The 70874-nt window shown below is 42.1% G+C and overlaps 4 protein-coding genes and 4 long non-coding RNA genes across 15 annotated transcripts; 6 read left to right on the forward strand and 2 right to left on the reverse strand.

The window, feature by feature from the left end:
* The first annotated feature begins 6720 nt into the window (after positions 1-6720).
* Positions 6721-9538, forward strand: LOC309704237 (deoxyribonuclease-1-like). Its single transcript, XM_082529285.1, has 7 exons — positions 6721-6958; positions 7355-7475; positions 8088-8138; positions 8323-8435; positions 8521-8675; positions 8751-8844; positions 9324-9538. Exons 1-7 carry the CDS (start codon positions 6821-6823, stop codon positions 9372-9374), a joined length of 723 nt encoding a protein of 240 aa, XP_082385411.1. The 5' UTR covers positions 6721-6820; the 3' UTR covers positions 9375-9538.
* Positions 9539-10658: 1120 nt separating this feature from the next.
* Positions 10659-27196, reverse strand: LOC309704733. The gene is made up of 2 exons (XR_014276348.1): positions 27113-27196; positions 10659-11218 (listed from the first exon to the last, which is right to left on the reverse strand). It is a non-coding gene; the product is annotated as an uncharacterized lncRNA (long non-coding RNA).
* Positions 13096-20239, forward strand: LOC309704725. Its single transcript, XR_014276336.1, has 2 exons — positions 13096-15745; positions 17742-20239. It is a non-coding gene; the product is annotated as an uncharacterized lncRNA (long non-coding RNA).
* LOC309704729 lies at positions 21070-22981 on the reverse strand. The gene is made up of 3 exons (XR_014276344.1): positions 22670-22981; positions 22383-22470; positions 21070-21676 (listed from the first exon to the last, which is right to left on the reverse strand). It is a non-coding gene; the product is annotated as an uncharacterized lncRNA (long non-coding RNA).
* An 841-nt stretch (positions 27197-28037) lies between the features above and the next one.
* Positions 28038-33862, forward strand: LOC309704238 (deoxyribonuclease-1-like; the record flags this gene model as incomplete). Its single annotated transcript, XM_082529286.1, has 10 exons — positions 28038-28112; positions 28919-29028; positions 29709-29847; positions 30244-30332; positions 30429-30509; positions 32347-32462; positions 32647-32759; positions 32845-32999; positions 33075-33168; positions 33648-33862. The coding sequence occupies 10 exons, from the start codon at positions 28038-28040 to the stop codon at positions 33696-33698; spliced, it is 1023 nt and encodes a 340-aa protein (XP_082385412.1). The 3' UTR covers positions 33699-33862.
* Positions 33863-50738: 16876 nt separating this feature from the next.
* LOC309704711 (deoxyribonuclease-1-like) lies at positions 50739-55399 on the forward strand. Of its 4 annotated transcripts, none has more exons than XM_082530115.1 (10): positions 50739-50823; positions 51468-51607; positions 52288-52426; positions 52823-52911; positions 52987-53088; positions 53897-54012; positions 54197-54309; positions 54395-54549; positions 54625-54718; positions 55200-55399. In XM_082530115.1, the coding sequence occupies exons 3-10, from the start codon at positions 52289-52291 to the stop codon at positions 55248-55250; spliced, it is 858 nt and encodes a 285-aa protein (XP_082386241.1). In that variant the 5' UTR covers positions 50739-50823; positions 51468-51607; position 52288; the 3' UTR covers positions 55251-55399. The 4 variants fall into 4 exon arrangements, with proteins under 4 accessions (XP_082386241.1, XP_082386242.1, XP_082386240.1 ...); XM_082530116.1 differs by lacking the exon at positions 50739-50823 and adding an exon at positions 51062-51197; XM_082530114.1 differs by lacking the exon at positions 50739-50823 and having other exon boundaries at positions 51251-51607.
* Positions 55400-61156: 5757 nt separating this feature from the next.
* Positions 61157-62250, forward strand: LOC309705918. Of its 2 annotated transcripts, none has more exons than XR_014276630.1 (2): positions 61157-61172; positions 62172-62250. It is a non-coding gene; the product is annotated as an uncharacterized lncRNA (long non-coding RNA). The 2 variants fall into 2 exon arrangements; XR_014276631.1 differs by lacking the exon at positions 61157-61172 and adding an exon at positions 61249-61264.
* A 1717-nt stretch (positions 62251-63967) lies between these two features.
* LOC309705916 (deoxyribonuclease-1-like) lies at positions 63968-70546 on the forward strand. Of its 4 annotated transcripts, none has more exons than XM_082531991.1 (10): positions 63968-64074; positions 66603-66742; positions 67423-67561; positions 67958-68046; positions 68122-68223; positions 69032-69147; positions 69332-69444; positions 69530-69684; positions 69760-69853; positions 70335-70546. In XM_082531991.1, the coding sequence occupies exons 3-10, from the start codon at positions 67424-67426 to the stop codon at positions 70383-70385; spliced, it is 858 nt and encodes a 285-aa protein (XP_082388117.1). In that variant the 5' UTR covers positions 63968-64074; positions 66603-66742; position 67423; the 3' UTR covers positions 70386-70546. The 4 variants fall into 4 exon arrangements, with proteins under 4 accessions (XP_082388117.1, XP_082388116.1, XP_082388119.1 ...); XM_082531990.1 differs by lacking the exon at positions 63968-64074 and adding an exon at positions 65852-65958; XM_082531993.1 differs by lacking the exon at positions 63968-64074 and adding an exon at positions 65854-65958 and having other exon boundaries at positions 68143-68223.
* The last annotated feature ends 328 nt before the right edge of the window (positions 70547-70874 follow it).

The raw sequence follows: 70874 nt of genomic DNA on the forward strand, positions 1-70874 counted from the left end.
TTAGCAGACCCTCAAACCAGTTTCAGTCCAGTAGTGTCCGTATCACTGCCGCCCAAAACCAGTATCACGAGCTCAGTGTGTCACATGGCCTTGCTTGACCAGATGGTGCTATTCAAAATGTTGCCAGAAGGGATAATGAGCATCACTCTCATGCCAACAGTTATGGCAAAGATTTTATTCTGCACGTTTGATCTGAGACACGACTGGTTATCCATCAAAGTTCAACACTTTAAAGTCCACAACTTTCCACACTCTGATAAGCACATCCCAGCGGTGACCGCCCCGCCGGTTCCCAGACTGCAGCCTTGGCGTTCGCTCTGGGGCTTATTTTTAGCTACACACATGGCACTTTTCCATTTTATCATTCTTTATTAAACATCTTACAAAGAAGTATTTAACTTTAATTAGTTTTACCAGAGTGTGCATGTTTATGGATGTTAGAGAAAAATACAAGGTGCAGATACTGCACATCTGCAGTCCCCATCAGGTCACATGTGCATATAACCAAAAGTCAAATACAGAAAATGATCCTGCTACTTTGGCCCTAGTGCAACTCTCTGTTGGTCTTTGGTTTAAACTGCAAGAGTGGCTACAAATCTGTGGTTAAGCTGCACTTCCTGCTGTTTCTCCCTCTGTACTCGTTGCTCTTTAGGTCAGTATGTGGTAGTTCTCCATGTCCCAGTGGAGATTTCCTCTCGTGCAAGCTTTCCTCACGCGCACACTGAGCCCTCATCCTTTCTACACAAAATTCGTTTGTCTACTTCATAAACAAGACTAATAGTCAGCAAACATCTTGGCTTCACTTGGATTCTCAAGTTTAAAATACATGGAAAGTTTGGGAAACTATGGTTTACCCTGACGGGAGCATGAATGTGGACAGCAGCGGTGGCACCGAAATTTATTCAGTATTTGCTGAGGCATCAGATTCTCGACAGCTGGCAGTAAAGAAAGAGTCAGGAGGCTGGGTGTAGTGGACACCGTATATGTCTAAGCACCGACCTGGCAGATCTGATTACAATGTTAAAAACATAGAGCTTAACCCTCATCAGTAACATGACAACTGTAACATGCTGTAAGTATGAGCACTTTTATGAAACTTCACTAAAGTGTATTATTGTGTTGTCAAGCTTGAATGCATTGTAAGTGAATGGGTTCTGTTTGTTCAGCTACAACTGGGAAGAAAAACTTTCTGACCAATAAGGTGGAGACGGTGGCATACTTGTGTTGTATCAGCCTATCGGAAGGTTTTTGAAGGTCTGATTTCAAGATATAACACTGGGACAGATGATAGTTTAACAAGGCTGTAGCAATATTACTGTTGTTATTGCTAATGACTGTTACGTGTCTCTGCTGGAGCAGACCTAGAGTAGATATTATGTTTTGTCTGTCCCTGCTCTCATGAACAAGGCATCTTTCAAACTGCTTGAAGGAATTTCTTCAGTTTCCGTAAGGATTTTGCCAAAGTTTAAGGTCATCCCAACACTGCGACACTCATTCTGAGTTCATTTGTGAAGTGTGACAGAACTTCACACAAATGCCAAACAGGACAACAGCAAGTTAAAACAATGCTGAAGTGTTTTTATTGTATGACGAGCAGAAAAGAATTTGAGGTTGCAACGTTATCCTTGTTGCACTGCAATCTTGGGATGTGAGAACCTGAAAGCCTGAAATCTGTACCCCATCCACAACACACCTTTTCTCTGTACTCCTCCCCAGCACCCTGCAGTCACATGCGCCTGCAGGTAGATAAAAACCTCAAAAGAGACACTGGTCGCCATTCTGCTCAGAAGCTTTTCAGGAGCTTTCAGAAAATTCACGAGTTCAGGCGTCTCCACCGTGCAGACATACAGGAGCAGGTATGGACCTCTCACTCGCTACAAAAACATCTGAGCTGTATTCGGTGCAATACTGTGAGCCAGTTTCTTGTTTAGAGTGGATGTTTCAGGCTACAGCAGCATTACAGTAACTTTTGTGCATTTTTCCTGCAGTAATTGTGCGTTTACAAACACATTTCAGCAGCACATGCAAACCATCACAGTATAAATGCAGCTCTCTGTTTCCATATTTGGCAACCTTTGGTCTTCCACAACAGCTCCAGGACGGTGTAACCAGGGCAACAGAGTAATATATTGTCCTAAAAGGATAATATTTTACCAAGCCTTGCAACATGCTGCAAATAGCGACGCGCTAAATAGCATGTTAGATAAACTGCCAAAAATACATCCAGAGGAGCAGGTGTTTGGTCTCTCACTCTCATGTCATGAGCTCTCAGCAGATGGTGGAACATGAGCCGCTTTGTTTTGGACTAAACTCCATGTTAAACTGGACTTTATGACAGAGAAATATGGAGTGAAAGGAAAGGCCTTACTTCAGCCTGCAAATCGGTTTTTAATGCACAGGACAGATAAAAATAAGAAAACTTTAACTTCAAAGTTGAAATATGTAAGATGTGTGAATTCTTTGAAAAACTAGGGGGTATCTAGGAATGCCTCGAGTATAAACGTAATGAACAAAAAAACACAAAGAAGAAGAAGCAAAGAGCAATGGAAACATGGACGTGTATAACATAGAACAATTACTTCTAGGCTCTGAACACAAACCCTCTGTTGTCAGATCTAGCAGATCCAGTTGTAGTAAAAACTACCACAACTTACAGGCCAATTAAACCACAATATCCCTTAAGCACAGAAGCAAAAACAGGGATCAGGCCAGTAATTGCAGATATGGAAAAAGCAGGCATTTTAGTAAAAACAACTGAAACAACCTGTAACACTCCGATTTTCCCAGTGAAAAACGCAAACACGGGGAAATATCGACTAGTACATGACCTTAGATCAATGAATGACATAACAGAACAAATCCCACCTGTGGTGGCAAATCCACACACCATTTTAAATCAAGTAATACCAAAAGAACAGTGCTTTCCTGTAATAGACCTATCAAATGCTTTCTTTTCCATACCACTACACTTTGACTCACAAAAGTTATTTGGATTCACTTTTGGCAACCAGAAGTATACCTATACAAGGTTGCCTCAGGGATTCCAGAATAGCCCCACTCTTTATGCAGAAGCTCTAAGAAAATCCATGTCATTTTGCACGCTTCCTGCCCCAGGTAAACTCCTGCTATACGTTGATGACATTTTGATTACAGGCTACACACAGACTAATTGCGTAGCAAACACACTGACAGTTTTGCAACATCTAGCGAAGCAAGGCCATAAAGTCTCACAGCATAAATTGCACTTGTGGAGCCAAGAAGTAACGTACCTTGGCCACAAACTGACAGGACAAGGCAGACAGCTGTTAGACAGCAGAAAAGTAGCTGTACAAAACGCTCCTAAGCCTCTCACCAAACAACAAATGATGAGTTATTTAGGTCTCTGCAACTTTTGCAGATGTTGGATACCTGAATATGCACTGCTGGACCAACCTTTGCAAAACCTGATCTATGGCAAACACTTAGCTCTGAAAGATGAAATAGAATGGACACCAGAGGCAGATAAAGCATTTATTGACTTAAAACTTGCCCTGCAAACAAGCACAGTTTTAGCTTTGCCTGACTGTGACAAGCACTCTCCTTCCTGCGGAAGTAGATGGTGCCGAACACAGCTGTATGCTGAAGCTAACTGAAAAAATGAAACCCCGACCAGACATTTTTAGTACACTGCAGCCTACTGTTTTAGAAGTGAAAGCTCTTACTTCCTCTTTTTCAGCACAGAGTGCAGAACTAGCGGCTATCATACGTGCATGCTGCGCAAAGGTCGAGAAATAGAAATATATAAATATTCACACTGACAGTCAATATGCGTTGCACACCAAAAAAGATAATTCAGAAATTACTGAAGGCAATAACTTTGCAGACCGAGCAGCAAAGAGGGCAGCACAGCAACCTGTACAGACTTTGATGTCTGAAACCTCACATCTAATACCACTTGATGTACTTAAAGATGGACAGAAAGCCGCACCCATCGCAGAGCAAAAGAAGTGGTTAAAGTGTGGAGCACGGCTACAAAATGACCTGTAATGGCGAACCAATACTGCCAAAATTGCTACACAAGACAGCAGCATTAGTGACACATAGCTTAACGCATTTGTCAAGGGGTGGAATGATGAATATCCTCCCCAAACACTTCTATACTCCAAATTTTGAAGCTTCAGCACAAGAGTTTATCAGAACATGCATGATTTGCCAGAAACATATTGCACAGGGGAACCTCAGGCCTAAAAGAGGCTTTTCCCCAACACCACCGCACCCATTTCACACAATCCACATGGATTTTATTAAACTGAACGAATGTCAAGCATCAAAATACGCTCTAGTAATTGTGGATGTGTTCTCAAAATGGCCAGAAATCTATCCAGTAAAAAGAGCAGATGCAATCTCAGTAGCAAAATGTTTATGCAACCATTTTATTCCTACTTACGGCATTCCTACTCTGATAAGATCAGACAATGGCCTGAGTGTTTGGGCCTGGTGAAGATGTGGATGCGACTAACCCAGGGTTCGCAAAAGCTCACACCCTTTGAAATCGTTCACGGGAGGCAATTTCCGCTTCCTCTCACTAGTGAGCCTATTAATAAGTCTATAAGAGAAACCACTCTAGCAGAGTGGATGACTAAATTATTTGAGAATAAAGAGATTGTGCTAACAATAAACTGCCGAGCGATATCTCTCCAGTTTCTTGCAGGTTGCACCCAGGTGATTGGATCCTGATCAAAGTGCTCCAGAGGAAAAATTGGAGTTCACCAAGGTGGGAAGGCCAATATCAGGCCCACCACACTGACTGCCTGCAAAATAGCAGAAAGACCATCTTGGATCCACCAAAGCCACTGCAAAAAAGTGAGTGACAACACAAGCATAGACGCCGGTTCCCCCGACTCCTAGGTGTTCCCTGGTGGAGGAAAGGGCTGTTTGGGTATATCCCGCCCTTTTGTCTTCTCGCCAGTGGTCTACTCACCTGGAGCCCGGGTGTGCCTGGTCATCATGAAGAACCTTGTCCTCATAATGACTGGCATTGCGCTCCTAGAGAGCCTACTGATACTCACCTGGAAAGACGAGGACCCACAGCACCACCTGCAGAAGAAATGGTCATATAACAACTTACACCTAAAGGATATGGATAAAGAGCACAACCACCCCTGGCTGAACAATGCCTGGTACCGGTACGTCTACAACCGAGTACATACAGAAGACAACCACACTGGCTGCTACGTCTGTTCACACCTCCCAACAACAGCAATGCAAGCCACCCTATATGGAAAATCACCCAGCCTTTCCGAAGCCCTATGTATATTCTACAAAGCCACCAGCGGAACATGTTCCCCCGAAGACATCTTCGCCTTCAAGTTTGAGTTAAAAAGACAAGGGAAAATCTTTCAATGTCAGGAGGGAACCAGGAATACAACATCCAATGTGTTTCACCTTCGCATACAGCAACAGAAAGCTGGGGATGAACCAAAACTGCTCCCAGACTTTCCGGATGCCGCAGGAAAGACAAGGACCAACCAAGACGCAAGAGGAGCACTGATGACGTGCAACCTCATGATCCAATCTGGGGCAGTGATGTGCCAGCGGAGTTCAAGTTGTGGACCACCGGACAGAAAGTCCTGCACTCACTTTTCCCATGGATCGGGAATGGAAAAAACATGCTAAGGATCGAGACTCTTGACTACCGATTTGGACTTTTCCTGAACAGCTCAACATGGATAAAACAAGGCTCAGAATGAGGAAATCGACGCGATCAGAACAGTGGTCATGCAACACAGAGTCGCCCTGGACATGATTCTCACTGAGAGAGGGGGCCTCTGTGTCTTATTCAACACCACTTGCTGCACCCATATTCCAGATAGCGTGAATTCCTTGACCATGACCACCGCCCTGGAGAAGTTACGACAACTGAGCAATGCACAGCAACAAGACTATGTCATGAACACAGAGGACTGGCTGACCTGGCTGCTGAGCGGCAGCTGGAGGACCCTCATGATCAAAGGACTTGTCTTGATAGGAGTTCTTCTTTTATTGCTTTGCATGTTCTCTACATGCATTCTACCCTGTATCAGATCAATGATTGGCAAGATGGTACAGGCCACAGTGATCACATATGTTGGACTGCCACAAGAAGATGAACCGGACGAAGAAGATTTAGTATAGGAACACACACACTCACACATACTGAATGATGCTACAATTGAAAAGGTTATAAGCAAGTGATTGTTGGCTGATAATAAAGTATGATTGAAGTGGTGAAATACGGTAACAACAGGAGGGAATGTCAGGGAGTTTTTATTGTTTTATTTGCTTATGCTTCAAAAGTTATGTTATACATATTTCACCAGACACAGTTTTCTGTTAAAACAGGAAGCTGACCCTGTGACACTGACAAGAGATCAGTACAGAAATACACATCTGCAGAAGTTGACTCGCAGTATATTATTCTTAGAAATTGACTTGCAACACACATACTTTGTGACAAACACACACACACACAGACAGCATCAGGACCTGCGTAACAGGAAATGTGATTATATTTGCATATTGACGATGTAACCTATAAAAATAAACGAATACTGCAGTTCGGGGTGATTTGCTCTGAGCTTTTCACCCGTGCAGCACGTTAACCTACACAAGTGTCTCAGTGTTGTTTATTCACCTGACTGTTTGTTAACTGTAAATCTCTGACAACCTGAAAATTATTAACCTGATAACCTGGGAAGTCATTAGCTTACATACGTGTAAAATAAATATGAAATCATTTGTAAGCGTCAGTGTTTCATGTGATTTCTAAGTCATTTTTAACATGTGACCTGTTTGGTGTAGGATGCATTTGGTGGGCACTTTGGGGCTTTTTCTGACCTTGCTGCATCTCTCTAACTCGCTGCTGCTGGGAGCCTTTAACATCAAATCCTTCGGAGACACCAAAGCCTCCAACACCACTCTGATGAACATCATTACCAAGGTCTGGGACTTTTCCCTCTTTGGTAGATATGACAGTTTGTACAAAATGTTTACATCCACCCATTTGTAATGCAATTTGGGTCAGAGTGCTTTCAAAACCAATCCAGAAGTGTTATCTTGTGTGTGCATTTTGAAATAGTTTGAACTGAATTTTGAGAAATGCTTTGGATGATTTGGCCTGTTGCAGAAGTAAACCTGAATATTCCCAGAATATTCCCACCTCTATGCTTAAGGAATGATCAATGAAATAACTGGATGTGCAACAGCTGTAGCGTTGCCTTTACAATCTAAAGCTTAACACATGAATTTTTTCGTGCAAGGTAAAATATAAACAAACGTGATGTTGCAAGATGGACAATCAGCTGATTCATTTTCATTTTTTATGTGTGTTTTGCAGATTGTCCAACGCTATGACGTCATTCTGATCCAAGAAGTCAGAGACGGTGATCTCTCAGCAGTGTTGGACGGTGTTGGATCATCATCACTTAGACCTCAGAGGGTTAAAGAACCTCCCATAAGTTTCTCAAATAACCATTCAAAACAACTTGATTAAAAATTTATATTTCCAGCATGTTTGTAGTGTTTGAGGCATGTTTGAAGTAATTTAACGGCAAATCCTCCGTCTTTGTTCTGGCATAAACATACATCTTATACACACTCAGAATTCAGAAGAAGTGATTTTAAAAAAGGGGAAAAGCAGAACTACAATAAATTTGTCCCGAGAAGCAACTGGACATGTTTAGAAATGAAGTACACACTGGCAGCAAATGAAAAGGTGGTGATTTTCTCCACAGGGAGGCGCTGGTATCGGTGGCAAAAAGCTACACCTATGACGACGGCCCGGAGGAAACTGGACAAGACGCTGTGGCGTGGGTGTGGTCCTTGGCCAGCTGCAGAGGAGGCGTGACGCAGTGAGCTCCCGGGGCGGCGCAGGGGCGGGGTGAACAGGTGTGCTGGGATCTGACAGTGATTGTGTCTCTTTATGTGTTGGCAGTGACAGACGGAGACGGACGTGACAGCAGAGAAAGAGAGCGCGGAATATATGTGTCCTCTACAACCCCGAGCTTAATAAAAAGTTCTGCACTGTCAAAAGTCGCTCCGGCTGGTATTTCTTGGGTCCACCGTTACAGACGCCTTTAGCAGGGAGCCGTTTGTCGTAATGTTCTCCTCCAAACACACTGGTAGGTGCTGTGGCTCGAGTTATACAGCTGTTTCTGCATCACACTGATAATGATGTGGATCCTCATTCAAACATTTGTGCGTGGTAGTTCCTGGGACATGTTAGTCACTAGTCCTTTATCATTCTCATGCGGTGTAAGCGCCTCCGTCACTGTCAACACTCCTTCGTTCCCTTCTCTTCTGTAGCTGTGAGAGACTTTACTCTGATCCCTCAGCACACCTCCCCAGAATCAGCTGTTCGGGAGCTAAATGCTCTCTATGACGTGGTGGCAGATGTCCGCGCTCGCTGGAACAATGATGTATTTACAGCCTACAAGTAAAAATCATTTATTTGGTGGAAAAACACACATTCGGTAAATGCGACTCACACTACTCTCCCTGCAGGACATCGTGCTGCTGGGTGACTTCAACGCAGGCTGTAGTTATGTGTCCGGGTCTGACTGGCAGCAGATCCGCATCTTCACTGACAAGACTTTCCATTGGCTGATCACTGATGCGGCCGACACTACCGTGTCGCAAACTGTCTGCCCTTACGACAGGTAGACAGATTGTGGCAGGTCGTTCTGATGTGTGCACGCAAACTCTAAACTCTAATCATCTTTCTGTGTTTGCAGGATTGTGGTCACTGCGGACATGATGAGAGGAGTGGTGAAAGATAGTGCGAAGGTGTATAACTACATGACGGACCTGAATCTCAAACAAGATCTGGTAACAGATGAATTTCAATCCTTATCTCTGTAAGAATTCATTTGAACTAAAAAGCACAACCTGCCTCATTCCCCGCTGACACTAATGGAAACGTCAATATAAAAAGTTAACATAATGCTGTATTCACTGCAACTGAGACCATAAACTCGTCAGCAAAATGTTTACTGAGCTCCAATCAGAAGAGAGGCATTCTACACAAAGGGCAAAGCAGTCGCCCCATCAGAAATCATGCAGTTTTAAAGCACTTTTGCTTTTTTAATATCAGCTTTGAGCTACAGAAAATCGAGCAACTTTGTAAAGCAGTGGCTGTAGTAACGACCACAGAGATGCAAACAAAATCATAATGCAGTGTATACTGTAGTGATGGCATTACCATGCAGGCACGTTGTTTTTCAGCACTGGAAAGAAACCTGTGGAAACTGAAGCCGTCTGCAGCACAAACTGTGAGCCACTAAAAGAACGGTTTCTCTGTCTCTCAGGCGTTGGCTGTCAGCGACCACTTCCCCGTGGAGGTGAAGCTGAGCGGTTAGGCTCACGTTGCTTGAACCGTGACTTCCACAAGCTTTCCACACATCGTGCTCAATCTGCAGCCAGCACAATGATCATTCAGTTGGGGACTACTGTCAGCCACAGCTTCATGAAATGCAAATGCACAATAAAGCCACTAAAAGAATTTCACTGAAAACTTGTGTGTTGTAAAGAATTCGGCTTCTTGTTGCAGTGGAGCACATTTGTCTGGAACATTTACTGAGACCCTTTGTTGATTTGGAAACCTTTAATAACGCGTGTGTATTTTGTTTCACTTCCTTTGTCTGCTTAAATGTCTTCAGAGTTTTGAGTTACTGAAGTTTTTTAATTAATTTCCCAAAACAGCTCAGACACACAGCAAAACACTAACCTGCAAAACTGAGCCAAAAATGTTGAAAAAAAGCGGTAGAGTAATACAATCAGTCATCTTCAGTTACTCCTGTAAAGCTGAAATGTGTTCACCACATATGTTAACCTGTGATTTTTAAACACTGAAATGGAAAATCAGGTTGTCTGCATACAAAAAGCTAAAGACGCCTGGGAAATAGAGACACTAGAGTTTCTAATAGCGTCCAAGAGAAGTGTGCTTGGAGAGACGATAGCTGACTGCAGCCTCAAGATGGCAGTGATGTAGAAGCACATCACTTATGCTTTGGTATAACTGACTAGACAAGCACTGCTTGTCCTGGCTGAACAGTTGAGTTGGGGTTGCTGTAGTTCAGTTCTACTAATTGGAAGGTTTGCAGTTCAATACCAAGCTGCTGCAAAATACTTAGCCTCCCCCCCGAGGATGTAATATTAAAGTGAATACACGTGCTGATTTCATCTCTTTACATGAAAGAACATTTACTTTTCCAGGAGTCACATTAGTGACTTGTAGCTTTAGGCTTAGTAGACGACTCACACATTGACAAATCCAAACACATTTGAGGGTAATACTCTTAAATGTGTAAATGTAGTGCTCAAAGAAAACAGGGAGCACCACAGCAGAGGTCATTCATGTCTGTCACACACAGGACGTGACAGTGAAAAGTGTGGAGACACTGCACACCTGAAGTTTAGCCGATTGTGTTGCGCTGACACTCAGGTCCTTTTGAAGTGTCGTATATTGATTCAATTGTCCAAAACACAAACATACAAAGAATGAAAAATGCTCCTTGTTATAAGAATGCAAGATTCATTTTGATTTGGTTGTCCGCTGAATTTTTAACATTCTCAACTGTCATTTGAATGTAGAGACGTCTGAGTTACAGAGATAATGAATGAGAACCACACGCTTTAATCCATTTAATGTATGAATCCAGACATTTATTTGGATATTTCACAGTAAAAACCAAACATTTGTTAGAGATGACAAAGGCTTTGCCACATTTAGATGCACTAAAGGTCAGATTTGCTATTAGTCCTTCATATGTGAGACTCTTTTGCAACAATTAGCAGTTTGCTCGCGTAAGCATACTGCAGGTAATGCTGAGTGATGGAGAAGGCTCGGCAGGTTGCCCGAGTGTACGGCTCTTCAAACCAAAACAAAAAGTCACACCCTAACCTCGAGTGTTTTTATTAACACCTTGAGGGGTAAATGCTGGGTTTTATCCCCCAAACATGTAGACTGCTCACTGCCTGATGTCAGATCACATCTGTAGCTGGTGCTACAAAGTGTGCAAACATGTTTCCCCTCTCTAAGCCTTTCTTCTCTTAAGCATCTCCAGATACATCCCCAGGGACTTCTGAATAGAGTCCTTGGTGATGAACTTGACAAAGTTATTGACATCAGCCTCTCTGTTAGCCGCCAGCTTGTCTATGGTTGGCTTCCTCATCATGGACTTTGTGAGCTGTCTGGCGTGATCTGCAAATGAAACAAATGCACATGTAAGGAAGCTGTGCATTCATATACAATTTCTTCTATGAATACTGACATGGGCTTCAATTCATTGCAAAATATATTCAATTGCAGCACTATTGTGGAGCACCTTTTATTTCTTATGTGGGAAAGTGACATTTCTAACAGGTGCTGAAAGCTTATGCTCTTTCTCTGCCTCCTGCACATCCTGCCAAGTACCAGGATGTACTAAATACTGCTGTACAGATGGAAATACACCCATATCGACACTTCTGAGGTACGAGGTTACATCTCCCTACATGCGGGTTCGTGGCACCTCACCTTAAAACAAACATACACTGATAGCAGCTCATTTTTTTCCTACCTGCCTTGGAAATGTTACCTGCAATTTTATTACCCAAATGGTAAATGGACTGGTTCTTATGTAGCGCGTTTCTACTCATCTGAGCGCTCAAAGCACTGATGAGGCCAATCACCGTGATGTCATCTGCAAACTTAATGATGGTGTTGGAACCATCAGCAGGTCTGCAGTCGTGGGTGAAGAGGGAGTAGAGGAAAGGGCTCATCACACAGCCTTGTGGTACACCGGTGTTCATTGTGATGGTAGATGAGCAGCGGTTATCCAGCCGGACATGTTGGGGGCGGTTGGTCAGGAAGTCCAGTAACCATTTGCAGATGAGGGAACTGATGCCCAGGTCTGTCAGTTTCCTGATGAGTTGTGAGGGGTGGATTGTATTGAATGCTGAACTGAAGTCTATAAACAGCATTCTGGCGTAGGTGTTTGTTAGGTATTTTAGTACCATGGTAGCATTTACTGGATATTGTTTTATAGTGACATTATGCAGGAAAACTCTGTCATTCAATAAGGCCCCTTTGTTTCAGTGTTTTTCTCTTTGACCCAAGAATTGATGTGTGAGAATCACAGGCTGGTACAAGGTTGAAATACCACAGAGATCACTCCCTCAGCTACATTAGTTTCTTAATCTTTTAGACGCCTGTTGAAGGCCAAATGGTTTGTTTCAGATTTCACTAATGTAAGAACTCTTCGTTTTGTGCCTTGAAAATATGTCGCTGAGATAATCACAATTGTAGCTGAACTGATACACTACACAAAGGATGCTTCTTCACCCATGGGCAGGAAGACGCTGCCTTATCTTGGTCTGTACTGGTTTAAACTGATAAATCTGCTGTCTCATGAATTTTACCCTCTATATAAACTGTTGTACTTGTGAATAAAGTTGAGTCACTTTGGGAAGACAATCTAAAGCAGTCTCTGTTTTCTTGTTCTCCCAAGCTGCTCCCGAGCTCGTACTAACACGCTGAATGGCATGCTTGAATATTACTTGAGAATATATTTGACTGTGTTACAGACTAAGGGACATTCTCTGCTGATAGGTGAAGGTACATTCTCTGCTGATAGACGTCCACGCCTCGGAGGAAGCCGATCCACGGAGTAGGCCCTGGAAACCGTTTCCTTCAATTTTGGTGTCAGAAGTGGGATCCTGACGAAGGTAGGCACTCGTCTTTTATTTTATAAGACTGTGTTATGCCTTTCTCAGTGATCCACATAGAAACGGGATACGCTGACGAGGCCTTCTTCAGTGGCCCACATAGTAACAAGTGGGATACGCTGAGGAGCCTTCGTTAGTGGCCCACATAGAAACACAGGAAGTTGCCTGTTGTTTTGTAAATAAAAGCAGAAAGGACACAGGAAGTTGCCTGCTGTCATAAACTAAGAAGTTGCTCACCAGCAGAAAGGACACAGGAAGTTGCCTGTGGTCATAAAACGAGAAGTTGCTCGTTAAAAAGTGAGAAGTTGCTCACTAAAAAGATAAAATTGTTAGCAAAAAAATCAAGTAACCTCAGGTGTGCCACAGCAAAAATAAAAACTAACTTAAATCCTTCAAGCGTCTAAACCCCTCTGGAAATCACTGACCATGGGTCAGAATAATTCAAAGACCTTAGACGGGTCCGATAAAAACTCAAAATTAACTGTAAAACCGAAAAAAATTAAATATAAAATCACAAATAGCGGCTCAGTACGACTCCCACTTCCGGTTACGTTTAACCCACGCTCGCGAATCAATGAAGACTTCCATGATTACGTATCCAGAACATGCGGAAGTGCTTACGTGACTGATTTCGTCTCGAACTTAAGAACTATAACTTTAATGCATCCTAATGTATTTCCGGAGCCCTATCCCGAACGATTATCGCCAGAAAACAGGTCAGTAGAAATGTTAAATACTATTTGTGATAAGGAAAGTAGGCTGATTAAAAAGTCCTGTAAAAAATATATGATAGAATGTCGTGATGTGACCAATCGCATGCTACCGCTATGGAAAAAAGGACCCGAGCCAGACGTAAATGCTTTAAATCAAGCCAGTGTAGGCTCTAGTAAATCCACTGCAGAAAAAACTAGCCTTATATGCCCATCCGTTCAACCTACGGCTCCGCCGCCTTATGATGAAAAGACAGAATTAATAGCTGCTGCGGCGGCTGCACGTCATCAGCGCGTATATCCTGATATAACAGCAGAATCCCAAAAGAGTGAGGAAGGCACTGAAATGACACCTAAATCAGAAGAAGATGACTGGTTTAACCTAGATCAAAGACAGGAACGAGAATACACTGAACGAGAAAGAGAGTTACAGGAACATAAAAAGCAAACAAAACAGTTAATGGCAGAGTGTGAGGAAATCATGAAAGATCCTTTAACTGAACGTACGGAAGCTGAACTGCAGCAAGCCGTTTCCGTCATAGATAATCATGTTCAGCGCCACACTAGAGTAGCGAATGGTTTAACTGTGCCAAAAGCAATAACTAACACCAGAAATTTAATAAGGAACTACTTAAAGCAGAAAAAAGAGGAAAAAACTCAAGAGGGCCCCCACAAAAACACCCGTTATAAAGAAAAGCAGGGATCACAATTTAATGACGTCAGCACCTCCCTTCCGTTCATGATAATAGGGGACATGTGTTGCATTCAACCCCCTAAAATTTCAGAGTTAGCAGCAACCATTAAAGAACTTCCCGATCCTCTACAAAATCCTACAGCCTTTGTTTCTGCATTACAGAGAAGTACCAGATACCACCACTTGGGTGGGCCTGACTATAGATATATATTATGTCAACGAATTCCAGGTGTGACTGAATCTCAGCTTATTGAAGAAGTAGAGGAACTAGACCCTAAAAATGACCAAGCAGCCAACACCTCCTCGTTTTTGTGGATAAATGATGACAAAATCACAGCCTTTTTTCAAAATCTAAAGAAATTTCTGCTCACAATGTCTAGAGATAAAATTGATTTAAATGCAGTAACCATGTGTAAGCAAAAGCCAGATGAATCTATTCTAGTGTTTATGAAACGTTTCACGCACTGCTGGACTAATGAGGCATGCATGCCTGAAGGAGGAAATGATCAGATTTTCATAACAACATTCTTAAACAATATTCATCCAGAATGTTCACAACTATTGAAGCTGACTGCCACTGATAATCTCTATGACATGAAAATAAAGAACTTTATCACACTTGTCAAAACAAAAGCTGGTGCAGATCTTTTCCCCAACAGCACGAAGGCTAAAAGTGTTAAGATGATGTTGAATTTTGATGTTGAAGGCTCAGAGGAAAGTGAAAAAATGATGTATGCAGGGGCCCCGCCCCCTCAACAAGCGCAGCAGGGAGATTTCAGAAGGAGAGATAGGAGTGGAGACGTATGTTTTTATTGTGGAAAAATAGGACACTGGAGGAGGGAATGCAAATCAGCAGCACATAGGTCTCAACCACAAAACACAGGACCAGCTCCTGCCACTAGGCGTCAGCAGAGCTCTTACAGACAAGGTAACTGGCAACGCAGACAGGAATCACATCAAAATAATGGCCCCTTTGCACTTAGGGAGCAACCTTATAATCCACATTTTAATCCCCATCCATATGATAACGAAAGACTGGACCAACCATAGGGAGGCCCAGGTGATGATGAGGGACAGTGTGAAGCACTACACACGATGCTGCATTTGCAATTGTCCCGTAACACAGAAAGCTTGCCCATGTTAGATATAGAAATAGGTGAAAAGATTTATTCCTTTTTAGTTGACAGTGGAGCCACTAAAAGTTCACTGTCTGGAAAATTCTATAGTGGGCCTGTTTCCTCTGTGTGCATCAACACCATGGGAATAAACGGAACTCTAGTGCAATGCCCCAAAACTCATTCTCTAAAAACACGCTGGGGCCCAAAACCGGACGAAATTACATATCATCCATTCATAATTATTCCAAACTCGCCTGTGAATCTATTAGGCAGAGATTTAATGGCAAAAATGAACTTGTGTATTTCATTTAACACAAAGGGTGAAATGTTTGCAGATACTGATAACAGCTATGTTTTCTCTGCCCTATGCACCGACACCATGGAGAAGGAACATCCTCTGTGTCAGCTGGACGCCTCAGCGGAGAATGAACTCAATATCCATCTGACTGGTATCCCACGTCACACTCTGTGTCAAAAACATGTGCAAACACCGTTACCAGGTAGCCCCATGCCTGGAAGCCACATATTTGTTTCTCTCACACTGTTCAACAACATGATAACTGCTCACACCAGAGAAGGCCGAACAGTGGTTTTGTCACATAACTCAGACATAGGCTATGACATTACTGCACCATGTCGACACATAGATCTAACCTACCCCTTACACTGTACTATCTCTGCTGTCACATTGCCAGCTGAATATCAAAACATGACATTATGGTCAAGAGGTGAGAATGATGTAGGATTTATTGACTGTACACCTTATCATGCTCAGCTGAAAAACAACAAGCCGGTATATGTCAAGCAATGTCCCATTTCCGCTGAAAAAGCCGCAGCCTTAGACATCATCATAGGAGATTTATTGACAGCTGGAGTAATAAAGCCCACAGTATCTCCATATAACACTCCTGTCAATCCTGTGCCAAAGCCTAACAAACCTGGCGTATGGCGTTTCACACAAGACTTAAGGCAAGTTAATGCAGTCATTATGCCTCTGCCACCTATTGTCCCAGATGTTCCCAGCATACTGACATCTATTCCAGCAACAGCCACACATTTTACTGTGGTGGATTTGTGCTCCGCCTTTTTCTCAGTACCTGTGCATGAAGACACACAGCCGATATTTGCTTTTACACATAGAGATAAGCAGTACACATGGACTCGCTTACCCCAAGGCATGGTAGACAGCCCTGCGGCTTTCTCAATGGTGGTACGTGCTACCCTGGACGGCTTCACTCCTCCAGAGGGCTGTACTCTGATCCAGTATGTAGATGATCTCCTCCTCTGTGCTGAAAGTGAAAAACTATGTCAAACTGCCACACACATGCTACTCCAGCACCTCCAACAGACTGGCCACAAAGCATCAGCAAAGAAAATGCAGTACTGTCAGACTTCTGTTCAATATTTGGGATTTACACTGTCTCACGGACAACGTTCCATGACTACAGACAGGGTCAAAGCTGTGACCTCTGTCCCTAAGCCCACTACACAGAAGGAAATGCTGTCCTTCCTAGGCATGGTGAACTATTGCAGACAGTGGATACCAGACTGTTCTTTTCATGACCACATTCTGCGTGAATGCTGCAAAAAAGACAAGCCTCCTCGAATACTGTGGTCCACAGAAATGACTGCCTCTTTCAATGCATTACAGGGAGCGCTGACCTCCGCCCCTTGTTTGGGTCTGCCTGACTACCACTTACCGTTCCACCTGTACGTCACAGAGAACGGCACAACCTGTGCAGGTGTATTGGCCCAAGAGCATGGCTGTGGCTACCGTCCAGTAGCCTTCTACTCAAAGGTGCTGCCAGCAGTAGTTCAGGGGATGCCGGCCTGCCTGAGAGCAGTAGCAGCTTGCTCTATCATGATAAGGGACTGCGAGAAGCTCACACTCTCACATGACACTATTCTACACACCAATCACCAGGTCACGACCATTCTAGCAAACATAACTACACAACACATGACCGCACAACGTCGCTCAGGTTATGAAGCTACACTGACTTCAACAGCAAATCTCACTATAAAAGCAAGCAGCACACCCAATTCGCCAGCACACTTACTCATTCGTATGCTGTGTTCCTCTGACCAACAGGATGGTTCAGACGACCCTGACGATCATGACTGCATGACACGTATACAGGAATCCACAGCACCACGCCCAGAGTTAGAGCAGACACCAATCCCAGACTCAGTCATTGTTTATGTGGACGGGTCCTGTTCAAAACCAAATGACAACTTATTTCTTTGTGGCTATTCGGTGGTGACATTGCCTGACATCATACTAGAGGCTCACTCATTACCATTTCACTCAGCACAAAAAGCAGAGCTCATGGCTTTAATACGCGCCTGTGAGTTACATGTGGATAAGCGGGTAACAATTTACACTGATAGCCGTTATGCATTCGGTGTGGTGCATGACTTTGGCACATTGTGGAGACAAAGAGGATTTAGATCTGCTGATGGAAAATCGATTGCTAATTCTGACCTTGTTCAAAGACTTTTGCAGGCTATACAGCTGCCATCGGCAATTGCAGTTGTTAAAACGAAGGGGCACAGCACGGCTGACACAGACGAAGCAGTGGGAAATGCTCTTGCAGACGTAACCGCGAAAGCAGCTGCTGCCTCACAGCAACCACCCAGAAGGGAAGTATTATCTTTGCCTTTACAGCTGCCACTTGTCACGCTCCCAGACTATTTAGAAACAAATGTTGACCTAAAATTCATACAAGAGCAAGCCTCTGCCTTAGATTACACTTACTGGGAAAGTAATGATTGTACCTTAGATAACAGAGACGGCTTATACAAAAACCTTGAGGGTTTGATTGCCCTCCCATCTTCACTACTGCCAATCCTTGTCCGCCATTTTCACGGTGTGAGTCATGTCGGACAAAGAGGGGTAATAGGAGCAATAAAATCAAGATTTGTAATCGAGAAAACATCACACGCAGTAAAACGCATATTAGCAACCTGTCTAACATGTGCACGAACTAATGTAGGAAAACCAAAAGCAAAACATCAGCATTTACCACAACCAGATTTCCCATTTCATACATTACAAATTGATTTTACACACATGCCAGCACAAGGAAGCATCAAGTACTTACTGGTAATAGTGGACCAATTTAGTAAATGGGTAGAAGCTTACCCAACATCAAAAGAAACTGCAGAAGTAGTCTGTCAAAAGTTGTGCAATGAAATAATACCCAGATTTGGAATACCTCACCAAATTAACAGTGATAGAGGACCTTCATTTACATCAGAAGTAATTCAAAAGTGTGCTAAAACTCTAGCAATAGACTGGAAATATCATGTGCCATACCATCCTCAGAGTTCAGGAGTTGTAGAAAGAATGAATAGGACCATAAAAAATCGCCTGACTAAAGCAATGATAGAAACAGGAATGACCTGGATCAAACTACTTCCTCAAATCCTCTGCGAGATTAGAATGACTCCATCCGCAGCAACCAAATTATCTCCATTTGAAATAATCATGGGAAGACCGTTTCCAACACCATGGTCAGCCTCCAGAGGGGCACCGCTATTGGAAGGGGACATAGACACTGCATTGTCTGACTATGTTCATAACCTGGTAGAAACACTGAATAATAACTATCAGAAAGTTTGTCTCTCTCAGCCTCTCCCTTCCATAGATCCAACCCATCCGTGGAAACCAGGAGATGCGGTATTGGTAAAGTTGCTAAAACCAAGGGCACTCGGGGAGGCCGCGTGTTCCAGCCCCCAGACTGTACTTGCAGTGACGAGAACCAGCATCCTAACAGACGGACAACCTCAGTGGATTCATGCCAGCAGGGTTAAGACCAGCCCCACCAAACCACCTAAGGCGTCGGATCAAGTAGATGACGTCTCCGGCGAGCCAGCGCCCGGATTCAATACACCTATAGATGACGACTCAGGCGAGCCAGCGCCCGGATCCAATCCACCTACACACACACAATCACTGATTAACACACAACGCCTGAAAGAACAACAACAAGGTACTCGAACATCCAGCAGGAACAGAAAGCCGAAAGTACCACACAATGTCTAACCTGATAAAGATAGACTCGTTTCATCCTGATAATGGAGAAAATGAAATGCCCATTGTCATCACACGACGCTTATACGGTGTCTCTCGAACCTGGGACCAGGCCAGGAGACGACTAAAGAACTGTCTTTTTTATATATTTAGGTTATTAATCATATCTACTGCATTAACCTTAGGATTTTTATTTACTATTTCGTATTGTAAAGTGCAACCCTGTTCACATTTCTGCAAGCCACATTCTCAATGATAACCCATATAGCTACCAGTACAGCTACTTCAATGTATTTGCAATTAGCACAAATTGATCCTGAGGATGTGCCAGATGTTACCAATGATGTTCCTGATGTGTATATTGAACATTAGGTTGTGAACTATTACATTTTATTATTTGCTTTTTATATTATGTTATTACATTTGTGATTTTTCCTTTCTATTTGAGTTATTATTTTAAAAAATAATAAAAGAGGGGAACTGTTAGGTATTTTAGTACCATGGTAGCATTTACTGGATATTGTTTTATAGTGACATTATGCAGGAAAACTCTGTCATTCAATAAGGCCCCTTTGTTTCAGTGTTTTTCTCTTTGACCCAAGAATTGATGTGTGAGAATCACAGGCTGGTACAAGGTTGAAATACCACAGAGATCACTCCCTCAGCTACATTAGTTTCTTAATCTTTTAGACGCCTGTTGAAGGCCAAATGGTTTGTTTCAGATTTCACTAATGTAAGAACTCTTCGTTTTGTGCCTTGAAAATATGTCGCTGAGATAATCACAATTGTAGCTGAACTGATACACTACACAAAGGATGCTTCTTCACCCATGGGCAGGAAGACGCTGCCTTATCTTGGTCTGTACTGGTTTAAACTGATAATCTGCTGTCTCATGAATTTTACCCTCTATATAAACTGTTATACTTGTGAATAAAGTTGAGTCACTTTGGGAAGACAATCTAAAGCAGTCTCTGTTTTCTTGTTCTCCCAAGCTGCTCCCGAGCTCGTACTAACACGCTGAATGGCATGCTTGAATATTACTTGAGAATATATTTGACTGTGTTACAGACTAAGGGACATTCTCTGCTGATAGACGTCCACGCCTCGGAGGAAGCCGATCCACGGAGTAGGCCCTGGAAACCGTTTCCTTCAGTGTTGTTGTTGTCCAGGTGTGAGAGGACAGAGTGCAGTGCGATGGAGACTGCATCCTCTGTGCTCCTGTTCTGGCAGTATGCGAATTGGTGGGGGTCCAGGGTGGGGGGGAGACAGGATTTGAAGTGTGCTAGGACCAGCTGCTCTAAGCACTTAGTGATGATGGGGGTGAGTGCTACTGGGCGGTAGTCATTGAGGCAAGATGGGTTGGAGTTTTTGGGTATCGGGACGATGGAGGTGGATTTGAAGCAGGCCGGTACCACAGCGTGGGCCAAGGACAGACTGAATATGTCTGTGAGCACTCCTGCAAGCTCCCCAGAACACGCTCTGAGAACACGCCCGGGGATGCCATCAGGACCTGCAGCCTTGTGGACACTGATCCTGCTCAGCACCGCTCCCACATCAGTGGGGGAGAGAGTCATAGGTTGGTGGTCTGGTGTCATGTCTGCTTTGGTTGTGGTTGTGGGATTCCCTCGCTCAAAACGAGCATAAAAGTTGTTGAGCTCATTGAGGAAGGAGACATCAGAGCAGAGGAGGAGCCAGACATTTGAAACACCCGGGGCTTAGCCCTAAAGGGTAGTATGCATGTGGGATTTTTTTTTTTTTTTTGAGGGGGGGGGGGGGGGGGGGGGGGGGGTGTAGAAATGACTGAAAGATTAATAGGCTCTGTTTTGAGTTTTGTTCAAAAAAGAATGACTTCATATAGGGAAATATATATATCACACATGCAGGACACCTTAAACTAGTTTTTTAATTAAGCAGCAAGACAGAACAAAGTCGGGGCTGTATCAAGACACAGGGACTAAACCCCAATTCAACCAGACCCAGAACTGATCCAGAATTAAAACAGGACTACAACAGTTCAAAATCAGGACTACTGAGGACTTAACCAAGACATAACCACAATCAGAACTAGATGATAGTAGCACTAAAAATCATCATAGACCTGCACTACACTTATTTATTTAATTCTACCAAAGTACAATATTTAGATTGAGAAAAGTTTATATAATTATTTAGCCTTGTTGTGCAAACAAGCCTGCATAACTTAATAAATATAGAATTTGAAAAATAGCAAACCTAAAAAGAAACACTAGGTACGAGATACATGAGTACCTATGATACGGTGATACTTTTAGTAAGCAACCATTTGACTAACATGTGTGTCTCACCTGCTCTTGTTCATCTCTGTTCTGTCCTCATTCTCCATCTCAATCTCTGCTCCTCTCTCTCCCTCTTTGTGCTGACAATCATCAAATATACAGTTGAAACCAGATATTTACAAACTCTTCAGATCAAAACACAAACACTTTTTAATTGTAACATCAAATCAGACTAAATGTTTATTTTTTTAGATTGATAAATATAAAAACATATTTGTTAACTTTAAGAGTAAAGAGAGAAACTGTCTGTGTTTTTTAATTGCAAATGGCACCAAATTGTATTCAAACTGAGCCACACTTATGGAGCTCCACGATTCTTTTCCTGGTGTTTTGGTTGACATCTCTTGATGTTCCCATGTCACAGAAACAGGCTCTGTGTTTTGCCTTATATGCATCCACAGCTGTGCCACCAGTTTACTCACATGGACTCTACGAACCTATCAGAAGCTTCTTCAGCTCAGAATGGAATCCTCTGGAGTTTCTTATTAATTAACAATAAACTTAGTGTACATGTACTCCTAAATTTAATGAAAGTGATAAAAAATAGACAGCTCTGTCTCTCTTTATTCTGACATTTAACTAATTCAAAATATATTTCAATATTTATCTAAAACAAAAGTTTACTCTAAATTGATGTTGTACAGTAAAAATGTTTTATGTTTTCTCCCTAAAGTGTAAATATCTGGTTACAAATGTGAATATCCTGCTGTGTACTGAAATCCCTCTTGTTTTGCATAGAAATATACTGAACAACATACAAAGCATAATATATAAAATAACATTTACCTGAGTTTTTTCTTTGAAAGAACCCTCTAATGTCCATTCTTATATTTCAGTACATAACTGAAACCGAATTAGTCGGGGAGGGTAAGAACTGAAAATATGAAATAAACACACGTAAGCTAAGATTCTCTAAAAAATAGCATTTGTTCGGCTTTTCATTTCGCCATTTGTTGATTCACTTGAAGAGCAAGTAAAATAATATTGGTCAAGTGATCAGTTTCATATCAATCTTTCGTGATGCACCGTCATATTTACATTATTTGTACAGTACGAATGATTTGCTTTGGTACCTGCTCAAACTTAAGCTCTCCTTAGTATGGCTGGCTCCGTCTCTCCAACAGCGCACTCACGGGCAGCAGCTCCCCCCGCCCCCTCGCTCAGTCGCTTAGTGCCTGAGCTTGGATCATACCAATATCAGGGGGGGATTCACGCACAGTCGTAAATTCCCACAGTGTGCACTATGTGCTTCGAATATTGTGTGTACTTTTTGTTTTATACAGTTGTCAGCCAGGCATCTAACTATGAAAAAATTACACTCCAAAATACCCCGGGCTTCTGACAAAACAACCCGGGCTTAAGCCCCGTAAGCCACCCCCACGCTCCGCCCCTGCATCAGAGGATACGGGGGAGGGTTTGGTGGTCCTGTAGTCTGTGATGGTCTGGAGTCCTTGCCACATGCGTCGGGGGTTGGAGTTGGAGAAGTGTTCTTCTACCTTCTTTTTGTAATGGTGTTTGGCTTTTTTGATGCCCTTCTTTAGATTAGCCCTGGCTGTGCTGTAGGCGTGTGCATCTCCTGACCTAAAGGCGGTGTTGCGGGCCTTCAGGAAGAGACGAAGATCCCGGTTCATCCAAGGCTTCTGGTTGGGGTACATGGTGATCCGTTTCTGGGTGTAAAGTAAAGTGTGCATGTTAGTCCCCGTAGGGATATAGTTCCTCTGCATTTAACCCATTCACCCAGTGAAGCAGTGGGCAGCCACCAATGCAGCGCCCGGGGAGCAGTGTGTAGGGACGGTACCTTGCTCAGGGGTACCTCAGGGTAGCCGTTCAGTGGAGTCGAACCACCGACCTTCCGATCATGGTGCCACCACTCTACCTACTGAGCTATCCCTGCCCACTGTCAGGTGGTGACACTGTCTGTGGTTTTGGAGATGTAATCCAGTACAGATGAGGCGTACTGGTCCAGGTCTGTGTGGGTGAACATATTCCAGTCTGTTGGTGTGGTTGAAGTTCACCTTTATGTGCTGAAGGTGAAAACACTGAGCAAAGGGAGGAGTGTATGATCTGTAGATACTATGGAAGCTGAAGATTGTACCTGACACCGTTTGCTGCTGCCACCTTCTGGCCTTCAGGTGCTCTGGACGTGCTGTTTTTTGTCCTACAGCTTTAAGAGGCTCTGTCTCGGCTCTTAGTTGTTGGCACACCTGTTCACCATAAGTCATCACAGCACAGCTCATGGGCTGGGCTCCTCCAAAGGTAACCACCAAGCTGATGTTGGTTGGAGTTGTTTTATATGTTTAGATTAGTTTGTTGTCTCCTGCATGCTGTCATCTGCTGCTCTCCCTCAGGTATGTTCCCAGCTCAGGTGTGTTTGTGAGGGAGTGTTAGGGACCCGCAGAGACACTGGAGACAATAACTTGTATGAGCACAACTAAACTCATGGCTGCTGATCATTTAAGGTTTACCTTCAAAGTAGGAACTGCTGTCCTCCCTTAAACTGTGTGTACAGTGACTGGAGAACAATCCTCAGTGCTGGCCTACACCTGGGACACTGCAAACCAGGGTGCTTTGCTAGAAAGCAAGTTCAGCACATGCAGGATGTGTTTCTGATATCGCGGTTTCGCAATCTAGCTTTGAGCACATTCATGGTTCCTTTCATCCTCGGCACCAGTTGCTGCTTGTTGGGAACATGACCTCCAACTATCTGTCCACTAACTCTTGGGAAGAGCCCATCAGGATGCTTGGTGAAAAACCTCATTTTAAAAACAGCCCTGCACACTGTTCCTTCACCGTGACCAAAGAGTTCCATGATTCCAGATGCTGACAAGTAATGTCGCTCGATTGTAACAGATCAAGTAGTGTAATTGTGTTTGTGTGCAGTTCTTTATTTATATATTTGTATTGTCCGGGCATACGAGCACAGCTAAACCTACAGCCGCTGATCATTTAACCTTTAGCTTGGCTTCCCAGTTAAAGTGTTTACAGAGAGGGAATGATTGAATCAGGGTGTCATTTCTCATCTGAACGTGTATGTTGTCCATGCTACCTCAGAGATATTTCAAAGGAAAGGTTAGACCTGTCTCCTTGAGGGATTATTTAAAGCTTCAAGTCCTCTGATCCTCCGTCTTGCCATCAGCTCAGTTTAATCTAGACCAGGCTAAAAGTTTATTATCTTAGGACGGTCTAAGTCATCCGGATGTAAAGTGACTTTAATGTGCATTTCGGCTCCGGAGCCTAATAAAGCTCTTTCCTGGCAGGTGTTGGTGGGTCGAGCAGTCTGACGGAGGAACGTAGTCGGCCATCTTGGAAAGAAGAAAATGTTTTCTTCACACACGGTGAGAAAAACATCGTTTTTATAAATCATGAGTCCGAACATTTTACAGACTTTTATACGTGAAATTGTTCGTAGTTTATAAACACATCTGGAAGTGCCGTGCAAACCAAGGCCGAGCTGCTTTTAGGAAACGTGAAAAGTCTATCAGTACAACTTTCATGAATGATCATCATTTATTGTCATTATATCATTATGATTATTGTTAACTACCACCCTTTAGTAATTATTTACAGTTTTCCAGAACATGAGAAACAAAATGCATGTTAAGAAAAGAAAATAGTAAATGGAAAGACGAAGGCTTCAACCTCTTAGACCTTTCCTTATTTCCACTTTGTAAATGAGGACTGTGTGCAAGAGGTGCAAGTGCACGGGTGAAGTCGCACTGTCCCCTCTGCATTTGATTGTCCCTCGTTGGGTCGGGCGTAAAGACTGAGCAGGGCAATCAGCTGGTAGAACCGATGTCCACAAGATGCAATCAGCGATGCACTTGTTTAAATGTATTTTATGCAATAATACAGTCTTTCTTTTCCAAAACGCATCCAAACAATTTACAACACAACAGGTTACTATTATGGGCATCATCCAACAAACAGGTTTCTTATCGAAGCAGAGAGGCCGGCACGACAAAACAAGATTTAACTCAAACACTTATTAAGCTTCTGACTCCCTGCCTGTGTCTTTGTTGCTGTAGGAACAAGACGACAAAGAGAGCCCAACACCTCAGTGCTCTCAGTTGGCTGAAGATGCTCACTCAAGTGCAAACTTACTTGAGCACTACAGGTGTGATCAGTGTAACAAGAAGTTTCATGCCCCGTCTCACCTCAGAAGACACCAGCGCATCCACAGTGGGGAAAAGCCCTTCAGTTGTGACCAGTGTGGAAAGACTTTTACTTGGAAAGGCAACTTAAAAACACATCACCTCAGCCACAGCGGCGTCAAACCACACATGTGCCACCAGTGTGGAAAGACATTTAGTTTGATGAGCAACTTGAGAACTCATCAGCGCCTGCACAGAGGAGTCAAACCATACGCATGTAGCCAGTGTGAGAAGGCTTTTACTCAGATGAGCTACTTAAAAATCCATGAGATGGTCCACAGCGGAGAAAAACCCCACACATGTGAGGAGTGCGGAAAGGCTTTTAATTATAAGAGCAACTTAAAGAGACACAAACTGGTCCACAGTGGAGTTAAAGCACACAAGTGTGACCAGTGTGGGAGGGCTTTTGCTTTGAAGTCGAGCTTGGCGACACACAAGCTGGTGCCGCATGTGACCTTTCTGGGAAAGCCTCCAGCCAGCGACCCCAGAAACACGCCAACAGACGCTGATACGTGATCGGTGCAGCAGTTCAGTTTACACAAACTCGAGCTTAAGTCAACCCTACACTTACTGACCATGGACACGCACCAGTGCGACCAGTGTGACAAAGCCTAGAACCAGTTTAGAGGTAATTCAGTCAGTTTTTTTAAACAAGCTAATGTGTATATAAAAGATTTGTTACTGGTAATACAGCAAAACTTTATTGTAGTTTTTAAAGTTCAAGTTAAACCATGTGAAATAAGTTGGATAATACACGGTGTTACATATGGGACACAAACGCAGCGTTTTGGGACAACATGGTTTCTGTTGGGTTTACACAAACTGTAAAAATGTTATTACGATGTTATTACGATGTTATTACGATGTTATTACGATGTTATTACGATCAATGTTAGCTCTACATGGGTGTTAGATTTCAAAATAAAATCCTTTTAAACGATCGTCTCGTTTCATTTATCACCAGCAGAACAGTCTCCAACAGTGTCCAACTTTATGGCTCATAATGGGCAAAGACGCGGCTACAACTTTGATGCTAATCTGAAGTGAATAAAACTATAATAGGACATGAAATGCATTTAGATCTGTACATATGCTGTAATGATCACATGATGTGGCGCCATCCTTTCTGAAATTAAACCGACAACAGATTTGTTGTCTGGGGCATTTAACACAAACTGATTTGAATAAAACGACATCATGAATGCAAAAAACGATGCAGCTGCATTCATATTCATATTTCCTCCTCGGTTCCAACTATTAATACAGAAATGCAAATGCATCATTCTTTTCTTGAAATTTAAACACAGGTTTATAAACGGTCTCAGCAGTTCTTAAGTACATTTAGTAAAACAGGTAAACACTTACTAAAACACAGTCATTGTGTCCTTACATGCTGTCGTTTTAGCAGACTCTCAAACCAGTTTCAGTCCAGTAGTGTCCGTATCACTGCCGCCCAAAATCAGTATCACGAGCTCAGTGTGTCACATGGCCTTGCTTGACCAGATGGTGCTATTCAAAATGTTGCCAGAAGGGATAATGAGCATCACTCTCATGCCAACAGTTATGGCAAAGATTTTATTCTGCACGTTTGATCTGAGACACGACTGGTTATCCATCAAAGTTCAACACTTTAAAGTTCACAACTTTCCACACTCTGATAAGCACATCCCAGCGGTGACCGCCCCGCCGGTTCCCAGACTGCAGCCTTGGCGTTCGCTCTGGGGCTTATTTTTAGCTACACACATGGCACTTTTCCATTTTATCATTCTTTATTAAACATCTTACAAAGAAGTATTTAACTTTAATTAGTTTTACCAGAGTGTGCATGTTTATGGATGTTAGAGAAAAATATAATATAAAATAAAATATAAATATAAGGTGCAGATACTGCACATCTGCACCCCCCAACAGGTCACATGTGCATATAACCAAAAGTCAAATACAGAAAATGATCCTGCTACTTTGGCCCTAGTGCAACTCTCTGTTGGTCTTTGGTTTAAACTGCAAGAGTGGCTACAAATCTGTGGTTAAGCTGCACTTCCTGCTGTTTCTCCCTCTGTACTCGTTGCTCTTTAGGTCAGTATGTGGTAGTTTTCCATGTCCCAGTGGAGATTTCCTCTCGTGCAAGCTTTCCTCACGCGCACACTGAGCCCTCATCCTTTCTACACAAAATTCGTTTGTCTACTTCATAAACAAGACTAATAGTCAGCAAACATCTTGGCTTCACTTGGATTCTCAAGTTTAAAATACATGGAAAGTTTGGGAAACTATGGTTTACCCTGACGGGAGCATGAATGTGGACAGCAGCGGTGGCACCGAAATTTATTCAGTATTTGCTGAGGCATCAGATTCTCGACAGCTGGCAGTAAAGAAAGAGTCAGGAGGCTGGGTGTAGTGGACACCGGTATATGTCTAAGCACCGACCTGGCAGATCTGATTACAATGTTAAAAACATAGAGCTTAACCCTCATCAGTAACATGACAACTGTAACATGCTGTAAGTATGAGCACTTTTATGAAACTTCACTAAAGTGTATTATTGTGTTGTCAAGCTTGAATGCATTGTAAGTGAATGGGTTCTGTTTGTTCAGCTACAACTGGGAAGAAAAACTTTCTGACCAATAAGGTGGAGACGGTGGCATACTTGTGTTGTATCAGCCTATCGGAAGGTTTTTGAAGGTCTGATTTCAAGATATAACACTGGGACAGATGATAGTTTAACAAGGCTGTAGCAATATTACTGTTGTTATTGCTAATGACTGTTACGTGTCTCTGCTGGAGCAGACCTAGAGTAGATATTATGTTTTGTCTGTCCCTGCTCTCATGAACAAGGCATCTTTCAAACTGCTTGAAGGAATTTCTTCAGTTTCCGTAAGGATTTTGCCAAAGTTTAAGGTCATCCCAACACTGCGACACTCATTCTGAGTTCATTTGTGAAGTGTGACAGAACTTCACACAAATGCCAAACAGGACAACAGCAAGTTAAAACAATGCTGAAGTGTTTTTATTGTATGACGAGCAGAAAAGAATTTGAGGTTGCAACGTTATCCTTGTTGCACTGCAATCTTGGGATGTGAGAACCTGAAAGCCTGAAATCTGTACCCCATCCACAACACACCTTTTCTCTGTACTCCTCCCCAGCACCCTGCAGTCACATGCGCCTGCAGGTAGATAAAAACCTCAAAAGAGACACTGGTCGCCATTCTGCTCAGAAGCTTTTCAGGAGCTTTCAGAAGATTCACGAGTTCAGGCGTCTCCACCGTGCAGACATACAGGAGCAGGTATGGACCTCTCACTCGCTACAAAAACATCTGAGCTGTATTCGGTGCAATACTGTGAGCCAGTTTCTTGTTTAGAGTGGATGTTTCAGGCTACAGCAGCATTACAGTAACTTTTGTGCATTTTTCCTGCAGTAATTGTGCGTTTACAAACACATTTCAGCAGCACATGCAAACCATCACAGTATAAATGCAGCTCTCTGTTTCCATATTTGGCAACCTTTGGTCTTCCACAACAGCTCCAGGACGGTGTAACCAGGGCAACAGAGTAATATATTGTCCTAAAAGGATAATATTTTACCAAGCCTTGCAACATGCTGCAAATAGTGACGCGCTAAATAGCATGTTAGATAAACTGCCAAAAATACATCCAGAGGAGCAGGTGTTTGGTCTCTCACTCTCATGTCATGAGCTCTCAGCAGATGGTGGAACATGAGCCGCTTTGTTTTGGACTAAACTCCATGTTAAACTGGACTTTATGACAGAGAAATATGGAGTGAAAGGAAAGGCCTTACTTCAGCCTGCAAATCGGTTTTTAATGCACAGGAACTGGAAATTATTAACCTGATAACCTGGGAAGTCATTAGCTTACATACGTGTAAAATAAATATGAAATCATTTGTAAGCGTCAGTGTTTCATGTGATTTCTAAGTCATTTTTAACATGTGACCTGTTTGGTGTAGGATGCATTTGGTGGGCACTTTGGGGCTTTTTCTGACCTTGCTGCATCTCTCTAACTCGCTGCTGCTGGGAGCCTTTAACATCAAATCCTTCGGAGACACCAAAGCCTCCAACACCACTCTGATGAACATCATTACCAAGGTCTGGGACTTTTCCCTCTTTGGTAGATATGACAGTTTGTACAAAATGTTTACATCCACCCATTTGTAATGCAATTTGGGTCAGAGTGCTTTCAAAACCAATCCAGAAGTGTTATCTTGTGTGTGCGTTTTGAAATAGTTTGAACTGAATTTTGAGAAATGCTTTGGATGATTTGGCCTGTTGCAGAAGTAAACCTGAATATTCCCAGAATATTCCCACCTCTATGCTTAAGGAATGATCAATGAAATAACTGGATGTGCAACAGCTGTAGCGTTGCCTTTACAATCTAAAGCTTAACACATGAATTTTTTCGTGCAAGGTAAAATATAAACAAACGTGATGTTGCAAGATGGACAATCAGCTGATTCATTTTCATTTTTTATTTGTGTTTTGCAGATTGTCCAACGCTATGACGTCATTCTGATCCAAGAGGTCAGAGACAGTGATCTCTCAGCAACCCAAAAACTCATGGAGTACGTCAACAAGTGAGTCCACACACCGAACATGGAACATTCAGAGTAACACTGAGCATGAAATGCAAACGTATGGAAACATAAAAGTGTGTGTTTGTTTCCCCCCAGAGATTCTCCTCAGTACAAATACATCGTCAGCGAGCCTCTCGGTGCGAGCACCTATAAAGAGCGATATCTCTTCCTTTACAGGTGCACCACGATGAAAAAAATAAGTCTCTACTCTACACACAGTGAAATGATATTTATTCAGTTCAATTTTATTTACACAGCGCCAAATCACAACAAGAGTCGCCTCAAGGCGCTTTATACTGTCAGGTAGACCCTACAATAACACATACAGAGAAAAACCCAACAATCAAATGACCCCTATGAGCAGCACTTTGGCAACAGTGGGAAGGAAAAACTCCCTTTTGACAGGAAGAAACCTCCGGCAGAGTCAGGCTCAGGGAGGGGCGGCTGTTTGCAACAACACATGGTTCGTTGCAGTGATGCCGTGTAAAAAGCATTTTTAGTTCTTGCTCTAAATATGTATTTTGTAGAAAGGGAAAAAGTCTTTTTCATGGCAGAATGTGAATAGTTTGATTGTTTTCTTTGTTTCTTAAAGCCAAACAATTTAACAAAAATAAAAATGACTTGTTCACGTTGCCCGGGGTTAAAGTCAGGATTGGTGTTGGACAGTGTTGGTCAAGTTACTTGAAAAAAGTAATCAGTAACTAATTACTGATTACTCCCCCAAAAAAGTAATCCCGTTACTTTACTGATTACTTATTTTCAAAAGTAATTAATTACTTAGTTACTTAGTTACTTTTTAAAAACACGATTTACAACCTGAAGAGGTGATAAAGTGATAGATCTTTCAGCCCAATTCTACTTTTTCTACATAATCCATCATACAAAATGTAATCAAATGGAAAAGTCTCTTTTTTTAACTTGTTTTATCAGTTTTAATCTTTTAACTTTATGCATCAAGCAAAACATTTAATTATATGCAACATTCTCTGACTTGAATAAATTAGTTTAACATTTAAACCTATTTTCTACACATTCCAGCACATAAAATAAAATATTTTTTGTGTTTTCACTCACTCTTTCAAACAGATGCAAGTAAAACACAGCAGAAAATAAATAAAGTCAAAGACTCAGCGGTCCTTTTGCTCTATTTTCACCTGTAAAGCAGGAGCAGGGTAGGCGGAGGGTTACCCTGGTGCAGGTGTGCTGCGGTCAGTTGAAGAATCCGCGCGAGTGTCTCTGTGAGTTTCCCATCACGTCGTAGCTACTCGGTGCTTGCTTGGAAGTTTAGGGGTTTTTTTCGCTGTAAAAAGAAGTTTTCTTCCCACGCACGATGGACGCTAATGTTTTTGTCACTTTTTATGGAATCAAACTCAAAGTAAGGTCAGTACTTCCACACTTTAAACGCTGCACGCTCATACTCTCTCCCGCACTCGATATATTATCCATTGTTGATCTGCACACAGCTGCTGTCACCAACGTCGCACTTGCTTACGTCACTGTCATGAGACATTCTCGCAAAAAAAATCACGGTTTTAGTAACGCAGTAACGCAGCGTTCCTACGGGAAAGTAACGGTAATCTAATTACTGATTTTGCAATAGTAATCCCTTACTTTACTCGTTACTTGAAAAAAGTAATCAGATTACAGTAACGCGTTACAAGTAACGCGTTACTGCCCATCTCTGGTGTTGGATCATCATCATCACTTAGACCTCAGAGGGTTAAAGAACCTCCCATAAGTTTCTCAAATAACCATTCAAAACAACTTGATTAAAAATTTATATTTCCAGCATGTTTGTAGTGTTTGAGGCATGTTTGAAGTAATTTAACGGCAAATCCTCCGTCTTTGTTCTGGCATAAACATACATCTTATACACACTCAGAATTCAGAAGAAGTGATTTAAAAAAAGGGGAAAAGCAGAACTACAATAAATTTGTCCCGAGAAGCAACTGGACATGTTTAGAAATGAAGTACACACTGGCAGCAAATGAAAAGGTGGTGATTTTCTCCACAGGGAGGCGCTGGTATCGGTGGCAAAAAGCTACACCTATGACGACGGCCCGGAGGAAACTGGACAAGACGCCTTTAGCAGGGAGCCGTTTGTCGTAATGTTCTCCTCCAAACACACTGGTAGGTGCTGTGGCTCGAGCTATACAGCTGTTTCTGCATCACACTGATAATGATGTGGATCCTCATTCAAACATTTGTGCGTGGTAGTTCCTGGGACATGTTAGTCACTAGTCCTTTATCATTCTCATGCGGTGTAAGCGCCTCCGTCACTGTCAACACTCCTTCGTTCCCTTCTCTTCTGTAGCTGTGAGAGACTTTACTCTGATCCCTCAGCACACCTCCCCAGAATCAGCTGTTCGGGAGCTAAATGCTCTCTATGACGTGGTGGCAGATGTCCGCGCTCGCTGGAACAATGATGTATTTACAGCCTACAAGTAAAAATCATTTATTTGGTGGAAAAACACACATTCGGTAAATGCGACTCACACTACTCTCCCTGCAGGACATCGTGCTGCTGGGTGACTTCAACGCAGGCTGTAGTTATGTGTCCGGGTCTGACTGGCAGCAGATCCGCATCTTCACTGACAAGACTTTCCATTGGCTGATCACTGATGCGGCCGACACTACCGTGTCGCAAACTGTCTGCCCTTACGACAGGTAGACAGATTGTGGCAGGTCGTTCTGATGTGTGCACGCAAACTCTAAACTCTAATCATCTTTCTGTGTTTGCAGGATTGTGGTCACTGCAGACATGATGAGAGGAGTGGTGAAAGATAGTGCGAAGGTGTATAACTACATGACGGACCTGAATCTCAAACAAGATCTGGTAACAGATGAATTTCAATCCTTATCTCTGTAAGAATTCATTTGAACTAAAAAGCACAACCTGCCTCATTCCCCGCTGACACTAATGGAAACGTCAATATAAAAAGTTAACATAATGTTGTATTCACTGCAACTGAGACCATAGACTCATCAGCAAAATGTTTACTGAGCTCCAATCAGAAGAGAGGCATTCTACACAAAGGGCAAAGCAGTCGCCCCATCAGAAATCATGCAGTTTTAAAGCACTTTTGCTTTTTTAATATCAGCTTTGAGCTACAGAAAATCGAGCAACTTTGTAAAGCAGTGGCTGTAGTAACGACCACAGAGATGCAAACAAAATCATAATGCAGTGTATACTGTAGTGATGGCATTACCATGCAGGCACGTTGTTTTTCAGCACTGGAAAGAAACCTGTGGAAACTGAAGCCGTCTGCAGCACAAACTGTGAGCCACTAAAAGAACGGTTTCTCTGTCTCTCAGGCGTTGGCTGTCAGCGACCACTTCCCCGTGGAGGTGAAGCTGAGCGGTTAGGCTCACGTTGCTTGAACCGTGACTTCCACAAGCTTTCCACACATCGTGCTCAATCTGCAGCCAGCACAATGATCATTCAGTTGGGGACTACTGTCAGCCACAGCTTCATGAAATGCAAATGCACAATAAAGCCACTAAAAGAATTTCACTGAAAACTTGTGTGTTGTAAAGAATTCGGCTTCTTGTTGCAGTGGAGCACATTTGTCTGGAACATTTACTGAGACCCTTTGTTGATTTGGAAACCTTTAATAACGCGTTTGTATTTTATTTCACTTCCTTTGTCTGCTTAAATGTCTTCAGAGTTTAAAGTTTTTTAATTAATTTCCCAAAACAGCTCAAACACACAGCAAAACACTAACCTGCAAAACTGAGCCAAAAATGTTGAAAAAACATAAAAGAGCGGTAGAGTAATACATCTGTAGGGGAGACCGGGGATAGTTGTCACATCTTTGACATTTCTGTCTGTAAATTGGAGCTCTTTTAAGGTAGTGGATTCAAAATGTAATGCAAAGTATTTACATGTCTCTGCTATTAAATAGTGCAGCTACTTTCTCTGCAGCACAATTATTCATTGCATGGTATGGTCTCAAACACGAAGAGTGAAATGTTACAATTAACCCCATAGTCTGGGTTAGTTGTAACATATCCTGGGGTGAAATGTAACACAATGAAATAAGCGTACTGACAAAACATTAACATGTAATCTTTGTTTATTCAACACATGAATGCACTTAGAGCCATTTATGTAGCTGTGTGTGTGTATGTGTGTGTGTGTGTGTGTGTGTGTGTGTGTGACAGAATGCAGAAATCTAGCTTTTGAACATATTCCAACCCCCCAAAAAAGACAAATTATGGAATTTTCTTGTTTCAAATATTTTTATTGAGAGCAAGTATCATGATTGTAGTTTTTACAAATTGACATAACATAGCTTATGCTCCTTTTTTTCTCTAAACTAACAAGGCAAATAATAAACAACACCAACAACACCAAAAAAAAAAACAAACAAAAAAAAAACAAACCCCGCAGTCACCCATAAGGGGTCCCAATACCCCGGCTGTCGGCAAAAGGGAAGAGAAACAAGTAAACAAAGTTTTATATTTTCCCAAGGTATATAAGTAAAGGGTGCCAGATTAATTCAAAATCTTTTACATTGTCATTCATACTATATCTTATTTTTTCAAGGTGAAGAGTGTTTATAAGTTCAGTAAGCCACATTTTTAATACAGGAGTCTCATTGCCTTTCCAAAGCTGCAGGATCAATTTCTTTGCAATAATCAAAGCATATGCCATAAACCTTTTTTGAGAGTGTTGTAAATTTTGTGTTTCGTTGGAAATCCCAAAGATGATTACTGTCGGGTTTGGTTCAATCTTACTTTTAAAAATATTAGACATATAAGTAAAAATATCATACCAAAAACCCTGAAGCCTTGGACATAGTGCAAAACAATGTAACAGATTTCCATAGTGTATCTTGCATTTTTCACAGAGGGGGGAACACTCTGGATACATTTTGTGAAGTTTTTCCCTTGAATAGTGTAGTCTGTGTATAATTTTGTACTGAATTAAACAGTGACGGGAATTAATAAAAGGCGTATTTATGTTGTGTAAGGCCTCCTGCCAGAAATCTTCTGATAGGAGAGTCCCAAAATCTTTTTCCCACTCCTCTTTGATTGAAGTAGTTGAAGGTATACTCATCTCCTGTATTGAATTATAAAATAATGAAATTCTCTGTTCAAACCCCCTTCCATCACTAAGACATCTGTCCAAAGGATCGGACGATATGTTTTCAAATTGTGGCAGGTATGTACGGATATAGTCTCTTAGTTGAAGATATCTAAAAAAATGACTGTGAGGCAATCCAAATCTATCTTTTAAATGTTGGAATGACATAAAAGTATCATTTAGGTATAAATCTTTTAATTTACAAATTCCCAATTCCTGCCATATATTGAAAGCTCCGTCTACACATGATGGAAGGAAAGAGGGGTTAGCTTTAATGGATGTACACATTGATAGTTTTTTCAATTTGAAGTGCTTAATTATTTGTCTCCAAATTTGTACGGTATTATAAATCACTGGATTCGAATTGTAATATGAGTTTGTCAAAAGAATAGGAGAGAGTAGTATTCCACCAACACAGTAAGGAAGGCAATCCTCCCGCTCCATCTGTAAGCCGTTAGGGAGTATTGCTGTGTCATCCAATAGAAGGGAAATTATTCTTAAATTTGATGCCCAGTAGTAGTACATAAAGTTAGGTAGTGTAAGTCCACCAAGGGATCTATGTTTGCATAGGTGGTCTTTTTTTATTCTATGTGTTTTATAATTCCATATGAATGGCATAATGATGGCGTCCATCTTTTTAAAAAAAGATTTGGGCAAGAAAATTGGGATGTTTTGAACCAGATACAAATACTGCGGGAGGAATACCATTCTTATTGAATTCACTCTCCCTATTAAAGAAATAGGAAGTGTCCTCCAGTACTGAATGTTATTTTTAAGTTTCTCCAGTAAGGGAAGAAAATTCTCTTTCATTAGGGAGCTGTAGTTTTTTGGTATTGTAATGCCCAAGTAAGTGATTTTTTCATAGGTTATTTTAAATGGGAGAGATGTAAGCCATTGTTTATTCTCTAATTTAATGGGCAGTATTTCGCTTTTTCCCCAGTTAATCTTGTAGCCTGCGAAAGTACTGAATTTATCAATCACGGAGAGAATTGCTGGGAGGGATATTAATGGTTTTGTTATGTATAATAATATGTCGTCAGCATAGAGCGATATAGAATTAGAAGTGTATGTTGTATCATAACCGTGTATATCCATATGAGTTCGAATTGTCTGTGCTAAGGGTTCCAAAGCCAGGGCAAATAATAATGGACTAAGAGCGCATCCTTGTCTTGTACCTCTGCTGAGTTTAAACTGAGTTGATAATGTCTGATTTGTAAGAATTCTGGCTGTGGGATTATTATAAAGTAGTTTTATCCAAGAGATGAAATCTTGTCCCAGTTGAAATTTTTCTAGGACTGCAAAGAGGTAGGACCACTCCACATGATCGAATGCCTTTTCGGCATCCAAGCTAAGTATAAGTAGGTCCTGTTGTACCTTGGGGGAATAGATTATATTAAATAGACGTCGAAGATTATTAAAAGAACTCCTGTTTGGAATGAAACCTGTTTGGTCTGAATGCACCAATTTATCTATTACTGTATTAAGTCTACTCGCTAGTATTTTAGCCAGAATTTTTTGATCAGAATTTAATAGAGAAATAGGTCTATATGATCCCACTTCCTCCGTTGCTTTGCCTTTTTTTGGAAGTACTATAATAGTTGCTTCATTCAATGTTGGAGGTAGGGTGCTCATTTTGTATGCATGATTATATAATTTAAATAGATATGGACTTAATTTGATCTTAAAGTATTTATAAAACTCATTCCCTAACCCATCAGGGCCTGGACTCTTGTTGTTTTTTAGTAATCCGATAGATTTTGTAATTTCTTCAATTGTGATCTTAGCGTTCAAAATATTGGCATTTGTCTGGTCTAACACAGGAAGATCACATTTATCTAAAAATTCCTGCATTTCATTAGGCCCTGCAGTGGGATGAGAAGTATAGATGGATTCATAAAACTGTCTAAAGTTATCGTTAATATCTTTGTGTGATGTGACCAGATTTCCGTTACTTGTTCTGATTTTATGAATCGCTCTATCATTTTCTAGTTTCTTTAGTTGTCTGGCTAGCAACTTATGGGGTTTATCCCCAAATTCAAAATAGTTCTGTCTCACAAAAGTGAAAGTTCTATTAATATTAATAGATAATATTTGGTTTAGTTTATATTTTAGTGCACAAATAGTATTATACTTATCTAAAGAAGGAGCCATTGCATTATTGACGTCCAGTTCGTGGATTCTTTTTTCTAAATTTAGCTGTTCTAATTTATTCCTTTTGTTCCGTGACGCTTGATATGATATTATAAACCCCCTGATATAAGCTTTAAACGTTTCCCATAGTATATCTGGAGAGGTCTCAGCATTATTGTTTATATCAAAGAATAAAGACATCTGAGAGTTTATATATTGTTTAAATTCTGAATCGTTCAGTAATTGTGGGTCAAATCTCCAATTTCTGTATGTTTTAATGGGGTTACTAAGTGCAAAGGAGCAAGTAACGGGGCAGTGATCAGAGATAATAATATTATGATAGGTTGCATTTCGAATTAGGGGGAGCATTTTTCCATCCACCAAAAAATAATCAATCCTTGAATAGCTATTGTGTACGTGGGAGTGGAAAGAATACTCTCTGCCTGATGGATTTAAAATTCTCCACGCATCACAGATATTCATATTCTTCATATATGTTTTAATAAAATTACTGCTTTTACACGGTGTGATTTTTTTGGACAAGGATTTATCCAAATATGGGTCTAATACTAGGTTAAAGTCACCTCCAATTATTAAATTACTGTTGGGTATATCCGCAAATTATGGAATTTTCTGCAACTGAATATTTCATTAATTTTGGTTGGTCTTCCTTGAGTTTGGCCTCATTGGCTCAGTGGGCATTATAACCTACAACTCTTGCACCAACTTTGAACATAACAATGAAGCTGAAAAAATGTAGTTGTGCACCAGCATCGCAATTCCATTACTTTTTTTCATGGCTTACCTTGGTGTGGTTTGCAAAGTGCTTCAGAAAGATGAGGAAATCTGTTTCTTGCACCCATCCTGATTTATTTCCACTACCAGTGCTTCCTACTGGTCCATCTCTGACACAGTGGTCTGCATAATGTATGTGTGGGAACACAAACAGTGGAGGAATTGTGTTGCCAATGGCATTAACCGCATATACAAATGCGACCAGTGAACCTCTCTCTGCTGATGTCGTTGCCCCAACTTGTTTAATATAAGTTAAAGTAATAGTGTGGTAAGTTGTAACATCTGCGTTATTGTTACAACTGACCCCGACTGTAGCTGTTACAACTGACCCAGACTCCTATAGCCATGAACTAGCTAACATTACAGCCAACGGCTAAAACACTAGCACTAAAGACCTACACAGAATATATCCCCATAGACATACAAATAACACAATTTAAGTTTGATGAGTTTAACTGCAAAGCAGATAATGCTATTAGAAATTGAAATAAAGTAGAAAAACGTACTTTTTGGCATACAAATTACTTTTTTTCATGTTAAATTGTCTGTGTTTGACAAAATGTGCTGATTTTTCACATGTGATAGCAGAACTGAGTTGGGCATGCACAGGATGAGTCACATCATTTGAAACTTAGCCCTGATTGGAGAAACTGGAAGTGTTACAACTGACCCACGTTACAACTATCCCCGGTCTCCCCTACACAAAAGAAGAAACAATGTATTCATTAAAGATTATTTTCAGTCATCTTCAGTTACTCCTGTAAAGCTGAAATGTGTTCACCACATATGTTAACCTGTGATTTTTAAACACTGAAATGGAAAATCAGGTTGTCTGCATACAAAAAGCTAAAGACGCCTGGGAAATAGAGACACTAGAGTTTCTAATAGCGTCCAAGAGAAGTGTGCTTGGAGAGACGATAGCTGACTGCAGCCTCAAGATGGCAGTGATGTAGAAGCACATCACTTATGCTTTGGTATAACTGACTAGACAAGCACTGCTTGTCCTGGCTGAACAGTTGAGTTGGGGTTGCTGTAGTTCAGTTCTACTAATTGGAAGGTTTGCAGTTCAATACCAAGCTGCTGCAAAATACTTAGCCTCCCCCCCGAGGATGTAATATTAAAGTGAATACACGTGCTGATTTCATCTCTTTACATGAAAGAACATTTACTTTTCCAGGAGTCACATTAGTGACTTGTAGCTTTAGGCTTAGTAGACGACTCACACATTGACAAATCCAAACACATTTGAGGGTAATACTCTTAAATGTGTAAATGTAGTGCTCAAAGAAAACAGGGAGCACCACAGCAGAGGTCATTCATGTCTGTCACACACAGGACGTGACAGTGAAAAGTGTGGAGACACTGCACACCTGAAGTTTAGCCGATTGTGTTGCGCTGACACTCAGGTCCTTTTGAAGTGTCGTATATTGATTCAATTGTCCAAAACACAAACATACAAAGAATGAAAAATGCTCCTTGTTATAAGAATGCAAGATTCATTTTGATTTGGTTGTCCGCTGAATTTTTAACTCCTGGCTGACCCTTAAAAATGCATCCCTTTAGAGCCCTGGGGACCAAAAATGGTCCCGCCCCAAAAGTGCAATAAAAAGATTATATATTCATATTTTTTTCCACTTTAAATTGGTCAGTCTTTTAAAACTACTTCTCCCTGAAATATTCATATAAAGTTTTAATTCGATTTTCGTTGTTTTAACCCTTTAAATCCCAGTTTTATTACATGAGCGTCCTGTTTTTTTAGCCCCAAAAAACTAAATATTTTCCAAATAAAACATTTGAAGTAATATTTGTTTGTTATTATAATTAGGCCTTTAGATGGACCAAAGATTGGCACCAACATTCATTTTGATCGCCTTTTATTTTTTTGGAAGGAGCGCATTTCATAAAATGCACACACTATCGGTCCTAATCGACCACGCCCAAAAAAGTGCTATAAAAAATTTATATATTAATATTTTATTCCACTTTAAATTAGCCAATCTTTTAGACCTACTTCTCCTTGAAATATTCATGTCAAGTTTTAATTACATTTCGCGGATTTTAACCCTTTATATCCCGGTTTGGTCACATGAGCGCACTGCTTTTTTTGCCCCAAAAAACATAAAACTTGAATATTTTCCAAAAAAAACATTTGAGGTAATATTCAATTGTTATTATAATTAGGCCTTTAGATGGACTAAAGATTGGCACCAACATTCATTTCGATCGCCTTTTATTATTTTTTTCAGGACCAGAAAATGGTCTCCAGGTGGCAAATGCTCCTCCTCTAGGCCGAAATAAGTGCATCTTCCCGGGGTAAGTCGCGACGATGACCGGGGCACGATCACCGGGGACTCCTTTTTCCAGCCCACACGTCCGATACCACGTGACAACAAATACGTCATTTCCTGTTGACTAAAAAAAAAAAAGCACCCTCTAACGGTCCTAGGGACCGAAAATGGTCCCGCCCGATCAGCGGGCGAAGCCGCTGCTGCACGCCGGAAATGAGGCTTCATTTCCCGCAGGTCTGTCCAAGCAGCCCGCTGTTTTCCAGCAGGGATCAAATGTGGAGCAAGGGCGCCACCCGGTGGACAAATAAAAAAATTACAACTCTAAGGCTCATAGACCAAAACGAAACGGAAACATAAGTAATCACCAAGACATTAACGGTAATAATTCTGCAGTGAAAAATAGCGTTTACAATGGAAGTCAATGGGTCAAAAATGGTCCCTAGGGCTCTAAGAGGATGTGTATTGTTAGCTTAGCCACTGAAGCTAATTTAAGGAAGTCAGACTTGAATTTTGAAATGAAATTATGCCAAACTTTTTTTTAGAGAATTTGGCTATATTCCATTCAACACAGTGCAAATGGCTTGTAACTGAAAAACTAAAATGTACAAAAATGGTCCCAGGGCCTCTTAACATTCTCCACTGTCATTTGAATGTAGAGACGTCTGAGTTACAGAGATAATGAATGAGAACCACACGCTTTAATCCATTTAATGTATGAATCCAGACATTTATTTGGATATTTCACAGTAAAAACCAAACATTTGTTAGAGATGACAAAGGCTTTGCCACATTTAGATGCACTAAAGGTCAGATTTGCTGTTAGTCCTTCATATGTGAGACTCTTTTGCAACAATTAGCAGTTTGCTCGTGTAAGCATACTGCAGGTAATGCTGAGTGATGGAGAAGGCTCGGCAGGTTGCCCGAGTGTACGGCTCTTCAAACCAAAACAAAAAGTCACACCCTAACCTCGAGTGTTTTTATTAACACCTTGAGGGGTAAATGCTGGGTTTTATCCCCCAAACATGTAGACTGCTCACTGCCTGATGTCAGATCACATCTGTAGCTGGTGCTACAAAGTGTGCAAACATGTTTCCCCTCTCTAAGCCTTTCTTCTCTTAAGCATCTCCAGATACATCCCCAGGGACTTCTGAATAGAGTCCTTGGTGATGAACTTGACAAAGTTATTGACATCAGCCTCTCTGTTAGCCGCCAGCTTGTCTATGGTTGGCTTCCTCATCATGGACTTTGTGAGCTGTCTGGCGTGATCTGCAAATGAAACAAATGCACATGTAAGGAAGCTGTGCATTCATATACAATTTCTTCTATGAATACTGACATGGGCTTCAATTCATTGCAAAATATATTCAATTGCAGCACTATTGTGGAGCACCTTTTATTTCTTATGTGGGAAAGTGACATTTCTAACAGGTGCTGAAAGCTTATGCTCTTTCTCTGCCTCCTGCACATCCTGCCAAGTACCAGGATGTACTAAATACTGCTGTACAGATGGAAATACACCCATATTGACACTTCTGAGGTACGAGGTTACATCTCCCTACATGCGGGTTCGTGGCACCTCACCTTAAAACAAACATACACTGATAGCAGCTCATTTTTTTCCTACCTGCCTTGGAAATGTTACCTGCAATTTTATTACCCAAATGGTAAATGGACTGGTTCTTATGTAGCGCGTTTCTACTCATCTGAGCGCTCAAAGCACTGATGAGGCCAATCACCGTGATGTCATCTGCAAACTTAATGATGGTGTTGGAACCATCAGCAGGTCTGCAGTCGTGGGTGAAGAGGGAGTAGAGGAAAGGGCTCATCACACAGCCTTGTGGTACACCGGTGTTCATTGTGATGGTAGATGAGCAGCGGTTATCCAGCCGGACATGTTGGGGGCGGTTGGTCAGGAAGTCCAGTAACCATTTGCAGATGAGGGAACTGATGCCCAGGTCTGTCAGTTTCCTGATGAGTTGTGAGGGGTGGATTGTATTGAACGCTGCACTGAAGTTTATAAACAGCATTCTGGCGTAGGTGTTGTTGTTGTCCAGGTGTGAGAGGACAGAGTGCAGTGCGATGGAGACTGCATCCTCTGTGCTCCTGTTCTGGCAGTATGCGAATTGGTGGGGGTCCAGGGTGGGGGGGAGACAGGATTTGAAGTGTGCTAGGACCAGCTGCTCTAAGCACTTAGTGATGATGGGGGTGAGTGCTACTGGGCGGTAGTCATTGAGGCAAGATGGGTTGGAGTTTTTGGGTATCGGGACGATGGAGGTGGATTTGAAGCAGGCCGGTACCACAGCGTGGGCCAAGGACAGACTGAATATGTCTGTGAGCACTCCTGCAAGCACCCCAGAACACGCTCTGAGAACACGCCCAGGGATGCCATCAGGACCTGCAGCCTTGTGGACATTGATCCTGCTCAGCACCGCTCCTACATCGGTGGGGGAGAGAGTCAGAGGTTGGTGGTCTGCTTTGGTTGTGGGGTTCCCTCGCTCAAAACGAGCATAAAAGTTGTTGAGCTCATTGAGGAAGGAGACATCAGAGCAGAGGAGGAGCCAGACATTTGAAACACCCGGGGCTTAGCCCTAAAGGGTAGTATGCATGTGGGATCTTTTTTTTTTTTTGAGGGGGGGGGGGGGGGGGTGTAGAAATGACTGAAAGATTAATTGGCTCTGTTTTGAGTTTTGTTCAAAAAAGAATGACTTCATATAGGGAAATATATATATCACACATGCAGGACACCATAAACTAGTTTTTTAATTAAGCAGCAAGGCGGAACAAAGTCGGGGCTGTATCAAGACACAGGGACTAAACCCCAATTCAACCAGACCCAGAACTGATCCAGAATTAAAACAGGACTACAACAGTTCAAAAGCAGGATTACTGAGGACTTAACCAAGACATAACCACAATCAGAACTAGATGATAGTAGCACTAAAAATCATCATAGACCTGCACTACACTTATTTATTTAATTCTACCAAAGTACAATATTTAGATTGAGAAAAGTTTATATAATTATTCAGCCTTGTTGTGCAAACAAGCCTGCATAACTTAATAAATATAGAATTTGAAAAATAGCAAACCTAAAAAGAAACACTAGGTACGAGATACATGAGTACCTATGATACAGTGATACTTTTAGTAAGCAACCATTTGACTAACATGTGTCTCACCTGCTCTTGTTCATCTCTGTTCTGTCCTCATTCTCCATCTCAATCTCTGCTCCTCTCTCTCCCTCTTTGTGCTGACAATCATCAAATATACAGTTGAAACCAGATATTTACAAACTCTTCAGATCAAAACACAAACACTTTTTTAATTGTAACATCAAATCAGACTAAATGTTTATTTTTTTAGATTGATAAATATAAAAACATATTTGTTAACTTTAAGAGTAAAGAGAGAAACTGTCTGTGTTTTTTAATTGCAAATGGCACCAAATTGTATTCAAACTTGAGCCACACTTATGGAGCTCCACGATTCTTCTCCTGGTGTTTTGGTTGATATCTCTTGATTTTCCCATGTCACAGAAACAGGCTCTGTGTTTTGCCTTATATGCATCCACAGCTGTGCCACCAATTTACTCACATGGACTCTACTAACCTATCAGAAGCTTCTTCAGCTCAGAATGGAATCGTCTGGAGTTTTCTTATTAATTAACAATAAACTTAGTGTACATGTACTCCTAAATTTAATGAAAGTGATAAAAAATAGACAGCTCTGTCTCTCTTTATTCTGACATTTAACTAATTCAAAATATATTTCAATATTTATCTAAAACAAAAGTTTACTCTAAATTGATGTTGTACAGTAAAAATGTTTTATGTTTTCTCCCTAAAGTGTAAATATCTGGTTACAAATGTGAATATCCTGCTGTGTACTGAAATCCCTCTTGTTTTGCATAGAAATATACTGAACAACATACAAAGCATAATATATAAAATAACATTTACCTGAGTTTTTCTTTGAAAGAACCCTCTAATGTCCATTCTTATATTTCAGTACATAACTGAAACCGAATTAGTCGGGGAGGGTAAGAACTGAAAATATGAAATAAACACACGTAAGCTAAGATTCTCTAAAAAATAGCATTTGTTCGGCTTTTCATTTCGCCATTTGTTGATTCACTTGAGGAGCAAGTAAAATAATATTGGTCAAGTGATCAGTTTCATATCAATCTTTCGTGATGCACCGTCACATTTACATTATTTGTACGGTACGAATGATTTGCTTTGGTACCTGCTCAAACTTAAGCTCTCCTTAGTATGGCTGGCTCCGTCTCTCCAACAGCGCACTCACGGGCAGCAGCTCCCCCCGCCCCCTCGCTCAGTCGCTTAGTGCCTGAGCTCGGATCATACCAATATCAGGGGGGGATTCACGCACAGTCGTAAATTCCCACAGTGTGCACTATGTGCTTCGAATATTGTGTGTACTTTTTGTTTTATACAGTTGTCAGCCAGGCATCTAACTATGAAAAAATTACACTCCAAAATACCCCGGGCTTCTGACAAAACAACCCGGGCTTAAGCCCCGTAAGCCACCCCCACGCTCCGCCCCTGCATCAGAGGATGCGGGGGAGGGTTTGGTGGTCCTGTAGTCTGTGATGGTCTGGAGTCCTTGCCACATGCGTCGGGGGTTGGAGTTGGAGAAGTGTTCTTCTACCTTCTTTTTGTAATGGTGTTTGGCTTTTTTGATGCCCTTCTTTAGATTAGCCCTGGCTGTGCTGTAGGCGTGTGCATCTCCTGACCTAAAGGCGGTGTTGCGGGCCTTCAGGAAGAGACAAAGATCCCGGTTCATCCAAGGCTTCTGGTTGGGGTACATGGTGATCCGTTTCTGGGTGTAAAGTAAAGTGTGCATGTTAGTCCCCGTAGGGATATAGTTCCTCTGCATTTAACCCATTCACCCAGTGAAGCAGTGGGCAGCCACCAATGCAGCGCCCGGGGAGCAGTGTGTAGGGACGGTACCTTGCTCAGGGGTACCTCAGGGTAGCCGTTCAGTGGAGTCGAACCACCGACCTTCCGATCATGGTGCCACCACTCTACCTACTGAGCTATCCCTGCCCACTGTCAGGTGGTGACACTGTCTGTGGTTTTGGAGATGTAATCCAGTACAGATGAGGCGTACTGGTCCAGGTCTGTGTGGGTGAACATATTCCAGTCTGTTGGTGTGGTTGAAGTTCACCTTTATGTGCTGAAGGTGAAAACACTGAGCAAAGGGAGGAGTGTATGATCTGTAGATACTATGGAAGCTGAAGATTGTACCTGACACCGTTTGCTGCTGCCACCTTCTGGCCTTCAGGTGCTCTGGACGTGCTGTTTTTTGTCCTACAGCTTTAAGAGGCTCTGTCTCGGCTCTTAGTTGTTGGCACACCTGTTCACCATAAGTCATCACAGCACAGCTCATGGGCTGGGCTCCTCCAAAGGTAACCACCAAGCTGATGTTGGTTGGAGTTGTTTTATATGTTTAGATTAGTTTGTTGTCTCCTGCATGCTGTCATCTGCTGCTCTCCCTCAGGTATGTTCCCAGCTCAGGTGTGTTTGTGAGGGAGTGTTAGGGACCCGCAGAGACACTGGAGACAATAACTTGTACGAGCACAACTAAACTCATGGCTACTGATCATTTAAGGTTTACCTTCAAAGTAGGAACTGCTGTCCTCCCTTAAACTGTGTGTACAGTGACTGGAGAACAATCCTCAGTGCTGGCCTACACCTGGGACACTGCAAACCAGGGTGCTTTGCTAGAAAGCAAGTTCAGCACATGCAGGATGTGTTTCTGATATCGCGGTTTCGCAATCTAGCTTTGAGCACATTCATGGTTCCTTTCATCCTCGGCACCAGTTGCTGCTTGTTGGGAACATGACCTCCAACTATCTGTCCACTAACTCTTGGGAAGAGCCCATCAGGATGCTTGGTGAAAAACCTCATTTTAAAAACAGCCCTGCACACTGTTCCTTCACCGTGACCAAAGAGTTCCATGATTCCAGATGCTGACAAGTAATGTCGCTCGATTGTAACAGATCAAGTAGTGTAATTGTGTTTGTGTGCAGTTCTTTATTTATATATTTGTATTGTCCGGGCATACGAGCACAGCTAAACCTACAGCCGCTGATCATTTAACCTTTAGCTTGGCTTCCCAGTTAAAGTGTTTACAGAGAGGGAATGATTGAATCAGGGTGTCATTTCTCATCTGCACGTGTATGTTGTCCATGCTACCTCAGAGATATTTCAAAGGAAAGGTTAGACCTGTCTCCTTGAGGGATTATTTAAAGCTTCAAGTCCTCTGATCCTCCGTCTTGCCATCAGCTCAGTTTAATCTAGACCAGGCTAAAAGTTTATTATCTTAGGACGGTCTAAGTCATCTGGATGTAAAGTGACTTTAATGTGCATTTCGGCTCCGGAGCCTAATAAAGCTCTTTCCTGGCAGGTGTTGGTGGGTCGAGCAGTCTGACGGAGGAACGTAGTCGGCCATCTTGGAAAGAAGAAAATGTTTTCTTCACACACGGTGAGAAAAACATCGTTTTTATAAATCATGAGTCCGAACATTTTACAGACTTTTATACGTGAAATTGTTCGTAGTTTATAAACACATCTGGAAGTGCCGTGCAAACCAAGGCCGAGCTGCTTTTAGGAAACGTGAAAAGTCTATCAGTACAACTTTCATGAATGATCATCATTTATTGTCATTATATCATTATGATTATTGTTAACTACCACCCTTTAGTAATTATTTACAGTTTTCCAGAACATGAGAAACAAAATGCATGTTAAGAAAAGAAAATAGTAAATGGAAAGACGAAGGCTTCAACCTCTTAGACCTTTCCTTATTTCCAACACAGCTGATTTAAATGGTTAAATGACTTCCAGTTCTCCTGGTAATGAACTAATCAATTGATTCAGGTGTGCTGACCCAGGGTGAGATCTAAAACCTGCAGGACACCGGCCCTCGAGGCCTGGAGTTCGACACCCCTGGTCTTACACCAAGGACTAAATGGTTCATTTTTGGCTCGCTGCACTGTAACAGGGACGGGGTGATTTGCAGAGCACTTTGTAAATGAGGACTGTGTGCAAGAGGTGCAAGTGCACGGGTGAAGTCGCATTGTCCCCTCTGCATTTGATTGTCCCTCGTTGGGTCGGGCGTAAAGACTGAGCAGGGCAATCAGCTGGTAGAACCGATGTCCACAAGATGCAATCAGCGATGCACTTGTTTAAATGTATTTTATGCAATAATACAGTCTTTCTTTTCCAAAACGCATCCAAACAATTTACAACACAACAGGTTACTATTATGGGCATCATCCAACAAACAGGTTTCTTATCGAAGCAGAGAGGCCGGCACGACAAAACAAGATTTAACTCAAACACTTATTAAGCTTCTGACTCCCTGCCTGTGTCTTTGTTGCTGTAGGAACAAGACGCCAAAGAGAGCCCAACACCTCAGTGCTCTCAGTTGGCTGAAGATGCTCACTCAAGTGCAAACTTACTTGAGCGCTACAGGTGTGATCAGTGTAACAAGAAGTTTCATGCCCCGTGTCACCTCAGAAGACACCAGCGCATCCACAGTGGGGAAAAGCCCTTCAGTTGTGACCAGTGTGGAAAGACTTTTACTCGGAAAAGCAACTTAAAAACACATCACCTCAGCCACAGCGGCGTCAAACCACACATATGCCACCAGTGTGGAAAGACATTTCGTTCTATGGGCAACTTGAGAACTCATCAGCGCCTACACAGAGGAGTCAAACCATACGCATGTAGCCAGTGTGAGAAGGCTTTTACTCAGATGAGATACTTAAAAATCCATGAGATGGTCCACAGCGGAGAAAAACCCCACACATGTGAGGAGTGCGGAAAGACATTTAGTTTGATGGGCAACTTGAGAACTCATCAGCGCCTGCACAGAGGAGTCAAACCATACGCATGTAGCCAGTGTGGGAAGGCTTTTGCTCAGATGAGCTACTTAAAAATCCATGAGATGGTCCACAGCGGAGAAAAACCCCACACATGTGAGGAGTGCGGAAAGGCTTTTAATCATCAGAGCAACTTAAAGAGACACAAACTGGTCCACAGTGGAGTTAAAGCACACAAGTGTGACCAGTGTGGGAGGGCTTTTGCTTTGAAGTCGAGCTTGGCGACACACAAGCTGGCGCCGCATGTGACCTTTCTGGGAAAATCTCCAGCCAGCGACCCCAGAAACACACCAACAGACGCTGATACGTGATCGGTGCAGCAGTTCAGTTTACACAAACTCGAGCTTAAGTCAACCCTACACTTACTGACCATGGACAATAACCAGTGCGACCAGTGTGACAAAGCCTAGAACCAGTTTAGAGGTAATTCAGTCAGTTTTTTTTAAACAAGCTAATGTGTATATAAAAGATTTGTTACTGGTAATACAGCAAAACTTGATTGTAGTTTTTAAAGTTCAAGTTAAACCATGTGAAATAAGTTGGATAATACACGGTGTTACATATGGGACACAAACGCAGCGTTTTGGGACAACATGGTTTCTGTTGGGTTTACACAAACTGTAAAGATGTTATTACGATGTTATTACGATGTTATTACGATGTTATTACGATGTTATTACGATGTTATTACGATCAATGTTAGCTCTACATGGGTGTTAGATTTCAAAATAAAATCCTTTTAAACGATCGTCTCGTTTCATTTATCACCAGCAGAACAGTCTCCAACAGTGTCCAACTTTATGGCTCATAATGGGCAAAGACGCGGCTACAACTTTGATGCTAATCTGAAGTGAATAAAACTATAATAGGACATGAAATGCATTTAGATCTGTACATATGCTGTAATGATCACATGATGTGGCGCCATCCTTTCTGAAATTAAACCGACAACAGATTTGTTGTCTGGGGCATTTAACACAAACTGATTTGAATAAAACGACATCATGAATGCAAAAAACGATGCAGCTGCATTCATATTCATATTTCCTCCTCGGTTCCAACTATTAATACAGAAATGCAAATGCATCATTCTTTTCTTGAAATTTAAACACAGGTTTATAAACGGTCTCAGCAGTTCTTAAGTACATTTAGTAAAACAGGTAAACACTTACTAAAACACAGTCATTGTGTCCTTACATGCTGTCGTTTTAGCAGACTCTCAAACCAGTTTCAGTCCAGTAGTGTCCGTATCACTGCCGCCCAAAACCAGTATCACGAGCTCAGTGTGTCACATGGCCTTGCTTGACCAGATGGTGCTATTCAAAATGTTGCCAGAAGGGATAATGAGCATCACTCTCATGCCAACAGTTATGGCAAAGATTTTATTCTGCACGTTTGATCTGAGACACGACTGGTTATCCATCAAAGTTCAACACTTTAAAGTCCACAACTTTCCACACTCTGATAAGCACATCCCAGCGGTGACCGCCCCGCCGGTTCCCAGACTGCAGCCTTGGCGTTCGCTCTGGGGCTTATTTTTAGCTACACACATGGCACTTTTCCATTTTATCATTCTTTATTAAACATCTTACAAAGAAGTATTTAACTTTAATTAGTTTTACCAGAGTGTGCATGTTTATGGATGTTAGAGAAAAATACAAGGTGCAGATACTGCACATCTGCAGTCCCCATCAGGTCACATGTGCATATAACCAAAAGTCAAATACAGAAAATGATCCTGCTACTTTGGCCCTAGTGCAACTCTCTGTTGGTATTTGGTTTAAACTGCAAGAGTGGCTACAAATCTGTGGTTAAGCTGCACTTCCTGCTGTTTCTCCCTCTGTACTCGTTGCTCTTTAGGTCAGTATGTGGTAGTTTTCCATGTCCCAGTGGAGATTTCCTCTCGTGCAAGCTTTCCTCACGCGCACACTGAGCCCTCATCCTTTCTACACAAAATTCGTTTGTCTACTTCATAAACAAGACTAATAGTCAGCAAACATCTTGGCTTCACTTGGATTCTCAAGTTTAAAATACATGGAAAGTTTGGGAAACTATGGTTTACCCTGACGGGAGCATGAATGTGGACAGCAGCGGTGGCACCGAAATTTATTCAGTATTTGCTGAGGCATCAGATTCTCGACAGCTGGCAGTAAAGAAAGAGTCAGGAGGCTGGGTGTAGTGGACACCGTATATGTCTAAGCACCGACCTGGCAGATCTGATTACAATGTTAAAAACATAGAGCTTAACCCTCATCAGTAACATGACAACTGTAACATGCTGTAAGTATGAGCACTTTTATGAAACTTCACTAAAGTGTATTATTGTGTTTTCAAGCTTGAATGCATTGTAAGTGAATGGGTTCTGTTTGTTCAGCTACAACTGGGAAGAAAAACTTTCTGACCAATAAGGTGGAGACGGTGGCATACTTGTGTTGTATCAGCCTATCGGAAGGTTTTTGAAGGTCTGATTTCAAGATATAACACTGGGACAGATGATAGTTTAACAAGGCTGTAGCAATATTACTGTTGTTATTGCTAATGACTGTTACGTGTCTCTGCTGGAGCAGACCTAGAGTAGATATTATGTTTTGTCTGTCCCTGCTCTCATGAACAAGGCATCTTTCAAACTGCTTGAAGGAATTTCTTCAGTTTCCGTAAGGATTTTGCCAAAGTTTAAGGTCATCCCAACACTGCGACACTCATTCTGAGTTCATTTGTGAAGTGTGACAGAACTTCACACAAATGCCAAACAGGACAACAGCAAGTTAAAACAATGCTGAAGTGTTTTTATTGTATGACGAGCAGAAAAGAATTTGAGGTTGCAACGTTATCCTTGTTGCACTGCAATCTTGGGATGTGAGAACCTGAAAGCCTGAAATCTGTACCCCATCCACAACACACCTTTTCTCTGTACTCCTCCCCAGCACCCTGCAGTCACATGCGCCTGCAGGTAGATAAAAACCTCAAAAGAGACACTGGTCGCCATTCTGCTCAGAAGCTTTTCAGGAGCTTTCAGAAGATTCACGAGTTCAGGCGTCTCCACCGTGCAGACATACAGGAGCAGGTATGGACCTCTCACTCGCTACAAAAACATCTGAGCTGTATTCGGTGCAATACTGTGAGCCAGTTTCTTGTTTAGAGTGGATGTTTCAGGCTACAGCAGCATTACAGTAACTTTTGTGCATTTTTCCTGCAGTAATTGTGCGTTTACAAACACATTTCAGCAGCACATGCAAACCATCACAGTATAAATGCAGCTCTCTGTTTCCATATTTGGCAACCTTTGGTCTTCCACAACAGCTCCAGGACGGTGTAACCAGGGCAACAGAGTAATATATTGTCCTAAAAGGATAATATTTTACCAAGCCTTGCAACATGCTGCAAATAGTGACGCGCTAAATAGCATGTTAGATAAACTGCCAAAAATACATCCAGAGGAGCAGGTGTTTGGTCTCTCACTCTCATGTCATGAGCTCTCAGCAGATGGTGGAACATGAGCCGCTTTGTTTTGGACTAAACTCCATGTTAAACTGGACTTTATGACAGAGAAATATGGAGTGAAAGGAAAGGCCTTACTTCAGCCTGCAAATCGGTTTTTAATGCACAGGAACTGGAAATTATTAACCTGATAACCTGGGAAGTCATTAGCTTACATACGTGTAAAATAAATATGAAATCATTTGTAAGCGTCAGTGTTTCATGTGATTTCTAAGTCATTTTTAACATGTGACCTGTTTGGTGTAGGATGCATTTGGTGGGCACTTTGGGGCTTTTTCTGACCTTGCTGCATCTCTCTAACTCGCTGCTGCTGGGAGCCTTTAACATCAAATCCTTCGGAGACACCAAAGCCTCCAACACCACTCTGATGAACATCATTACCAAGGTCTGGGACTTTTCCCTCTTTGGTAGATATGACAGTTTGTACAAAATGTTTACATCCACCCATTTGTAATGCAATTTGGGTCAGAGTGCTTTCAAAACCAATCCAGAAGTGTTATCTTGTGTGTGCGTTTTGAAATAGTTTGAACTGAATTTTGAGAAATGCTTTGGATGATTTGGCCTGTTGCAGAAGTAAACCTGAATATTCCCAGAATATTCCCACCTCTATGCTTAAGGAATGATCAATGAAATAACTGGATGTGCAACAGCTGTAGCGTTGCCTTTACAATCTAAAGCTTAACACATGAATTTTTTCGTGCAAGGTAAAATATAAACAAACGTGATGTTGCAAGATGGACAATCAGCTGATTCATTTTCATTTTTTATTTGTGTTTTGCAGATTGTCCAACGCTATGACGTCATTCTGATCCAAGAGGTCAGAGACAGTGATCTCTCAGCAACCCAAAAACTCATGGAGTACGTCAACAAGTGAGTCCACACACCGAACATGGAACATTCAGAGTAACACTGAGCATGAAATGCAAACGTATGGAAACATAAAAGTGTGTGTTTGTTTCCCCCCAGAGATTCTCCTCAGTACAAATACATCGTCAGCGAGCCTCTCGGTGCGAGCACCTATAAAGAGCGATATCTCTTCCTTTACAGGTGCACCACGATGAAAAAAATAAGTCTCTACTCTACACACAGTGAAATGATATTTATTCAGTTCAATTTTATTTACACAGCGCCAAATCACAACAAGAGTTGCCTCAAGGCACTTTATACTGTCAGGTAGACCCTACAATAACACATACAGAGAAAAACCCAACAATCAAATGACCCCTATGAGCAGCACTTTGGCAACAGTGGGAAGGAAAAACTCCCTTTTGACAGGAAGAAACCTCCGGCAGAGTCAGGCTCAGGGAGGGGCGGCTGTTTGCAACAAAACATGGTTCGTTGCAGTGATGCCGTGTAAAAAGCATTTTTAGTTCTTGCTCTAAATATGTATTTTGTAGAAAGGGAAAAAGTCTTTTTCATGGCAGAATGTGAATAGTTTGATTGTTTTCTTTGTTTCTTAAAGCCAAACAATTTAACAAAAATAAAAATGACTTGTTCACGTTGCCCGGGGTTAAAGTCAGGATTGGTGTTGGATCATCATCATCACTTAGACCTCAGAGGGTTAAAGAACCTCCCATAAGTTTCTCAAATAACCATTCAAAACAACTTGATTAAAAATTTATATTTCCAGCATGTTTGTAGTGTTTGAGGCATGTTTGAAGTAATTTAACGGCAAATCCTCCGTCTTTGTTCTGGCATAAACATACATCTTATACACACTCAGAATTCAGAAGAAGTGATTTAAAAAAAGGGGAAAAGCAGAACTACAATAAATTTGTCCCGAGAAGCAACTGGACATGTTTAGAAATGAAGTACACACTGGCAGCAAATGAAAAGGTGGTGATTTTCTCCACAGGGAGGCGCTGGTATCGGTGGCAAAAAGCTACACCTATGACGACGGCCCGGAGGAAACTGGACAAGACGCCTTTAGCAGGGAGCCGTTTGTCGTAATGTTCTCCTCCAAACACACTGGTAGGTGCTGTGGCTCGAGTTATACAGCTGTTTCTGCATCACACTGATAATGATGTGGATCCTCATTCAAACATTTGTGCGTGGTAGTTCCTGGGACATGTTAGTCACTAGTCCTTTATCATTCTCATGCGGTGTAAGCGCCTCCGTCACTGTCAACACTCCTTCGTTCCCTTCTCTTCTGTAGCTGTGAGAGACTTTACTCTGATCCCTCAGCACACCTCCCCAGAATCAGCTGTTCGGGAGCTAAATGCTCTCTATGACGTGGTGGCAGATGTCCGCGCTCGCTGGAACAATGATGTATTTACAGCCTACAAGTAAAAATCATTTATTTGGTGGAAAAACACACATTCGGTAAATGCGACTCACACTACTCTCCCTGCAGGACATCGTGCTGCTGGGTGACTTCAACGCAGGCTGTAGTTATGTGTCCGGGTCTGACTGGCAGCAGATCCGCATCTTCACTGACAAGACTTTCCATTGGCTGATCACTGATGCGGCCGACACTACCGTGTCGCAAACTGTCTGCCCTTACGACAGGTAGACAGATTGTGGCAGGTCGTTCTGATGTGTGCACGCAAACTCTAAACTCTAATCATCTTTCTGTGTTTGCAGGATTGTGGTCACTGCGGACATGATGAGAGGAGTGGTGAAAGAGAGTGCGAAGGTGTATAACTACATGACGGACCTGAATCTCAAACAAGATCTGGTAACAGATGAATTTCAATCCTTATCTCTGTAAGAATTCATTTGAACTAAAAAGCACAACCTGCCTCATTCCCCGCTGACACTAATGGAAACGTCAATATAAAAAGTTAACATAATGCTGTATTCACTGCAACTGAGACCATAGACTCGTCAGCAAAATGTTTACTGAGCTCCAATCAGAAGAGAGGCATTCTACACAAAGGGCAAAGCAGTCGCCCCATCAGAAATCATGCAGTTTTAAAGCACTTTTGCTTTTTTAATATCAGCTTTGAGCTACAGAAAATCGAGCAACTTTGTAAAGCAGTGGCTGTAGTAACGACCACAGAGATGCAAACAAAATCATAATGCAGTGTATACTGTAGTGATGGCATTACCATGCAGGCACGTTGAGTTTTTCAGCACTGGAAAGAAACCTGTGGAAACTGAAGCCGTCTGCAGCACAAACTGTGAGCCACTAAAAGAACGGTTTCTCTGTCTCTCAGGCGTTGGCTGTCAGCGACCACTTCCCCGTGGAGGTGAAGCTGAGCGGTTAGGCTCACGTTGCTTGAACCGTGACTTCCACAAGCTTTCCACACATCGTGCTCAATCTGCAGCCAGCACAATGATCATTCAGTTGGGGACTACTGTCAGCCACAGCTTCATGAAATGCAAATGCACAATAAAGCCACTAAAAGAATTTCACTGAAAACTTGTGTGTTGTAAAGAATTCGGCTTCTTGTTGCAGTGGAGCACATTTGTCTGGAACATTTACTGAGGCCCTTTGTTGATTTGGAAACCTTTAATAACGCGTTTGTATTTTATTTCACTTCCTTTGTCTGCTTAAATGTCTTCAGAGTTTAACGTTTTTTAATTAATTTCCCAAAACAGCTCAAACACACAGCAAAACACTAACCTGCAAAACTGAGCCAAAAATGTTGAAAAAACATAAAAGAGCGGTAGAGTAATACATCTGTAGGGGAGACCGGGGATAGTTGTCACATCTTTGACATTTCTGTCTGTAAATTGGAGCTCTTTTAAGGTAGTGGATTCAAAATGTAATGCAAAGTATTTACATGTCTCTGCTATTAAATAGTGCAGCTATTTTCTCTGCAGCACAATTACCCATTGCATGGTATGGCCTCAAACACGAAGAGTGAAATGTTACAATTAACCCCATAGTCTGGGTTAGTTGTAACATATCCTGGGGTGAAATGTAACAAAATGAAATAAGGGTACTAACAAAACATTAACATGTAATCTTTGTTTATTCAACACATGAATGCACTTAGAGCCATTTATGTAGCTGTGTGTGTGTATGTGTGTGTGTGTGTGTGTGTGTGTGCGTGTATGTGTGTGTGTGTGTGTGTGTGTGTGTGTGTGTGTGTGTGTGTGTGTGTGTGTGACAGAATGCAGAAATCTAGCTTTTGAACATATTCCAACCCCCCAAAAAAGACAAATTATGGAATTTTCTGCAACTGAATATTTCATTAATTTTGGTTGGTCTTCCTTGAGTTTGGCCTCATTGGCTCAGTGGGCATTATAACCTACAACTCTTGCACCAACTTTGAACATAACAATGAAGCTGAAAAAATGTAGCTGTGCACCAGCATCGCAATTCCATTACTTTTTATCATGGCTTACCTTGGTGTGGTTTGCAAAGTGCTTCAGAAAGATGAGGAAATCTGTTTCTTGCACCCATCCTGATTTATTTCCACTACCAGTACTTCCTACTGGTCCATCTCTGACACAGTGGTCTGCATAATGTATGTGTGGGAACACAAACAGTGGAGGAATTGTGTTGCCAATGGCATTAACCACATATACAAATGCGACCAGTGAACCTCTCTCTGCTGATGTCGTTGCCCCAACTTGTTTAATATAAGTTAAAGTAATAGTGTGGTAAGTTGTAACATCTGCGTTATTGTTACAACTGACCCAGACTCCTATAGCCATGAACTAGCTAACATTACAGCCAACGGCTAAAACACTAGCACTAAAGACCTACACAGAATATATCCCCATAGACATACAAATAACACAATTTAAGTTTGATGAGTTTAACTGCAAAGCAGATAATGCTATTAGAAATTGAAATAAAGTAGAAAAACGTACTTTTTGGCATACAAATTACTTTTTTTCATGTTAAATTGTCTGTGTTTGACAAAATGTGCTGATTTTTCACATGTGATAGCAGAACTGAGTTGGGCATGCACAGGATGAGTCACATCATTTGAAACTTAGCCCTGATTGGAGAAACTGGAAGTGTTACAACTGACCCACGTTACAACTATCCCCGGTCTCCCCTACACAAAAGAAGAAACAATGTATTCATTAAAGATTATTTTCAGTCATCTTCAGTTACTCCTGTAAAGCTGAAATGTGTTCACCACATATGTTAACCTGTGATTTTTAAACACTGAAATGGAAAATCAGGTTGTCTGCATACAAAAAGCTAAAGACGCCTGGGAAATAGAGACACTAGAGTTTCTAATAGCGTCCAAGAGAAGTGTGCTTGGAGAGACGATAGCTGACTGCAGCCTCAAGATGGCAGTGATGTAGAAGCACATCACTTATGCTTTGGTATAACTGACTAGACAAGCACTGCTTGTCCTGGCTGAACAGTTGAGTTGGGGTTGCTGTAGTTCAGTTCTACTAATTGGAAGGTTTGCAGTTCAATACCAAGCTGCTGCAAAATACTTAGCCTCCCCCCCGAGGATGTAATATTAAAGTGAATACACGTGCTGATTTCATCTCTTTACATGAAAGAACATTTACTTTTCCAGGAGTCACATTAGTGACTTGTAGCTTTAGGCTTAGTAGACGACTCACACATTGACAAATCCAAACACATTTGAGGGTAATACTCTTAAATGTGTAAATGTAGTGCTCAAAGAAAACAGGGAGCACCACAGCAGAGGTCATTCATGTCTGTCACACACAGGACGTGACAGTGAAAAGTGTGGAGACACTGCACACCTGAAGTTTAGCCGATTGTGTTGCGCTGACACTCAGGTCCTTTTGAAGTGTCGTATATTGATTCAATTGTCCAAAACACAAACATACAAAGAATGAAAAATGCTCCTTGTTATAAGAATGCAAGATTCATTTTGATTTGGTTGTCCGCTGAATTTTTAACATTCTCAACTGTCATTTGAATGTAGAGACGTCTGAGTTACAGAGATAATGAATGAGAACCACACGCTTTAATCCATTTAATGTATGAATCCAGACATTTATTTGGATATTTCACAGTAAAAACCAAACATTTGTTAGAGATGACAAAGGCTTTGCCACATTTAGATGCACTAAAGGTCAGATTTGCTGTTAGTCCTTCATATGTGAGACTCTTTTGCAACAATTAGCAGTTTGCTCGCGTAAGCATACTGCAGGTAATGCTGAGTGATGGAGAAGGCTCGGCAGGTTGCCCGAGTGTACGGCTCTTCAAACCAAAACAAAAAGTCACACCCTAACCTCGAGTGTTTTTATTAACACCTTGAGGGGTAAATGCTGGGTTTTATCCCCCAAACATGTAGACTGCTCACTGCCTGATGTCAGATCACATCTGTAGCTGGTGCTACAAAGTGTGCAAACATGTTTCCCCTCTCTAAGCCTTTCTTCTCTTAAGCATCTCCAGATACATCCCCAGGGACTTCTGAATAGAGTCCTTGGTGATGAACTTGACAAAGTTATTGACATCAGCCTCTCTGTTAGCCGCCAGCTTGTCTATGGTTGGCTTCCTCATCATGGACTTTGTGAGCTGTCTGGCGTGATCTGCAAATGAAACAAATGCACATGTAAGGAAGCTGTGCATTCATATACAATTTCTTCTATGAATACTGACATGGGCTTCAATTCATTGCAAAATATATTCAATTGCAGCACTATTGTGGAGCACCTTTTATTTCTTATGTGGGAAAGTGACATTTCTAACAGGTGCTGAAAGCTTATGCTCTTTCTCTGCCTCCTGCACATCCTGCCAAGTACCAGGATGTACTAAATACTGCTGTACAGATGGAAATACACCCATATCGACACTTCTGAGGTACGAGGTTACATCTCCCTACATGCGGGTTCGTGGCACCTCACCTTAAAACAAACATACACTGATAGCAGCTCATTTTTTTCCTACCTGCCTTGGAAATGTTACCTGCAATTTTATTACCCAAATGGTAAATGGACTGGTTCTTATGTAGCGCGTTTCTACTCATCTGAGCGCTCAAAGCACTGATGAGGCCAATCACCGTGATGTCATCTGCAAACTTAATGATGGTGTTGGAACCATCAGCAGGTCTGCAGTCGTGGGTGAAGAGGGAGTAGAGGAAAGGGCTCATCACACAGCCTTGTGGTACACCGGTGTTCATTGTGATGGTAGATGAGCAGCGGTTATCCAGCCGGACATGTTGGGGGCGGTTGGTCAGGAAGTCCAGTAACCATTTGCAGATGAGGGAGCTGATGCCCAGGTCTGTCAGTTTCCTGATGAGTTGTGAGGGGTGGATTGTATTGAACGCTGAACTGAAGTCTATAAACAGCATTCTGGCGTAGGTGTTGTTGTTGTTGTGAGATTATAATATTATTTTATGCCATGTTAGACCCCTAATTAAAGATTGTGAATTATTATGTAGTTTTAGTTTGCATTATTCTCCTGAATTAGAAGAAGGTGATAACTCTTGCATTAGTTTGCATTACATTAGACTGCTGATTTATTGTGGATGAATGATATTGTTTTATGATGCATTATACTGCTGAGTTATAAGAAATACTGTTCGCAGAAAGTCATCGCCTTATTTGTCTGATTAGAAGAGAACAGAACATGCTGGAGTTTTCTGCCCCATCTCAGCAGGAGCAGATAAACGGGGAGCCAAGGTCGTAGCTTAGACGCCGTGTGAGAGAAAGCATGTGAATGTTTAGGCTTTTTATGATAAGGTGGAGGCACCAGAGGCTATAAGAGTTTGAGCAATGCTCCACCATTTTGAGATCTGATGCTGTCTGCGTACGGTGTCCATCTCCCACGCGTGTGATCATTAAAATCATCGTTTGACTCAACCCGGCAGGACCAGTGTTGTTATTGTGGTTTTTCCTCTTGTCTCCATCCCCAATATTTGAACTCGTAACATTGTCCAGGTGTGAGAGGACAGAGTGCAGTGCGATGGAGACTGCATCCTCTGTGCTCCTGTTCTGGCGGTATGCGAATTGGTGGGGGTCCAGGGTGGGGGGGAGACAGGATTTGAAGTGTGCTAGGACCAGCTGCTCTAAGCACTTAGTGATGATGGGGGTGAGTGCTACTGGGCGGTAATCATTGAGGCAAGATGGGTTGGAGTTTTTGGGTGTCGGGACGATGGAGGTGGATTTGAAGCAGGCCGGTACCACAGCGTGGGCCAAGGACAGATTGAATATGTCTGTGAGCACTCCTGCAAGCTCCCCAGAACACGCTCTGAGAACACGCCCGGGGATGCCATCAGGACCTGCAGCCTTGTGGACACTGATCCTGCTCAGCACCACTCCTACATCGGTGGGGGAGAGAGTCATAGGTTGGTGGTCTGCTTTGGTTGTGATTGTGGGGTTCCCTCGCTCAAAACGAGCATAAAAGTTGTTGAGCTCATTGAGGAAGGAGACATCAGAGGATGCGGGGGAGGGTTTGGTGGTCCTGTAGTCTGTAATGGTCTGGAGTCCTTGCCACATGCGTCGGGGGTTGGAGTTGGAGAAGTGTTCTTCTACCTTCTTTTTGTAATGGTGTTTGGCTTTTTTGATGCCCTTCTTTAGATTAGCCCTGGCTGTGCTGTAGGCGTGTGCATCTCCTGACCTAAAGGCGGTGTTGTGGGCCTTCAGGAAGAGACGAAGATCCCAGTTCATCCAAGGCTTCTGGTTGGGGTACATGGTGATCCGTTTCTGGGTGTAAAGTAAAGTGTGCATGTTAGTCCCCGTAGGGATATAGTTCCTCTGCATTTAACCCATTCACCCAGTGAAGCAGTGGGCAGCCACCAATGCAGCGCCCGGGGAGCAGTGTGTAGGGACGGTACCTTGCTCAGGGGTACCTCAGGGTAGCCGTTCAGTGGAGTCGAACCACCGACCTTCCGATCATGGTGCCACCACTCTACCTACTGAGCTATCCCTGCCCACTGTCAGGTGGTGACACTGTCTGTGGTTTTGGAGATGTAATCCAGTACAGATGAGGCGTACTGGTCCAGGTCTGTGTGGGTGAACATATTCCAGTCTGTTGGTGTGGTTGAAGTTCACCTTTATGTGCTGAAGGTGAAAACACTGAGCAAAGGGAGGAGTGTATGATCTGTAGATACTATGGAAGCTGAAGATTGTACCTGACACCCGTTTGCTGCTGCCACCTTCTGGCCTTCAGGTGCTCTGGACGTGCTGTTTTTTGTCCTACAGCTTTAAGAGGCTCTGTCTCGGCTCTTAGTTGTTGGCACACCTGTTCACCATAAGTCATCACAGCACAGCTCATGGGCTGGGCTCCTCCAAAGGTAACCACCAAGCTGATGTTGGTTGGAGTTGTTTTATATGTTTAGATTAGTTTGTTGTCTCCTGCATGCTGTCATCTGCTGCTCTCCCTCAGGTATGTTCCCAGCTCAGGTGTGTTTGTGAGGGAGTGTTAGGGACCCGCAGAGACACTGGAGACAATAACTTGTACGAGCACAACTAAACTCATGGCTGCTGATCATTTAAGGTTTACCTTCAAAGTAGGAACTGCTGTCCTCCCTTAAACTGTGTGTACAGTGACTGGAGAACAATCCTCAGTGCTGGCCTACACCTGGGACACTGCAAACCAGGGTGCTTTGCTAGAAAGCAAGTTCAGCACATGCAGGATGTGTTTCTGATATCGCGGTTTCGCAATCTAGCTTTGAGCACATTCATGGTTCCTTTCATCCTCGGCACCAGTTGCTGCTTGTTGGGAACATGACCTCCAATTATCTGTCCACTAACTCTTGGGAAGAGCCCATCAGGATGCTTGGTGAAAAACCTCATTTTAAAAACAGCCCTGCACACTGTTCCTTCACCGTGACCAAAGAGTTCCATGATTCCAGATGCTGACAAGTAATGTCGCTCGATTGTAACAGATCAAGTAGTGTAATTGTGTTTGTGCAGTTCTTTATTTATATATTTGTATTGTCCGGGCATACGAGCACAGCTAAACCTACAGCCGCTGATCATTTAACCTTTAGCTTGGCTTCCCAGTTAAAGTGTTTACAGAGAGGGAATGATTGAATCAGGGTGTCATTTCTCATCTGCACGTGTATGTTGTCCATGCTACCTCAGAGATATTTCAAAGGAAAGGTTAGACCTGTCTCCTTGAGGGATTATTTAAAGCTTCAAGTCCTCTGATCCTCCGTCTTGCCATCAGCTCAGTTTAATCTAGACCAGGCTAAAAGTTTATTATCTTAGGACGGTCTAAGTCATCTGGATGTAAAGTGACTTTAATGTGCATTTCGGCTCCGGAGCCTAATAAAGCTCTTTCCTGGCAGGTGTTGGTGGGTCGAGCAGTCTGACGGAGGAACGTAGTCGGCCATCTTGGAAAGAAGAAAATGTTTTCTTCACACACGGTGAGAAAAACATCGTTTTTATAAATCATGAGTCCGAACATTTTACAGACTTTTATACGTGAAATTGTTCGTAGTTTATAAACACATCTGGAAGTGCCGTGCAAACCAAGGCCGAGCTGCTTTTAGGAAACGTGAAAAGTCTATCAGTACAACTTTCATGAATGATCAACATTTATTGTCATTATATCATTATGATTATTGTTAACTACCACCCTTTAGTAATTATTTACAGTTTTCCAGAACATGAGAAACAAAATGCATGTTAAGAAAAGAAAATAGTAAATGGAAAGACGAAGGCTTCAACCTCTTAGACCTTTCCTTATTTCCAACACAGCTGATTTAAATGGTTAAATGACTTCCAGTTCTCCTGGTAACGAACTAATCAATTGATTCAGGTGTGCTGACCCAGGGTGAGATCTAAAACCTGCAGGACACCGGCCCTCGAGGCCTGGAGTTCGACACCCCTGGTCTTACACCAAGGACTAAATGGTTCATTTTTGGCTCGCTGCACTGTAACAGGGACGGGGTGATTTGCAGAGCACTTTGTAAATGAGGACTGTGTGCAAGAGGTGCAAGTGCACGGGTGAAGTCGCACTGTCCCCTCTGCATTTGATTGTCCCTCGTTGGGTCGGGCGTAAAGACTGAGCAGGGCAATCAGCTGGTAGAACCGATGTCCACAAGATGCAATCAGCGATGCACTTGTTTAAATGTATTTTATGCAATAATACAGTCTTTCTTTTCCAAAACGCATCCAAACAATTTACAACACAACAGGTTACTATTATGGGCATCATCCAACAAACATGTTTCTTATCGAAGCAGAGAGGCCGGCACGACAAAACAAGATTTAACTCAAACACTTATTAAGCTTCTGACTCCCTGCCTGTGTCTTTGTTGCTGTAGGAACAAGACGCCAAAGAGAGCCCAACACCTCAGTGCTCTCAGTTGGCTGAAGATGCTCACTCAAGTGCAAACTTACTTGAGCACTACAGGTGTGATCAGTGTAACAAGAAGTTTCATGCCCCGTGTCACCTCAGAAGACACCAGCGCATCCACAGTGGGGAAAAGCCCTTCAGTTGTGACCAGTGTGGAAAGACTTTTAATCGGAAAGGCAACTTAAAAACACATCACCTCAGCCACAGCGGCGTCAAACCACACATGTGCCACCAGTGTGGAAAGACATTTAGTTTGATGGGCAACTTGAGAACTCATCAGCGCCTACACAGAGGAGTCAAACCATACGCATGTAGCCAGTGTGAGAAGGCTTTTACTCAGATGAGATACTTAAAAATCCATGAGATGGTCCACAGCGGAGAAAAACCCCACACATGTGAGGAGTGCGGAAAGACATTTAGTTTGATGGGCAACTTGAGAACTCATCAGCGCCTGCACAGAGGAGTCAAACCATACGCATGTAGCCAGTGTGGGAAGGCTTTTGCTCAGATGAGCTACTTAAAAATCCATGAGATGGTCCACAGCGGAGAAAAACCCCACACATGTGAGGAGTGCGGAAAGGCTTTTAATCATCAGAGCAACTTAAAGAGACACAAACTGGTCCACAGTGGAGTTAAAGCACACAAGTGTGACCAGTGTGGGAGGGCTTTTGCTTTGAAGTCGAGCTTGGCGACACACAAGCTGGCGCCGCATGTGACCTTTCTGGGAAAGCCTCCAGCCAGCGACCCCAGAAACACGCCAACAGACGCTGATACGTGATCGGTGCAGCAGTTCAGTTTACACAAACTCGAGCTTAAGTCAACTCTACGCTTACTGACCATGGACACGCACCAGTGCGACCAGTGTGACAAAGCCTAGAACCAGTTTAGAGGTAATTCAGTCAGTTTTTTTAAACAAGCTAATGTGTATATAAAAGATTTGTTACTGGTAATACAGCAAAACTTTATTGTAGTTTTTAAAGTTCAAGTTAAACCATGTGAAATAAGTTGGATAATACACGGTGTTACATATGGGACACAAACGCAGCGTTTTGGGACAACATGGTTTCTGTTGGGTTTACACAAACTGTAAAGATGTTATTACGATGTTATTACGATGTTATTACGATGTTATTACGATGTTATTACGATGTTATTACGATGTTATTACGATGTTATTACGATCAATGTTAGCTCTACATGGGTGTTAGATTTCAAAATAAAATCCTTTTAAACGATCGTCTCGTTTCATTTATCACCAGCAGAACAGTCTCCAACAGTGTCCAACTTTATGGCTCATAATGGGCAAAGACGCGGCTACAACTTTGATGCTAATCTGAAGTGAATAAAACTATAATAGGACATGAAATGCATTTAGATCTGTACATATGCTGTAATGATCACATGATGTGGCGCCATCCTTTCTGAAATTAAACCGACAACAGATTTGTTGTCTGGGGCATTTAACACAAACTGATTTGAATAAAACGACATCATGAATGCAAAAAACGATGCAGCTGCATTCATATTCATATTTCCTCCTCGGTTCCAACTATTAATACAGAAATGCAAATGCATCATTCTTTTCTTGAAATTTAAACACAGGTTTATAAACGGTCTCAGCAGTTCTTAAGTACATTTAGTAAAACAGGTAAACACTTACTAAAACACAGTCATTGTGTCCTTACATGCTGTCGTTTTAGCAGACTCTCAAACCAGTTTCAGTCCAGTAGTGTCCGTATCACTGCCGCCCAAAACCAGTATCACGAGCTCTGTGTGTCACATGGCCTTGCTTGACCAGATGGTGCTATTCAAAATGTTGCCAGAAGGGATAATGAGCATCACTCTCATGCCAACAGTTATGGCAAAGATTTTATTCTGCACGTTTGATCTGAGACACAACTGGTTATCCATCAAAGTTCAACACTTTAAAGTCCACAACTTTCCACACTCTGATAAGCACATCCCAGCGGTGACCGCCCCGCCGGTTCCCAGACTGCAGCCTTGGCGTTCGCTCTGGGGCTTATTTTTAGCTACACACATGGCACTTTTCCATTTTATCATTCTTTATTAAACATCTTACAAAGAAGTATTTAACTTTAATTAGTTTTACCAGAGTGTGCATGTTTATGGATGTTAGAGAAAAATATAAGGTGCAGATACTGCACATCTGCACCCCCCAACAGGTCACATGTGCATATAACCAAAAGTCAAATACAGAAAATGATCCTGCTACTTTGGCCCTAGTGCAACTCTCTGTTGGTATTTGGTTTAAACTGCAAGAGTGGCTACAAATCTGTGGTTAAGCTGCACTTCCTGCTGTTTCTCCCTCTGTACTCGTTGCTCTTTAGGTCAGTATGTGGTAGTTCTCCATGTCCCAGTGGAGATTTCCTCTCGTGCAAGCTTTCCTCACGCGCACACTGAGCCCTCATCCTTTCTACACAAAATCCTCTTCGTTTGTCTACTTCATAAACAAGACTAATAGTCAGCAAACATCTTGGCTTCACTTGGATTCTCAAGTTTAAAATACATGGAAAGTTTGGGAAACTATGGTTTACCCTGACGGGAGCATGAATGTGGACAGCAGCGGTGGCACCGAAATTTATTCAGTATTTGCTGAGGCATCAGATTCTCGACAGCTGGCAGTAAAGAAAGAGTCAGGAGGCTGGGTGTAGTGGACACCGGTATATGTCTAAGCACCGACCTGGCAGATCTGATTACAATGTTAAAAACATAGAGCTTAACCCTCATCAGTAACATGACAACTGTAACATGCTGTAAGTATGAGCACTTTTATGAAACTTCACTAAAGTGTATTATTGTGTTGTCAAGCTTGAATGCATTGTAAGTGAATGGGTTCTGTTTGTTCAGCTACAACTGGGAAGAAAAACTTTCTGACCAATAAGGTGGAGACGGTGGCATACTTGTGTTGTATCAGCCTATCGGAAGGTTTTTGAAGGTCTGATTTCAAGATATAACACTGGGACAGATGATAGTTTAACAAGGCTGTAGCAATATTACTGTTGTTATTGCTAATGACTGTTACGTGTCTCTGCTGGAGCAGACCTAGAGTAGATATTATGTTTTGTCTGTCCCTGCTCTCATGAACAAGGCATCTTTCAAACTGCTTGAAGGAATTTCTTCAGTTTCCGTAAGGATTTTGCCAAAGTTTAAGGTCATCCCAACACTGCGACACTCATTCTGAGTTCATTTGTGAAGTGTGACAGAACTTCACACAAATGCCAAACAGGACAACAGCAAGTTAAAACAATGCTGAAGTGTTTTTATTGTATGACGAGCAGAAAAGAATTTGAGGTTGCAACGTTATCCTTGTTGCACTGCAATCTTGGGATGTGAGAACCTGAAAGCCTGAAATCTGTACCCCATCCACAACACACCTTTTCTCTGTACTCCTCCCCAGCACCCTGCAGTCACATGCGCCTGCAGGTAGATAAAAACCTCAAAAGAGACACTGGTCGCCATTCTGCTCAGAAGCTTTTCAGGAGCTTTCAGAAGATTCACGAGTTCAGGCGTCTCCACCGTGCAGACATACAGGAGCAGGTATGGACCTCTCACTCGCTACAAAAACATCTGAGCTGTATTCGGTGCAATACTGTGAGCCAGTTTCTTGTTTAGAGTGGATGTTTCAGGCTACAGCAGCATTACAGTAACTTTTGTGCATTTTTCCTGCAGTAATTGTGCGTTTACAAACACATTTCAGCAGCACATGCAAACCATCACAGTATAAATGCAGCTCTCTGTTTCCATATTTGGCAACCTTTGGTCTTCCACAACAGCTCCAGGACGGTGTAACCAGGGCAACAGAGTAATATATTGTCCTAAAAGGATAATATTTTACCAAGCCTTGCAACATGCTGCAAATAGCGACGCGCTAAATAGCATGTTAGATAAACTGCCAAAAATACATCCAGAGGAGCAGGTGTTTGGTCTCTCACTCTCATGTCATGAGCTCTCAGCAGATGGTGGAACATGAGCCGCTTTGTTTTGGACTAAACTCCATGTTAAACTGGACTTTATGACAGAGAAATATGGAGTGAAAGGAAAGGCCTTACTTCAGCCTGCAAATCGGTTTTTAATGCACAGGAACTGGAAATTATTAACCTGATAACCTGGGAAGTCATTTGCATACATACGTGTAAAATAAATATGAAATCATTTGTAAGCGTCAGTGTTTCATGTGATTTCTAAGTCATTTTTAACATGTGACCTGTTTGGTGTAGGATGCATTTGGTGGGCACTTTGGGGCTTTTTCTGACCTTGCTGCATCTCTCTAACTCGCTGCTGCTGGGAGCCTTTAACATCAAATCCTTCGGAGACACCAAAGCCTCCAACACCACTCTGATGAACATCATTACCAAGGTCTGGGACTTTTCCCTCTTTGGTAGATATGACAGTTTGTACAAAATGTTTACATCCACCCATTTGTAATGCAATTTGGGTCAGAGTGCTTTCAAAACCAATCCAGAAGTGTTATCTTGTGTGTGCGTTTTGAAATAGTTTGAACTGAATTTTGAGAAATGCTTTGGATGATTTGGCCTGTTGCAGAAGTAAACCTGAATATTCCCAGAATATTCCCACCTCTATGCTTAAGGAATGATCAATGAAATAACTGGATGTGCAACAGCTGTAGCGTTGCCTTTACAATCTAAAGCTTAACACATGAATTTTTTCGTGCAAGGTAAAATATAAACAAACGTGATGTTGCAAGATGGACAATCAGCTGATTCATTTTCATTTTTTATGTGTGTTTTGCAGATTGTCCAACGCTATGACGTCATTCTGATCCAAGAGGTCAGAGACAGTGATCTCTCAGCAACCCAAAAACTCATGGAGTACGTCAACAAGTGAGTCCACACACCGAACATGGAACATTCAGAGTAACACTGAGCATGAAATGCAAACGTATGGAAACATAAAAGTGTGTGTTTGTTTCCCCCCAGAGATTCTCCTCAGTACAAATACATCGTCAGCGAGCCTCTCGGTGCGAGCACCTATAAAGAGCGATATCTCTTCCTTTACAGGTGCACCACGATGAAAAAAATAAGTCTCTACTCTACACACAGTGAAATGATATTTATTCAGTTCAATTTTATTTACACAGCGCCAAATCACAACAAGAGTCGCCTCAAGGCGCTTTATACTGTCAGGTAGACCCTACAATAACACATACAGAGAAAAACCCAACAATCAAATGACCCCTATGAGCAGCACTTTGGCAACAGTGGGAAGGAAAAACTCCCTTTTGACAGGAAGAAACCTCCGGCAGAACCAGGCTCAGGGAGGGGCGGCTGTTTGCAACAAAACATGGTTCGTTGCAGTGATGCCGTGTAAAAAGCATTTTTAGTTCTTGCTCTAAATATGTATTTTGTAGAAAGGGAAAAAGTCTTTTTCATGGCAGAATGTGAATAGTTTGATTGTTTTCTTTGTTTCTTAAAGCCAAACAATTTAACAAAAATAAAAATGACTTGTTCACGTTGCCCGGGGTTAAAGTCAGGATTGGTGTTGGATCATCATCATTACTTAGACCTCAGAGGGTTAAAGAACCTCCCATAAGTTTCTCAAATAACCATTCAAAACAACTTGATTAAAAATTTATATTTCCAGCATGTTTGTAGTGTTTGAGGCATGTTTGAAGTAATTTAACGGCAAATCCTCCGTCTTTGTTCTGGCATAAACATACATCTTATACACACTCAGAATTCAGAAGAAGTGATTTAAAAAAAGGGGAAAAGCAGAACTACAATAAATTTGTCCCGAGAAGCAACTGGACATGTTTAGAAATGAAGTACACACTGGCAGCAAATGAAAAGGTGGTGATTTTCTCCACAGGGAGGCGCTGGTATCGGTGGCAAAAAGCTACACCTATGACGACGGCCCGGAGGAAACTGGACAAGACGCCTTTAGCAGGGAGCCGTTTGTCGTAATGTTCTCCTCCAAACACACTGGTAGGTGCTGTGGCTCGAGTTATACAGCTGTTTCTGCATCACACTGATAATGATGTGGATCCTCATTCAAACATTTGTGCGTGGTAGTTCCTGGGACATGTTAGTCACTAGTCCTTTATCATTCTCATGCGGTGTAAGCGCCTCCGTCACTGTCAACACTCCTTCGTTCCCTTCTCTTCTGTAGCTGTGAGAGACTTTACTCTGATCCCTCAGCACACCTCCCCAGAATCAGCTGTTCGGGAGCTAAATGCTCTCTATGACGTGGTGGCAGATGTCCGCGCTCGCTGGAACAATGATGTATTTACAGCCTACAAGTAAAAATCATTTATTTGGTGGAAAAACACACATTCGGTAAATGCGACTCACACTACTCTCCCTGCAGGACATCGTGCTGCTGGGTGACTTCAACGCAGGCTGTAGTTATGTGTCCGGGTCTGACTGGCAGCAGATCCGCATCTTCACTGACAAGACTTTCCATTGGCTGATCACTGATGCGGCCGACACTACCGTGTCGCAAACTGTCTGCCCTTACGACAGGTAGACAGATTGTGGCAGGTCGTTCTGATGTGTGCACGCAAACTCTAAACTCTAATCATCTTTCTGTGTTTGCAGGATTGTGGTCACTGCGGACATGATGAGAGGAGTGGTGAAAGAGAGTGCGAAGGTGTATAACTACATGACGGACCTGAATCTCAAACAAGATCTGGTAACAGATGAATTTCAAATCTTATCTCTGTAAGAATTCATTTGAACTAAAAAGCACAACCTGCCTCATTCCCCGCTGACACTAATGGAAACGTCAATATAAAAAGTTAACATAATGCTGTATTCACTGCAACTGAGACCATAGACTCGTCAGCAAAATGTTTACTGAGCTCCAATCAGAAGAGAGGCATTCTACACAAAGGGCAAAGCAGTCGCCCCATCAGAAATCATGCAGTTTTAAAGCACTTTTGCTTTTTTAATATCAGCTTTGAGCTACAGAAAATCGAGCAACTTTGTAAAGCAGTGGCTGTAGTAACGACCACAGAGATGCAAACAAAATCATAATGCAGTGTATACTGTAGTGATGGCATTACCATGCAGGCACGTTGAGTTTTTCAGCACTGGAAAGAAACCTGTGGAAACTGAAGCCGTCTGCAGCACAAACTGTGAGCCACTAAAAGAACGGTTTCTCTGTCTCTCAGGCGTTGGCTGTCAGCGACCACTTCCCCGTGGAGGTGAAGCTGAGCGGTTAGGCTCACGTTGCTTGAACCGTGACTTCCACAAGCTTTCCACACATCGTGCTCAATCTGCAGCCAGCACAATGATCATTCAGTTGGGGACTACTGTCAGCCACAGCTTCATGAAATGCAAATGCACAATAAAGCCACTAAAAGAATTTCACTGAAAACTTGTGTGTTGTAAAGAATTCGGCTTCTTGTTGCAGTGGAGCACATTTGTCTGGAACATTTACTGAGACCCTTTGTTGATTTGGAAACCTTTAATAACGCGTTTGTATTTTATTTCACTTCTTTTGTCTGCTTAAATGTCTTCAGAGTTTAAAGTTTTTTAATTAATTTCCCAAAACAGCTCAAACACACAGCAAAACACTAACCTGCAAAACTGAGCCAAAAATGTTGAAAAAACATAAAAGAGCGGTAGAGTAATACATCTGTAGGGGAGACCGGGGATAGTTGTCACATCTTTGACATTTCTGTCTGTAAATTGGAGCTCTTTTAAGGTAG

Source organism: Aulonocara stuartgranti (assembly GCF_965226115.1).
Source record: "Aulonocara stuartgranti genome assembly, chromosome: 4".
In the NCBI taxonomy this organism is placed as follows: domain Eukaryota; kingdom Metazoa; phylum Chordata; class Actinopteri; order Cichliformes; family Cichlidae; genus Aulonocara; species Aulonocara stuartgranti.

Bases quoted from the DNA above. Each gene is read 5' to 3' on its own strand.
- LOC309704237 (XM_082529285.1), top strand. From the start codon at position 6,821: ATGCATTTGGTGGGCACTTTGGGGCTTTTTCTGACCTTGCTGCATCTC. The intron at 8,436-8,520 runs GTATTTACAGCC...CTCTCCCTGCAG, and splicing joins GCGCTCGCTGGAACAATGAT to GACATCGTGCTGCTGGGTGA. The intron at 8,676-8,750 runs GTAGACAGATTG...CTGTGTTTGCAG, and splicing joins ACTGTCTGCCCTTACGACAG to GATTGTGGTCACTGCGGACA.
- LOC309704711 (XM_082530115.1), top strand. From the start codon at position 52,289: ATGCATTTGGTGGGCACTTTGGGGCTTTTTCTGACCTTGCTGCATCTC. The intron at 54,310-54,394 runs GTATTTACAGCC...CTCTCCCTGCAG, and splicing joins GCGCTCGCTGGAACAATGAT to GACATCGTGCTGCTGGGTGA. The intron at 54,719-55,199 runs GTAACAGATGAA...TCTGTCTCTCAG, and splicing joins TGAATCTCAAACAAGATCTG to GCGTTGGCTGTCAGCGACCA.
- LOC309705916 (XM_082531991.1), top strand. From the start codon at position 67,424: ATGCATTTGGTGGGCACTTTGGGGCTTTTTCTGACCTTGCTGCATCTC. The intron at 67,562-67,957 runs GTCTGGGACTTT...TGTGTTTTGCAG, and splicing joins TGATGAACATCATTACCAAG to ATTGTCCAACGCTATGACGT. The intron at 69,148-69,331 runs GTAGGTGCTGTG...TCTCTTCTGTAG, and splicing joins GTTCTCCTCCAAACACACTG to CTGTGAGAGACTTTACTCTG.